The sequence below is a fragment of the Cenococcum geophilum genome (genome assembly GCF_001692895.1).
Source record: "Cenococcum geophilum 1.58 unplaced genomic scaffold K441scaffold_94, whole genome shotgun sequence".
Classification (NCBI taxonomy): Eukaryota; Fungi; Ascomycota; class Dothideomycetes; order Gloniales; family Gloniaceae; genus Cenococcum; species Cenococcum geophilum.
The window spans coordinates 3,068-75,156 of NW_027137652.1; the positions used below are offsets into that span (position 1 = coordinate 3,068).

The following is a 72,089-nucleotide window of genomic DNA, read 5'->3' on the forward strand; positions in this document are numbered from 1 at the left end:
CCGTACTGGCGGAGACGCCTAAACGCATTTACGCCCGTAATATACTGAAGACTTAACAAACCCCTTTATCTCTAAAGAAGAAATAATTAAATACTTATCTTCTATTTATAAAGACCCTTTTAAAGTATAAAACGCCCGCCTTAGCTATAAAAGCCTAAATATGAAAACAATAGAGACCTTTTTGGCCTTCTAAACCCGCTTTCTATACCTAGCCGGATAGGCCTAGATCCCCTAGGAAGACCTACTACCAGACCTCTTTAATAAGCTTACCCTAGACCTATAGCGGGCTATATTACTAGCTTATACTACGGTATAGACGTTAAAGGAACTTATAGACTATTGCCTAGCTATTAACTAAGGCCTCTATTAAATTAAGGTACGCGCTAACCGGCTAAAAATTAGAAACCTTATAAACTAGGCCGCAAGTACTGCAAGTACGGCCCATAGTGCCCTAGTATAATTGGCAACTCCTACAGTTAACCTAGTAGCTAGCCGCGCAGCTACCCTTACTGCGGGCCTGGTATATACCTAGCCTATATATAGCGACCCCCATATACAGGCCCTTAGCGATTAAGGAGCTTGCTTCTTATACGGTTAAATAGGCCACCCTATAAGGAACTGCCTAATAAAGGCAAAGATAAATAAGGTCTTGTTAATTTAGGAGGATAGTATAAAGCCAGAAAAAGAGGAACCCTAGAAGAAGACTCCTCTTTAGGGTTAAAAGGGATTAATATATTATATATTAATCTAGGTCAGCTAGTTAGTAAAAGAAGCTACACTATCCCTTATACTTTATTTTATAATAGATATTAAGTTTTAACCTCTGCTTTAGCTAACTTAGAAGTAAATACCTTTACCTTAATTAATATAAAGTGCGCTGTAAAACTGGCTAACTTTTTAAATATACCCCTTAAAGAACTGCCTAAACTAGTCCCTATTCGCGGTTATAACGGACGGATAGNACTACCTATTATAACTATCTTNNNGATCTACCTCCGCGTTAANNGACGAAGGTAGTATAATATCCCCTTCCTTATTACGGACCTTAGAAGCNATAATATAATCTTAGGGAGAAAATGGCTAGCCTATTTAGGCTTATAGCTTAATATACGGAATAGGCAGCTTATCTAGCCCAAAACTATACCCCTAACACCTTCCTTTATAAAAGAGATTAGTATTATAATAGAAAACCTTATACGGCTGTAGATAAACACCGTTTACTAAGCCAATATAACGCGTAGGGACTAGGCTTTTAAGAAGGATATACAGCTTAATCCGTAACGGATCCGTATATTACGCCGCCCCTAGACTACCTATATCACACCACCCGCACTAGAGACTTAGGAAGTTAGTAGTAGCCTAGCTAAGTCCCTAATAGAGAACTTAGGCCCTACGCAGCCATAAAGAAAGGCTAGGGATATTAGATAATACACTAAACTAATAGACCGAAGGGATAACTTGCGGAAAATAGAATGTAAGCTAAGGAAGACTATAAACCCTATACCGTAAAATACGGCCTAATAAATATCCGTAAAGAAACCTATAGACCTCCCGCTAGTCGATATCTGCTATATTAGCGCTATAGGATTCTACTAAAACCTAGTTTAGCCTAATACCATTGCTTTTATAACTAGCTTATATAAAATTAATTAAATAATTAAAGAGAAAGAAGCCCTAGCCTAAGAGAAAGGTAAGCTTATAGATGAGGAGCTAGTAGAACAGAAACTGCCCCATTAATACTAGAATTTTAAAAATACCTTCTCTAAAGCAGCATTTAATGTACTCCCGCCTTACCAACTGTATAACTATAAGATTAAAATTAAGCCAGACAAGGTAGTTACCCTTAGCTATAGCCCCCTCCGACAGTAATCTATTGCCGAATTATAGGCCATAAAGTAGTATCTTATTAATAACCTGGATAAGGGCTTTATTAAGCCTAGTTAAGCCCCTTTTAACTTACCTATTCTCTTTACTAAAAAGCTAAATAGAGGACTTTATTTCTGTATCGACTACTATAAGCTTAATAATTTGACCCTTAAAGACCGCTACCCACTACCTTTACTTAATGAGACTTTGGCCCAAATAAGTAGAGCTAAGATCTTTATAAAGCTTAATATCCGCCAGGCTTTTTATCGGATTAGGATAGACCCTAAATTAGAAGACCTTACTACGTTTTAGACCCGTTATAGAACGTATAAATATAAAGTACTACCTTTTAGACTAACTAACGGACCAGCTATATACTAACAATATATAAATAACGTACTATTTAACTACCTTAATAACTTCTATACAGTATACCTAGATAATATTATAATCTACTTTAAAAACAAACTAGAATATAAAGAGCATATCTATAAAGTCCTATAACGGCTTTAGGAAGCTAGCCTCTAAGCTAATATTAAAAAGTTAAAATTTAGTGTTAAGCATATAAAGGACCTAGGGTTTATTATTAGTATAAACGGGATTAAGGCAGACCTAGAAAAGACGGCCGTAATTAACTAATAGGTACCCCTAAGGACCGTAAAGGGGGTATAGTTATTCTTAGGGTTCTATAACTTCTACCAACGCTTTATTAAGAACTATAGCAGAATTACCTAGCTACTAAGCCTACTTACCCATAAGGACCAGCCCTTTTACTTTAACACCATATATAGGCAGGCCTTTAATAAGCTTAAGAAACGACTAGTCTCTGCTCCCTTACTCACCCACTTTAACCTAAAACGGCCCTTAATGCTAGAAACCAATGCCTTAGATAGTGTTATAGCTAGCGTTTACTCCTAAAAGTAGACAAACGGAGAATAGCACCCTATTGCTTACTATTTAAAGACTATAGTAGATGCTAAGCTAAACTACCTAATTTATAACAAAGAAATACTGGCTATTATCTTTAGCTTTTAGCACTGGCGAGCCTAACTAAAAGGCACCCTTAAGTCTATCTAGGTAGTTTCTAATTATAAGGCTTTAGAATATTTTATAATAATAAAGGCCCTTATAGCCCGGTAGGCGCGCTAGGCGGACACCCTATCTTAGTTTAACTTCCTAATTATATATAGGCTAGGCGCCACTAACCGTGCAGACGCTCTTATAAGGTGTAAACAGGATATAAATAATTAGGCAGCCGTAAAGATCTTATTATAGACCTAAGCGCTACTATAACTAGAACACCTTAACTCCTAAATACGGGCAGAACTAAATATAGACTCTTTAGATGCCAAGATATGCCCTATTAACTCTATGGAACTAGACCTTATTAATAAACTACTATAGGTAAACTATACGGCCCCTTCTCTATAGGAGTACCGCGAAAAGGCAAAGAACGTTTCTAGCCTATAGATAGATAGATCAATTTTATTACGCTGTTGCGGTTCCTTAAGGTCTATACAGCGGTTCTATAGAGCGCTATTCTCTATAGAGGAGGAAACCAGCACACTAGGAAAAACCTCCTTCTAAAACTAGCTAGTCGAACCAGTATACTACATACAGATGCCTCCTCCTACTGTTGGTGGACCAGTATAGCTAATAGCCAAGGTGTACACTGCTAAGCACGATTTTTAGTTATATTATTATAAACTCCCCCTAGCCGTAACCAATAGTATATCCCCGCCCCACTGTTGCAATAGATAGCGCCCTTACTAATATTCTCTACTGCCCTATTGCGCGCCATACTAAGACTAGGGGTCGGTTGCTCCTATCACCGTTACAAGCCAACGGGCCTATTTTTTTAGCGCTGGCAAGCGCCCTTTAGCCATCTTAATACTGCAGATAGTGGCGCCTATATACCCTTTTGAGATTTATGTAGAGAGTAAAAAGCCATAGGAAAGAAAAGGGCTGTAGGATTCAAACCTACGACCTTCGCGGTCACCACTCCGCGTCAGACTTCCCGATAGCATATCTCTACCACTGCGCCATTGCCCCTGTTTCTAGCCTATAGTCCCTTAAAAGTGGACTACTTAAGCACCGTAAACGGCTAGTAGTAGTAGAGGAACAGAACTTACGGACTTAGCTTATTGCCAAAGTATTTACCTAGGTCTCTACGGCCCACCCTAGAAAAAATAAAACCCGCAGGATTATCAGCGACCGCTACTATTGGCCTAAAATAATTATAGATATTAACCGCTATATACGGAACTGTAATAACTACTATAGGTCTATAATTCTACAAGATAAGACCCTAGGACTATTAAAACCCCTCCTAATACTTAACCGCCCCTAGTAATATGTCTTTATAGACTTTTATAAGCTACCTCTAAACCGTAACGGATATAATATAGTTATAATCCTAGTTAACCGCTTTAACAAGCGCCCGTTCTTAATTCCCTATTATAAGAATATTAATACTAAAGAGGTAGCCTGGCTGTATATCTACTATATCTACCAAATTTATAGACTACTAGATACTATTATATCTAACTACAGGCCGCAGTTTATATTAGCCTTTTAGAATAAGTTTACCTAGATTTTAGGCATTAAGCTAAAGCTTTCTACGGCATATTACCCCTAGACAGACGGTTAAACGGAGATTATAAATTAATACTTAGACCAGAGACTCCGGCCTTTCGTTAACTACTTTTAGGATAACTAGGCCGAACTATTGCCCTTAATAGACTACGCCTAAGTAACCCTACCTTATAACTCTACCGGATTTACCCCTATTTAACTAGAAATGGGTTACCTACCCCATATAAGCTTTAACTAGGAAAGACTAAAAGGGCCCTAAACTGTACGCGAAAAACTATCTTATAAGGAAGCCTAGTAGTACGCTAAGCGCTTAGAAGAAGCTTAGAAAGTAGCCTATACAAACCTAAAAAAGGCCTAGAAATTAATAAAATAGCAGGTAAATAAGCATAGGCACGAGCCTAACTTTACTATAGGCGATATAGTCTAGGTTATAACAAAGAACTAAAAGATAGAACGGCCTAGCCATAAGCTAGACTATAAAATAGTAGGACCGTATAAGATTTTTAATAAAGTAGGCAACTTATATAAGGTTAAGCTCCTAGACTTAATTAAAGTTCACCCTATTTTCTTACCGGATAAGCTACGGAAAGCTATAAATAACCTACTACCTAAACAAAAGAATAAACCTCCCCTACTAATTTAAGTTAATAGCGATAATAAATNGGAAATTAAAGAANTACTAGCCTATAAACTTNTAAANGGAATNTTAAAGTATTNTNTTAGTTNGAAAGGATATAACCTAAACCCTACTTAGTACCCTATATAGAACTTTATAGGTAGTCCCCATAAGCTTTAGGAGTTTTATAGCCGTTACCCTAATAAACCCGGACCGCTAAAGTACCTAGACGAGTAGATAAAATACTAGCATAATAAAGATAATAAGCTACTAGAAGAATATAAGGACAAGAACGCCCTAGAAATTTCTTAGTTACGTAAGGTATTAAGATATCTAGAAACTTTAACCGGCGGTCGAAGTTGTCTAATTGGTCAGATTCTCTTGCTAAGACTTTTAGCGACAAAGCCTAAGGGCAGGCTTTTTTGGAGGGGGGGGTAATGTTACGGCACTGGCAGAACTTCGCACCGGCAAGTTGCCACAGATTGCCGCATATTGCGATCACGTGACGCGAAGATCTTATAAAACACCGAACGGCGCTGCTCTTCTTCTCCTTTCCTTTCCCTAGCTTTAGATTCTCGTTTATAGACAATCCAATCGTACAGGCTTGCGCGACCCTTTTGCCGTGCTTATGTCTCGATTGACTGAGTCGCTAACATTAGTATTATAGTACTACTTCTTCTTATAAAAGGCCTAGGAAGACGCGCGTTAGCTATAAGTATACTACTCTATAAAGCATCTAGCTACCTACCTTAAACTCCTTCTGCTTCGGCTCATAATTTAAAGATATATTTTTAGGCCTCTCGGCACACATAAGGGCGAGGATGCTCTGCGCGTTAGCGCGTAGTTCGGCATTATTCGCGACGTTAATCTCTACGCGACTAATTAACGCCATTTTTAAGATAGGACGCTGCTAGAGAAGCTGTGCCCTAGGGGGGTTCCTATTTTTTATACATACACAGACAGAGACCGGGGAGGAGAGGTAGAGAAAGCATACCTACCGGCCGTTTAGCGAGCGGATAAGTGACCTTACCGTATAGGGTAAATACATGGGCGCACGGCTGGGCCAATAGGCCAATAGTACGCGTGCATCAGCGGCTCGATCAGTAGGGGTAAAGACATTCGAAGATGTCCACGGCTTGGCTGCAGGCTCGGCCGTGGACATCCGCGAATGTCGACGGGGGTTGTATGTGTCACGTGCGGCTCAGCGACTGATCGGGCGCTCAGCCGAGCCGTCAACACCATAGAATCAACTTTTTAACAAAAAAGGTTAGCGATATCCGCTTGCGGATATACGTATGTCCGCTAATTGATTCTATGGTCTGAGCTTGCTGAGGTAAGTCTGAGCCTGCTGAGCCTGCTAAGGTAATAGTATTTGGCCACTACTAGTTACACACCCGCGCGTACACCCCCCAATTAATACGCGCACACCCCCCACTGAACAGGCTTAAATTCTTCCTCTTCAGGTTAGAATGTCACGTGTGTTTGACTTGTTTACATCTGCATCAGTACGCAACAGTCGCGCGCCCGTACCCAAATCAACACCTCGCATTTGCATTACTTTCCCTACATCTACCATGGCTCTTAGCCCACCTCCGTTGAAGTCGTACGATTGCGCAAACTTTACCGTTGGTGATATTAATAAGTTTGCTAAATCACAGGGCTATGCAGTATTATAGGTGGTGAGAATAGCGGTGGAAGTTAAGATGCCTTTATAGATGGCTTGCTAAGTGTTTAGCAGTAATATTTCACAGGCTTACAGCCGTCGTGGGGCCTCGGCCTTTTAACACGACTTTACTAGTAGGCCCTCTAGCGCATTCCAGCTCTAGTTTGAACTCTACAAGTTATACTATAGTTAAAATTAAAACTTAATTATAGTGGTATAGTCATAGAAGTTGCATTTTAAAGATTTAATTTTCACAATGCAGATACATACAAGTCAAACACACGTGACGTTCTAACCTGAAGAGGAAGAATCTAAGCCTGTTCAGTGGGGGGTGTGCGTGCAGTGATTAGGGGGCGTGTAACTAGTAGTGGCCTAGTATTTTGGTGTTCCAAACCGTAAGCCGTCATAACCCCCACGTTACGACGTGTGAAGGACTTTGTCCGCTTCCTAAGAGCCGGGTCGACCTCCGGGCTATGGAAGACGAGAAGGCTGAGTCGGTCACGTCCGCTCTGAGCTGGAATACGTTCTTGTCTCGTACTTCCGTGTCGAGTTTGAGTTGCGCAATCTTTTCGGACAGGCAAAGTCAGGCAGCGCATGGCCTCGACGATGTCATCAGGGCTGTCCGGGCTCTGAACCTGCGTCGCTATCGCTACGAGGAACTTGCTAGGGAAGAGATGCTCGGTGAGGGAGAGACATACATGGTCGAGAAATGTGTCGCCCAGAAAGGCAGCGTCGTCGCTGTCAAACATCTGAAGACCAGCCGCGCACCAGACGATAAGACACTCCGCCGACGGCTTAGGTCCGTCATTCTCGAGGTGCAGATCATGGGACATCCCCCGTTGAGAGCTCATCCGAACTTACCGTCTGCGCTCGGATATGGATGGAATACTCGAGGCAAGTTGATCATGCCCTACGTCGTGGTGGAGTATGCTCCACTTGGGACTCTGAGAGAACACGTCAAGAAGTTTAGACCACATCTTCGCGACATCGAAATTCTCCTTGGCGATGTTGCGTCGGGCCTCGCCGCTCTGCACACATGCGGCATTGTTCATGGGGATGTCAAGCTGGACAACGTCTTGGTTTTCCCAAGCTGGGATCGTCCTGCCAAGGCGTTGGCAAAGGTGACGGATTTCGGCCACGCGCTTATCCTGGACGACAAGTCAAGGAAGCACGACCATGAGCCCGTGAGATATGGAGGCACTTTGATGTGAGATCTCGCGCCCTCCTCTGTTACTCAGAGAACCCTGCGTCTCCTTGCTAACCAATTTCGCCAGTTACAACGCTCCCGAAGTTGGAAACCAAGACGTGTACCCCATCGATCGGGCAGACCTGCCGAAATGTGATATCTGGGCTTTTGGTCTCCTTCTCTGGGAAGCATGCATTGCAGGGGAGGAATACTTGACTTACCTCGAGAGGAATGGCTCGATTACAGACGCCCACGGCAATGAGGCTCGCATCAGCCCTGCTGACTTGCTCAAGCACGCTAAGCGGTCAATAACTGGGCCATCGTTGGGGCCTCCCATGTTTCTTCGAGTCACTCTCCATAAGACGATCCAAGAGGACCCCGCAAAGCGAGTTCCTAGTGCACGGAGCCTTCCTCTCTATACAAGATGGAAGTAAGTGTCTTCCTGACTTTCTACCAGTGCACTTGGGAAATGCTGACCGTTCAGTGCGGGCAACCTCCTCGGCCTCGAGGTCGATCTGGCACTTCACCTGGAGCCACTATCGCCAACCTACGAGGTATGTCCAAGCTGGGCCGTCTATTTGTTCAAGTGACATAGCAGCATTCTAACCGTTCGGCAGATGTTCCGTCTAGACAATGGCAGAGAAATTTCTTGGGCGCACCAGCAGCAGATATTCCTGGGCCTGAAACAAACGTACGCGAATAAATTAGCAAAAGAGAATGGCCCTATCATCTGGCAGATTGCGCTCTGCTATCACACCGGCTTTGGGACTGCACGATGCCCTCAGAGCGCACACGAATATGCTCAAATGGCAAAGTCGGAAGGCCACCCAGTTGCCAGGGTCTTTGCAGATTTGCTTAATCAGCGCGAGCAGGCCAACTCTGCTCAACCGGAAGATACATATGTTGCACGAATCTCAACCTTAATGCGCTCTGATCCAACTTCATCTGAAGGAATGCCTCCCCTCGTGAAGGCATGCTTCGAGGGGAATGCTTCAGCGGTACTAAATCTCTTATCTGACGGGGCCTGCTTAAGCTCGTCGACCATTGACGGATGCAGCCTGTTTCACTGGCTGTTTGTATTTCAAGAGCAGACAGTCCTCGACGGCATAGTCGAAAACCTTCGGGGGGTATTAGCTCGACGCCTAGTCGATATTCCGCTTTGCGCATTGCGTGAGATCCACAGTCAATGGCCCTTACAGCTCCTAGGGAGTCCACTGGCTGTCGCCATTTCTGTTAACTGCCTAGAGGCGGTCATGGCACTCCTTGCTCTCGGAGCAGATCCATTCTCGCGCGTCTATGATGAGACGCAATTCCGACCGGAGGATCCTCGATCCCAGTGGACGGGTTTTCATGTCGCAGCCAAGTACCACTGCAGTGACATTCTCCTCTACCTAGTGATGCACACGTCCCCCCAAAAGCAGTCAAGTCTCTCGCCACTGGGTTGCGTGCTCTGCTTCTCAACCTCCCTCGAGTGTCTTGCCATGCACGGCTCAGATCACATCAAGCAGCTAGATGAGACTATTCGCGTCATCCGCTACATTCAGCCACTTGCAGTCGCCGCCCCGAACGGCATGACGGCACTGATGCAGGCGATTGATTTCCAGGACTACGACGTCGTTGCAGCCCTTCTTCGCGCCGAACCGGAGCTTGCAAAAGCTCCGCTATGCTCGCCAAAGAACAGAAACGTCTTCAATCTCCCCATCCACTTTGCCGCCCAAATCGCTGCACGACGCGATGTACCTGAGACACTGTTGATTCCGCAGCTGATCGACACATACACTAGAGACCTCAGTGCTTCCAGCCCTCCGCCTCGGGACAATATGGCAAGGACCCCACTCCACTTGGCGGTGACGGGCGCGTCAAGCTGCGTCACAAAGTGGATTCTGGAGGAGCGCATCGGACTGTTACATGTTGAGGATGCCTGGGGCAGAACGCCTTTGCACTACTGCGACTCCGCTGCGAACTGTGACCTGCTTCTCAACAAAGGAGCTAATGTGGACCATGCTGATAAACATGGCATGACAGCTCTGCACAGAGCTTGCTATCTTGGAGCCTCCGAGCTGGTCCTGTGTCTACTGGAGTGGAAACCCAAACTGGACCTAAAAAACAACGTATACGGGACTGTACTGCATTGCGGCGTGATTAGTGGTTCGGTAGACGTAGTCATGGCCCTGGTTGAAGCTGATACGCCGCTCAATGGGACCGACAAGATGGGAAACACGGCCATCCACGTCGCAGCGAAGCTGGACCGACATAATATCTTGCGCATCTTGATGCGGCGAGGAGCGGACATCACCATTCGGAACCTCAATGGCCGAGGGGCGAAGAGCATCGCGGCCGACACAGGGCGGCTGGGAAGTGTTGGCATCTTGAGCATTCTCCAACGTGGCTGGGAAACTCGGGAAAATCAGAAAATTCTCCATTATGATCCCGAAGATAAACGGAACTTCAGATTCTCCAACACAACGAAGCCAAAAGGGAACTCTGCGCCGGACTTTCTCTGGGACAAAGAGACAGTGGCAATAGAGGAAGCGAACAAGCCAATGGATTATGAAGATGACAATGATGACGTGGATCGAGATGGACAGGAGTCATATGACGAGAGGGAAAAGGAGATGAAGAAGCTCGACCAAATTGTCAATACCATTCGCGAAGAGCATTTTCCTATGTTGCGTGATTGGCATTGGGCTGTAAACGCCATAATAGAGCTAGTATCGGTCTGCTTTAACGAAACCATCTGGCAACCGGTTCTAGCAAGCCGAATTACTGAGATAATGGCGAGGATGGCTTATGACTTGGCAGAGATCTTTAAGCGTGTTCATCCATATATGGAGGAACGTGGCGAATTCGTGATCAGATCTGACGTTGCCTGGCCCTCAATACCGCTTGAAGTTGCCACGAGGTACCTTAATTTGGAAGACGCAGAACAAAAACATCTTGTCAGGACGAACGATGAGCCAGACCAAAGGGTCGGACATCCAGACGGGAAGAATGCGCTTCACAGGGCGTCACAGGATGAAGAAATAGCAAATGGACATGCCGAGACACTAGCCGAAGACGCCGATGACCCGTCGAAGAATCAAGTGCAGGCCGAGAAACTCTTTATAGAGTCTTGTTGCAAAGAAGCAAGACACCATCGAGTGACAAGTCTGGCGGTTGATTGCGTTGCCACAATAGTGGACTCAACGAGGCCTCGAGGGACATTTCCGGGAAGATGGAAGTCAGACTTCGAGGCTATAATACTATGGGAATTGAAGATATCCGTCCTAGATGAGGGAGGCGGGCTTTACAAATCGACATTATTTCACCATTTCCCACAACTCTCTAAGCATTCATGGCAGGGAAGCGCCTCAAGCCGGTATCTCAAGTGGAAAGAAACAATGGTTCTGACAGCTAGAAGCAGGAGACCAGGATGGAACTCGAATGATGTGAAAAAACTGTGGGGGAACCAGGCCGTGGCCCCACCCAGCGAAATCGGCACTTCACTACACCACGTGCGAGGTAAAGTCAAGTGGCAGTAGAGCATGGTACCCCTTCTGAGTCCCATGTCGACACCTCAAGAACCAAAATGCCGAACTTCAAGAGGAAATCCGTTCCCTCAAGCACTGCTCGGCTCTTTCTCGGCATCGCCCCCGTCAACACGATCATGGGCGTCAGCACACTGATCAGCATGGCCAACCTGGCGTTGACGTACACGGATCAAGGGCGGTGGAAGGAGGCCGAAGAGCTGGAGGCGCGAGTGACGGAGACGTTCAAGAGGGTGCTAGAGCAGGAGCATCCAGGTATGCTGATTAGCATGAACAATCTCGCGTTTACGTTCAAGGCCCAAGGCCACAACGACGAGGCTATTTCAGTGATGGAAAAATGCTTCCAGCTGCGGAAACAAGTCCTTGGTCCTCAGCATCCATACAACATCATCGCTTGAAGCTCTGAATGAGTGGCAGTTGTGCAAATGCGGAACAGGTTAAGCTGCGTAAGCATGCTTATGAGTAATATGTAACCGTAATTTGGCACGGAATGTTGCCACCACAAACAGGGAGGGTGGCCGACCCGCACCGGCCATACCCTTGTGGATGTTTCAAGGAGATGTGCTGGAGGAACGAAAACTTTTGAAAGAGGAGGATATTCATCCCGGACTTTCTTTTAAACGCATCCTGGTCTCTCGTTTAGCTAGTTCCCGCTGCAAGGCGGCCCGTGCGGCCCACCGAACGAAGCCCTAGAGCCCCGATGGCTGCTTCAACCCCTAAACGCGTATTAGTAATACCACCTCTGGACCCGCCAGCTTACCTCAGTAGACTCATACTAAGAAATCGATTGCGCTGGCACGCTAATCTCCTTCGGATATTTGATCGATTCCTTGGTCTAAGGGACTTTGGCGAGATTTGTATAAAAGCACAAGCGTTTTTTGTATGGGAAAACTCACAATTTTTAACGAAATTGATTAAGATCCCTACAACGTCTCTTAAGGTAAAAATTATATTAAATTACTCGGGAGATCTAGGTCTATAGATTAGTAAGAATTTAGGCTTTATATACCTTTATATAGGCCTATATAGGCCCGTATATAAAGGTGCTTACGCTTTTAACAACGGGAATTTCAACTTTAACGAAATTAATCTTAGATTTGGGAGGGGATAATGTAATTTAAAGGCATTTAATATATAAAGTAGCCCCCTTAAAATTTATTGACGAATTTCTAAGGACCTTATTTTATTATATTGTGGAGGAAATCCCCTTATAAAGTTGCTAAAACTAAGATTTTGCTTACGGTTTTAACAAAACTTGCCAAAGGCTCTTAGACGTGATTTTGGTAAATGTTAGACAGCTTGTTAACAGGCTGAAGGAACATCCGCTCCAATTAAATTCACGTCTAAGCTCGCTGAGGTAACCCACTAGTAGCTCTATTAAGACGTATAAGGAAACCGAGCGCGAAGGTATAAGAGACCTAGTAGTTGCTAAGGATATAAACCGCTTAAAGAGCAGCATAGTTTAAATAGTAAACCGTACTATAAACTAAAATATAAGCTACGTAGTATATACTACCTTTATTCCTTATAGTAAGAGTCTTAACCTTATCTAAATATAAAAAAGGAGGTATTAATTATAACGAATTTTGTTAACTTATTAAAAGCCTTAAAGAAACTATAATATAGTAAAGTAATATTATTATAAGCTAGAATAGAATTAAGAGTATTAAAAATAAACTAGTAGATATTAAATTAGAATAGTAAAGCCTTAAAAAGTAAAATATTAAACTTTAGAAAGCTATCTAGTCCTTATAAGCGTAACTAAATACTCCTTTAGCTTTAATATAATTATAGGTATTAGTAGCGGCCAATAGAGGTATAGTAGGGCTAGGAATAACTTTGCTATAAATAATAAGCGCCAGAAACTCTAAGGAGCCTAATTAGTAAATAGTAATAGATATTAGCTAGACGGGCTTAGAGGTAATAAAGAAGGTAGCTTTTACTAAAGTAGTAAAGTAAACTATTATATAAGGTATAAAGGATATTAATAGGCTTACGGAAGCTATATTTAAGGACTTCCGCATATAATAAATAAGCAATAGCGCAAGTATTATTAGATTTTTGGTAAAAAAAGACAAAAAAGCTATATTTAGGTAAATAACTACCTAATAGCTTAAACCGTATATCCTTAGGGCGAGGCTTATTAGACCTAAGTAGTATATAGTTAAGGCGGACTAGGTTAAAGTACCTCTAGTAATAAATATTAATGGTAGAAAAGTAAGTAAGTTAGCTATAAAGCGCTTTAAAATAGAGAATAGTGTAGAGGTATATATAATAAGATAGCTTAAATAACTAAGGCCGCGCGGCTAGTACGTATTAGTAATTATTAAAGTAGTAATAAAGGAGGATATAGAGAAGCTGCTTATATTAAATAATATATTATTTAGAGGAGGTTTAATTATTATATTACTATTTAAGGAGCGACATACCCCTATAGTATGCTATAAATATAAAAGGTTTAGATATAGGGCTAGAGACTATATATAATCTAATATATACAAAATATATAGGCGGGAAGGCCATCTTTAGTATAAGGCGGTTAATCTATACTATGTAAACTACTAGGGTCCCTACTAAGCCTTATAGTATAAATGCCTAATATATAGAAAAGAGATAGACAGGATTCTTATACAATAGCGCTATAAATAGAGAATTTTAGATCCTTTAAACGAATATAAAAAAGTATAGGGAAGCGTAATATATACTATACAAGAATTCCATTAAATTTTCCAAAGAAAATTTCCAAATTACTGACTTATAGCCAGTAATTTGGTTCCTTAGGGAAATTTAATAGCATTCTCGCGCCTACGGCGGGCTTTTGTCCTTCTAAACTCAGTCTGCCCTACTACTGCCTACTACTACCCTGCTACTACCCTACTACTACCCTACTACTACTACACTACTACCCTACTACTATAGAATTTATACAGCTACCTTATGGTAACGTAAAGCTGCCTTTATATAATAATCGCGTAATATAGATTTATATAATTGATCATATAACGTATATTGATAATAGCTATTTACATCGTCGTCGTCGTTATTGTCTCCTTCCTTAAGCAATAGCACCACTACCACCACCACTATTACCACTGCTGCTGCTACTGCTGCTACTGCGTCTTCTGCTCCTGCTCTTGCTACTACTGCTACCGCTACTACTACTACTACTACTACCACCACCGTTACCACTACTGCCGCTGCCGCCGCTATATCCGCGCCTGGCCGCCGCTTCTTATCCTTACCGCCGCCGCCTTAGGCTAGGGCGCCTACGCGCGGGACTTTAGTCCTAGCAGATAAGCGTGCTAGTAAGTATTAGTACTATAAAAGAATTTAAAAATTTAAGAATTTAAGAAGATACTAATATATAAATAGCTGCTGCAGCTACTACTGCCGCTAGACCTCTCCCTACTACCACCACTACTCTCGCTACCCCTATTGCCCCCACTGCTACTACTCCCCCCCTAGCTAGCTTTACGGCCGTAAATTAGCCCACCGTCCTCCTACCCTAAAATCCCTTACCTACCGCGCTTGCCGCTACCGCTAAAGCTACTACCACTAACATGGCTATAATGTGGGCGCTATATCCCCTACCGCGTATCTAGGGCGTATCTCTATAATAGGCTTTTAGCTTAGGTAGAGCTCCTAAGGTCTACTAGGGGGTCCGCCTTAAGGCTAGGGCCCTAAATATAGAGGCCGCCCTAGTATAAAGCTGGGGTATAGTAGCCTTATAGGCTTATATATTATATATATAGGGCAGCGGCCTATTTATAGAGTATATACTAGTCGCCAGCTAGCTACACGGTAGCTATACTAACTACTATTATAGCAGTAAAGGGGCACGCTACTCCTTTCGGGCCTATAAGTTAGTAAGGTAAATAGTAAAAAGTATAACTAATAGAGATAATAGCGTCTGCCCCCGCCGTAGCTACCGCCACTACTACTACTACCCTACTAGTTTGCCGTGGCGGCCCTTTTTCCTACGCCTTAGCCCCTCCCACTACCGCCGCCGCTACTAATAATAACGATAACAACGACGATAAGGAGGAGGAGGAGGAGGAGGAGGAGGGGGAGAAAGAGGAGGAGGCCCTACCTACCCACGCCCGTTTCTGCTCTATACGGCTTTAGTAGATTATAAAGCTATACTATAACTTTATAGAGCTATACCGCAACTTTATAAAGCTATACTGTAACTTAGCGGTTCTATATAAAGAGGAGGTGGAGGATAATAAGGAGTAGAGAGGGGGAAAGGGGAAGAAAGGGGGGGGTTTAGTTTTACTAGCCCTATAGGGCAGTTATAAAAGTAGTTATATTATAAAATAATATACCTTATTATAAAAGTAAAACTTCTAGATAAAAAATATTATCTATCTTTATTTAATTTAGGGGAAGCAGTACTAAAATACTATTTACGGTAGTAACCTAAGATAGGGCAACATAGAGCTAACCGTAGGTAAAAACCGGTATCTATAAATTAACGCCTATAAAGTTAAAGGACTAACCCTATAACTTATTTATAGTTATAATAAAGTATAGCTAGATTGGAAACTGCTTTCTACTAATAATAAACGGCAGTTCTCTCTCTATAGAGATAAGCTTAATATAAGGGATTAGCCGTAGCTAGCTATAAAAGCTGCCGCTAAGTATCTAAGCTTTAATACAGCGGCGGTTTAGGCGTATAATAACTATACGGGTGCCGTTATAGAGCCCTTCCTTAGGGTAGAGGTTTCGTAAAAGGATTATAGGCGCGCCTACCTTTAGGGAAAGCTTTAACGGAGGTAGGCTATTAGGGTTAAATATCTATAGGAGCTCTACTAGCGGCAGTTCTATATAATCCTCTTCTCTATTTTACTCTATAGAGTCTATAAAATAAAAGGTGCTTAGGGAGCTATAAAGCCGCATAAGGATAGCCTCGTTAATCTTAGCTATAGTATTATTATAAATAGTTAGGATAGCGCAATTGTAGAAGGTATTAGGAGTAGTATATACCTAAGTAAGTAGTTGTAGAGGGTATATATAGCTATAAAAGGGTTCCTAGGACTAAAATAGGGCTATATTAGGTAGAATACTAATTCTACTAGCTAGGGCTATATTATTAGATAAGCCTTATACCTAAGCTATAAACCGCTAATTTATCTCGCCCTAGCGGATATATATATTTAACTATAAAGATAGTATATAGAAAGTAGGCTAGAGGAACGACCGCTATAGGCAGGCACCTATAATAGCTACACGGTTTCCCTGTAGGATAATAGGTAGTATTTAAGTAAAGTCGCCGCCTAAAATAGTAGGGAGTCTGCTAAAGGTAGAGTTGTTAAAACGGACGTCTATAAGTATACGGTGCACAGCTTTAAAGTAGTAGCGGTGCTATATTAGTACCTTATCCTAAATAAGTAAAAAGGTATGGCGTAAAAGCTTAGCAAGATTTAACCTTTTAGAGATATTATAAATAGACTCTTTATATAGATTAATAGGTATCTAAAAATGGAAGTAGGTAGTATAGCTACTAAGTAATAGGAGGGCTATAATACTAGAAGAAGCTATATAAAGAATAATTTTACTATATAAGTGGTAGTAGTAGCAGAGGTAGTAATAGAGAAACGTTATACTAGTACTTATAAGGCCTTAAAGAAAGAAGCAGGCTATTTACAGATCTATATCTATAGCGGCAATAATAGTATTAAAGTAGGCTGCTTAATCCGTATTTAGCTACTAGTATAGCTTAGTAAACTAGCGTTCTTCCTCTATACAGTTATATTATAGTAACTCCGCTATAAAAAGTAGGTTACTTCCCTCCGTAATAACGCCCCACTAGTACTAAAACTGGGGTAGGCTATAGTCCGTGAGTGTTTTTTACTAATCTGCAAGTATCTAATAGATAAGGTATAGGCTGTAATTAAGATAGGCGTTATTATCCTTAGTAACTATAGGAGGAGTATTAGGTTAACGGGCTAGAAAGCGAGGCAGATTATTATAGATAGACTATTTAAAGCGGTCCTATAAAGTAACTAGCTCCGTAATAGGGCTGTAAAGTAAAGCGGTTATAAATAAGGAGCGTAGCTAGGCGCTAATAGTAAAAACGGCGGCCTCCATTAAGTAATTAATTTACTTATAGTTATCCTCTAGTAGTCCTAGGGCTACGTAAGCGGCCTAGAAGGTTAGATAAACTATACTAGCAATAGTATAGAGGTTCTTAAAGGAGGTAAGGCTAGGAACAAATATTAGTAGTAGCTATAAGTAGAACCTCTTACCTATAATAGGGCTATAGTAATATATATAGCCTATTACAGTGCCTTACTAGCAAGGACGCTACTCCCGCTGCTTTATATAAAAGATATACCGCTTAGGGAAGTCTTAATATAGGCAGTTACGGCTACTATTATACTCCGCGTTATACTTAAAGAAGGCCGTTAATATAGAGTAGAAGAGCTTAAGGCGCTACTAGATCTCCTTTACGGACTAATTTAGCTGAAAGTATATAGGCTGCTTACCTAGAAGGTGCACCGTAAGCTAGGTTATAGGGGGGAACTCCTTATAAACAGGAAACTTAAATAGCCGCTAGATGGCCTTAGAGGGGCTAATATAACGGCCCTATAAATACTAGCTTACTTTATTACCGTCTATAAGCCGTAAAGTAGTATAGTCGCTCCCCTTATATATATATTTATAGATATACTTAACAGACCGCATAGAGGCGTAGACCTTAACATTTATATAGGTATAATACTTTATAGTTAGATACGAGCAGTATAGAATAATCTAGCGGTTATTTATTTTAAATATAGCTCCCCCTAGTAAGCGAACAGACTATAACTATAAATTATTATAATAGCGGTATTCTAGATAGCCGTCCTTATATATAATAGTAGTAGGGTTAAAAGGCTTAAGGTACCGCTTTAAGTAGGTTAGCGGAAGGCCCAGCCCTAGCGTAACTATATAAGGAGCTCGTGGATTCCAGAAGCTGTAAGGGCTGTAAACTATTATCGACTTTATAATCTTAGTAAAATGGTTAATAGAATTGTCCTCTAGCTACGGAAGCTTTATAGATATAAAACGGTTAATAACAGCTAGGTTTAATAGCCTATTATAGTTATATAGATATAAAAATAGTAGTAGGTATAAATAGGGTAGGCCCTATTTCTAGTACTTAATAGTCTAAATAAAGCTACGGTACTAAGATATAAAAAAAAGTAAAAAATAAGGTGGCTACCTAGGTATATATAGGGGGTATACTTAGTAAAGTATATAGAGGCTATTAGGAATATAGCGGGGACCTAATAGTAGTATATCGCGCGCATATATAAAGGCTTTGTGTAGAGCTTCGTGTAGAGCCTCTGTACGTAAAGCTTTACATAAAGCCTTATATAGAGCCTCTATATATAGAGCTTCGTGTAGAGCTTCGTAGAGCTTTATATAGAGCTTTATATAGAGCTTTATATAGAACTTTATATAGAGCTTTATATAAAGCTTTACGTAGAGCTTTATACGGAACTTTATATAGAACTTTAAACTTTATATAGAACTTTATACAAAGCCTCTATATTAGGAAAAAATTTACTAGCATCTAATTTTACTTTTCTGCCATTTTAGCATTTTCTAGCATTTAGCAGCTAAATGCTAATACTTAATTATAAATTCAGCATTTGGCGGCTAAATGCTAGTACTTAGTAATAAATGCCGCATTTAGCTGCTAAATGCTAGAAAATGCTAAAATGGCAGAAAAGTAAAATTAGATGCTAGTAAATTTTTTCCCAACAATCTTAGGCGTTTTTAGGAGTTAAAGGCTTATATTTATAATTAATAGATCTATTTCTAGGCCTGCAGAGCCCTCTATATATAGTAGAGTCTTTAAAACAGCGGTAGTATTATATAGTAGAAGACTAGTAGCTTTCCAGGCGTTGCAAATAGTCTTATAGGTAAACGCCTATACGTGCGCGACTGGGTAAAGCTTTATAAAATACTCCTTATTAATCCCTACATAGCTATATCGATAGAAGTCGTCTACCTATATACTATAGTAGTGCTAAAGAGGTCCAAAGCAGCCTATATCTAGTGGCTAAAGCTTATACGTTAAATGAGGTAGTAGAGCTACTAGAACGATTTTACGTAATAGGGCATACTAAATAAACTGCTAGGTAAGGTGGCTTAAATAGTTATTTATTAAAAGCATACGGTAGCTTTAAATATTACCCTTAATATCCTCTATAAGGTAACTAGTATATTTATTATAGTATTTAATATAGTATATACCTAGCAAGTCATCCATCTAGCCACTCTTTAAAAGCGCGTAGGTATATCCGCGAACCTACTTATTTTCCTTAGTAATTTAATACTAAGCCTCCTAGTGTTGCTTCCCCTTCTAAATTAAGAATAGAGGTAGATAAGAGCCGTTAGTATTAATTATCTCTATTATAAAGACTGACTCCTATAATCCTAGGTATTAAACAAACCGATTCTTTAACCTCTCCTTACTATTTCTGCCTAAGACAATTACCTAAGCTATTACTGCGATACCTAGTATAACACCTTTTTCGTTAAAGTTAGATATAAATTTAGAGCGCCTAATCTAATATTTGTTTTATACGCCTTAAAAGAACTTAAACTAGTTATTTATAACAACTGGATTATTATTTTAGACCCTCTAGTAATCTAATTAATAACTTATTATAGTTTCTAGCCTATAGCGTTATAGAAATCTCTCTCCCTAATGCTTACCTACTACCCTACCTTCTATTAAGAATAAGCCTACTATTGTAGAAAGCATATTAACCCTTATCGGAAGGCCCTAAGACTAATATTCATATATCTATTAAACAATTTAATCTTCCTAATAAGGATATAGTATGGTCTTATAAGCTAGGTGTTGGGGGAGACGCCTAGTATAGCGATATGTAACGGTAGATTATAGTAGGCTGCTGTTACGGGACACCCCCGTAATACCTTATACACGTCCACCTATTTCCACTAACTTAGCAACTAGAAACTAACTATAAGACAGCAATTTGCGGCAATCTAACGGCAATCTGCTATATTCTGCTATATTCTACCAAGTTCTACTAAATCCTGCTAAGTTCTGCTAGGACTACGACCTAAATCCTATTCTGCTCCGTATATATATTAACTAAGCAACTAAGTTAACAATATATACCCTTTCTTCCCGTTTTCCTACCTTCTCTTTTTACGCAACGTTTTAACTTCTTATATAGTTTATATATATGGCTTAATAATATCTACCTTGCTATATATTATCGCCGCTTATACTTACTCCGTAATACTACGTTACGTTAACTTTATATACCACCTCTAAAATACAGAACGACCCCAAAGCCTCTATAATAGCCGCTAGTATTATATCCGCACTTTAAAAACGACTGGTAGAAATACAGAAGTCTTTTATAGACGCCTTTATATAAAACTAAGCTACTTTAAATTAATAATAAGCTAAACAAAAAGCATAATACTAGCGATTAATTGAGAACCTCTAAGAAGAAATCCGCACACTTAAGACGCCTACATTAGGGCCTTAAGACCGAACACTATCTCTAGAGATAAATACGCGGAACGTAAGCCCTAAACCTATAGCAGCTATCTACCTTAAACTAACTACTATACTAAAATAATCCGAACAACTACTAGATCCCCTAGTATTTACTAATAAATAATAAAAACTCTAATTATTCCTAAGCTAGCTTAAAAATAAGCTAACTAGTAATGCTAACTGTTACCTAACCGAAGCTAACCGACTCTATTACGCCCTAAGTTAACTAGGAGGAGAGGCAGCTAACCTTATTAAACCTCTTTAGCTAACCTTAGTATAAAGCCTAGTTGTACTTCTTAAAGCCTTATATAGTAACCTAAACCGCTAAGCTACCGCCTAGAGAAAGATAAACTATATAGCTTAAGGAACAAAAAGTTTCCTAATATACTTCTCCGAATTTAACTATTACGTAAGGGAAATAGGCTGAAACGACTCCGCACTAATTAACAGCCTTATTAAATCTCTAAGCCCTAAACTAAAAACCTCCCTAATAGGCGTAGACCTACTAGGAGCCCTTAATGCCTGCGTAAACGTCGTTAATAAACGGTATAATAATATACTACGCCTAATACCAAAACACGCTCCTTAATACAATACGACAGCCCCGTAAATATCCACTAAGTTATCTTAGCCTAAGCACCCTAACGCCATAGATATTAACACTAGAACCCTAAAGTACGCCCTACTAGGGTCCTCTAAATAAAAAAGACGTATTAAGCTAGGCCTTTACTTTAAGTGCGGAAGTAAGGACTATATCTTATAATATTATCTTATCCCCTTGCCTACGCCCTGAAACGATTTATAAACGGCTAATACTAGTAACCGTTTACCGCATTAATCTTCCAGTTACTGCCTCTAATCTTTACCTAGTTCCAGCCCTATATCTAGTAAGCACTACTTATAAGGGCGAAGCTATAACCGACGTTCTATAGAAACCCCTTCCCGCTTACCACTAAAAGGTATATCCTAGAGTTAAGTCGCTCTCTAGGACGGCTCTGCCTTAGGACCTCGTTAAACGCTTTAGATGTTACGAACTTTAACTCTTAGGATTATAGTATAACCGTTAACTATCGTCTTTAATAGAACAATTAATAGGCTAATACTTAAGCCCTAATTAATATAGGAGCTAGTGGTATAGGATTTATTAATAAGATCTTTATGTAAGATAATGGTTTTACCTTAACCCCCCTTAACTGGCATATTAACGTATTTAGATTTAATGGTAAACGCACCGTCTTAGGCCGTATTACCTATGTAGTAACCCTAAGACTCTAATACCTAAACTATAAAGAACTAATTAAGCTTTTTATTACCACCTTAGGTCACCTAGTAATCCTTAGATAACCCTAGATAAAGCTATATAAGGTAACTATTAATTAGGACAACCTTAAGCTTCTATTTACCGCCTCCCGTTATAAGTAGAAGTGCCTTATAACTTACTACTTAAACCTAAAACTAAAACCTAAAAAATCTACCAGGATCTACCAGTCTAAAATTTCTATAACTATTTACCCTATACCCAATAAATCCACTAGATTCCACTAGTATAAGAATTCTACCAAATTCCACTAATATAAGAATTTTACCGACATCCACTAAGGATCCGAAAACTCTACTAAATTCTATAAGTTATTACTAAGTACTATACCGCCCCAAGCTAAGCAGAAGCTTAAGCTTAATACATAAAAATACTAGAAGGACTAGTATTCTACTATAAAAAGGATTCTTAAAAAACCCGAACCCAAATTTAATACTAAGCCTATACCTAATACCGAACCTAAACCTAAATAAAAAACTATGGATAATCTAAGCGAGCTTAGCACCCTAGATATCCGCATAATTAAAGCTACCCCGCTAGCGCGACTTACTAAAAAACCCAAATATACAATCTTTGTCGTTACAATAGTTAATATTAAGAAGGCCTTAGCACTAAAGAAGCACACTAACCCTACTATAAAGGTACTAGTAAAGTACTATAACCGCCTAGAGGTATTTTTATAAAAGGAAGCCAATAAGCTACCGGAATACCGATTATACAACTATAAGATTATACTTAAAGAAGGAAAGTAGCCTAGATTTAGACCTCTATATAGGATATCCTAAAACAAACTCTAAGTGCTATAAAAGTATTTAAACGAGAACTTAAGCAAAGGATTTATTAGAGTAAGCTCGTCGCCTATAGCTATACTAGTGATCTTTATTAAGAAACCTAGCGGCGGTTTATACTTCTATATAGACTACTAAGCTCTTAACGCCGTTACCGTTAAGAACTAATATCTAATCCCGTTAATATAAGAGACACTAAACTAACTAAGTAAGGCTCGTTACTATATAAAGCTCAATATTATCTCTATATTTAACCATTTTTATATTATAAAAGGAGACAAATAGCTTACTGCATTTTGTACCCAATATAGACTATTTAAGTACTGAGTAATACCCTTCGGCCTCGCAAATGCTCTAAGCTTGTTTTAACATTATATAAATAATACCCTACGCCCCTACCTAGATATCTTCTGCACTACTTATATTAACAATATCCTAATATATAGTAATAACATAATTAAATATTGGAAATACGTTAACTTTATCCTATAAGCCCTATATAGAGCTAGTCTATAATTAGATATAGATAAATACAAGTTTTATAAAATAGAAGTTCTATACCTTAAACTCCTTATTTCTATAAACGGTATATAAATAAACCCAAAAAAAGTTAAAGTAATTATAAACTGGCAAGAACCCGAGAATATTAAGGATATAAGAGCCTTTATAGGATTTACTAATTTCTACTAATAGTTTATTAATAACTTCTCCGCCCTAGTTTTACCCCTTATAGCTCTAATCTAAAAGGATAAAGTTTTTGTCTTTAATAAGGAATATAAAAAGGCCTTTGCCTATCTAAAGGTTATATTTACTACTGCGCCTATATTCTAATACTTTAACCTAAACTAAATAAGTGTTATAAAAGCTAACTTATCTAACTAGGTTACTAGAGGCATCCTGTCTTAATATAACAAGGATAGAGTATTATACCCCATAGTATACTTTTTAAAATAACTAAGCCTAGCTAAATATAACTACAAGATCTACGATAAGGAATTATTAGCTATTATTAAATGTTTTAAATAATAGCGACCTAAACTAGAAGACGCTAGATTTCTAATTAAGGTCTTTAGCGACTATAAGAACCTATAGTACTTTACAACTACAAAACAGCTAAGTTATTGTTAAGCCCGCTAGTTAGAATACCTATCTTATTTCTAATTTTTAATTACATACCGCCTAGGCATTTAAGGCTAGAAGCCTAATACTATAACCCAACGCTTGCAAGACGCGCTAGCACTAAAAGAGGTACATTCTTACCAAAATTAGACCCTACTTTATCCTAAACTATTTAACCCTTTTATTAAAGATCTTACGGTATAAGTCCTTAAAATAACCAATTAATTAATTAAATAGATTATAACTAACGAATACCCAAATAACAAGTTTATCTAAGAGACGCTTAAGCTAATTTAAGATAGCGTTAAACGCTCTAAGAAGATCTCTCTAAGTAAATATAAAGCTTATAAAAACCGCTTATATTACCAAAACAGTCTAGTTATCCCTAATTATAATAAACTTAAGCTTAAGCTCCTTAAACACGTATATAACTTACTAGTAGCTAGCCATCTAGGCTAAGGAAAAACCCTAGAGCTACTTTAATAGGAGTACTACTGGCCGAATATACATAATATAATACGAAGGTATATCTCTAGCTATTATATCTGCTAACGAGCTAAAGCTTTATACAAGACATATAATGGCCTTTTAAAGCTACTATCTATTCCAGACTAAAGATAGAAGGATATCTTAATTAACTTTATTATTAACCTCCTTGTAAGTAAGAGCTGTATAAATATTATAGTAGTTATAGACTAACTGTCTAAGATAAGACACTTAATCGCCTGCCCTAATATATTAATACCTACCGTTGCCTAACTGTTCCTGGATTACGTATAGAAACTTTATAAACTCCCTAAAATAATTCTCTCCAATAAAGGTAACTAGTTTGTCTCTATATTTTAGAAAGAACTAACTACCTAACTCCATATTAAAGTACTATTATTTATAGTATACTACCTAAAAACGGATAGTAAAATAGAACGTGTAAACGCTATAATAGAATAGTATATTTGGATATACACGTCGTACTTATAAAATAACTAGATTAACTGGCTTATATTTACTAAGTTTACCGTAAATAATTCCGTCTTGGAAACTATAAAGGTCTCCCCATTTCTAGCCAACTACGGCTAATATCTATAAATAGGTTTTAAACCGTTTAGTAATATTCCTCGCCCTACTTATTACGCCTTATAAGTTATAGAAGCAAATTAATTTATAAAGAAGATAGAGGAACTATAATAGTTCCTTACTAACGAAATAATATAGGCTTAATCTATCTATAAAGCCGTAGCGAATAAGAAACAAACCCTAGCACTGGTTTACTAAATTAGTAACTTTATCTGGCTAGATATAAGAAATCTAAATATAAAACAACCTGCTAAAAAGCTTAATTAGAAGAACGCTGGCCCTTATAAGGTTAAGAAGGTTGTCTCCTCCTATACCTACTAACTAAAGCTCCCTAATATAGTTAAAATCCACCCTATATTCCACATGTCAGTCCTTTACCCCGCTACTCCCGCATTAAATGCCCTACCTAAACAGATATAAGACCCTCCCCCACTAGTTAAAGTAGATGGTGAGAATAAGTACTTTATTAAAAGAATTAATAATATTAAGTATAATAAACGGAAACGTTAATATATGTATCTTATAAAATAGAGAGGCTTTATTAAGCCCTTATAGGAACCTATTAACTCTATAGGGCTTATATAAGCCGTAGAAGACTTTTATAAACTCTATTTAGAACTACTACAGCCCTACCTTACAGAAGCTCAAGTTTAAAGGGGGGGTACTATTACGGGACACCCCCGTAATACCTTATATACGTCCACCTATTTCTACCAATTTAGCAACTAGAGACTAACTATAAGATGGCAATTTACGGTAATCTAACGGTAATCTGCTATATTCTGCTATATTTTGCTAAGTTTTACTAAATCCTACTAAGTTCTACTAGGACTACTACCTAAATCCTATTCTACTTTGTATATATGTTGACTAAGCAACCAAGCTAACGATATATACCCTTTCTTCCCGTTTTCCTGCCTTCTCTCCTTACGTAACGTCTTGACTTCTTATATAGTTTATATATATAGCTTAATAATATCTACCTTGCTATATATTATCGCCGCTTATACTTACTCCGTAACAGCTACGGACGTTAAAGGCTTTATAAATTAATAGCTTGACGCCTAAATCAAAGTCCTGTATAGCTTTTTGTATAGTAGCTTCGGCTTCACAAGAACTCAATTTAGGAAGTGACATATTGATTTGTACAATAAATTTTCAATTTGGGTGTAATTTAGCAGGAGAAGAAGAAGAGCGCGTACAGACGCGTATGGCTCGCTTGGGGGGGTGGCTCGCTTCCTTTACCTTAGCAAGCTCAGACTATAGAATTAATTAGCGGACATACGTATATCCGCAAGCGGATATCGCTAACCTTTTTTGTCAAAAAGTTGATTCTATGGTCTGAGAGACATTTCCAGCGTTTCTTAAGCGATCCGACTTTATTTGTATATAGAGCAGTTACCTTTTTCAACGAAATTAATCTACACCCCTATAACAGCTATTATTTTAAAAATACCGGTAAATTAATCCGTAGAAGCAGCTCTATAATCGATGAACTTTTAAGCCTTATATATGCGCCTGTTGCAATATTATAGCTAAGCTTGCGTTAAGTCTTGCATTAAGTCTTGCATTTATATAGGGATATATACAATCTTTAACAAAATTAATAAAGCTACCTATATAAGGTCTAGGGCTGTATATAGGCTTAAAATAATTGCAAGAGCTAGATCTATTAGTGATAGATTTTTTAACTTTAATATATATACTTATTACTACATTATAGGTAATATCGGGATTCCTAATAATGGATTTTTTTTTTTGCGAAAATAATCTTAACTTTAGGCAGTTATGGGCTAATTTAGACCTAATATTTATAAAATATTAGGTCGTCTCTAATTAATGAACTTTTGATAGTATTTTAAGTTGTTATAGTTGAGCGATTTAGCCGCAAATATAGGAAAAGTCGTGGGTATTGTCGGAGCGCCTAAGAAACGTTGGAAATGTGGCTCAGACCACATTTTCGATTTTACGTGGAGCGGATATAAAATTATTCCGAATATGTGGTCTGAGCTTGCTGAGGTAATCGCTTCCTAGACATGATTTTGCGATTCGGAAGACGGCGTAGGTTATTCCGACGCTAGCTAAAAAATCACGTCTGAGCTCGCTGAGGTAAGGCCGATACGTGGCTGGGTATCCTAAAAGGGTGTAGTGCATCTACCTCACGGGCCGGGTAGGGTCCCTCCCATACAAAATCTCTACTGGTTATAACGATTTTGGTAGGGAAAACTTAACGATATTGTGAATAGTCAGTATATTGTAATATTACACCAAAAAAACTTTGATCAAGGGGTGTAGATCGTAATATAGAGTATATCGTTGTAATCAAATATCATACTAAAGAGTTTTGACTGTAACGGTTGTCCATCGAGCTGGAGGATGACTAACACAAATACCCATCGCAAACAAGGCTCATACGATATCTCTTCAGCCGGCATCACAACTTATTTGACACCCTGCTGACTCCAGGCTCTAGACCCAGGCGCCCTCACCATTTTGAAGGCTCTCACAGAGTCGTACGTGACTGCAACACGCCAAGCAACAGTCTGGAGTCTATTGATGACCGATGGATCCGCTCAGCATTGTAGCGTTGACAATCAAAGTGCTCGACCAGCTCTGGAAGATAGGAGATCGAACAGCAACGCTAATCTCCAACTTTCGAGATTTCGACAGCGTAAGTTGTCACCCTCCCGTCCAAAAGCAACGAACAGCTTGCACCGAAAGAGCTAAGCCTCGTCGAACAGGACACAAGAGTGCTGGAGAATAAGATCTGTGATGAGAATAATCGGACCAGAGCCTTGCACATGCTACTGTTCGATCCATCTACCGTGAGTACCGTGCCCGCCTCACAGCGAATTCTGGGGTTGAGCAAGGGACATAGATATACGGAGGGAAATCACTGTTTGAACAGTTCGACACTGATGTTCAAGACCAAATCCACATCTTTCTCGAGCAGGCATCGGATGTCCTGGATCAGGCCTACCAACTCCTCAATCGTCGACAGGATGTCTACCCCAAAGGGCGAGAGCCCAAGCGAGCCGCAACGCCGACTCTACTAGTCAGCATTTCGCCAAGCCCCAGCAGCGCCTCCCTAACGCCAAACGACGCGACCGTGAGACGTCTGAAGTCGTTCCAGCGGCTACGGTGGTCTCTGCTTGACAAAAGGCGGGTGGAAACCATCGTCCGCGACTTCAGCGAGTTGAATAGCAGGATCCACGAGAGCATCAAGCTGTGGTGTCTGGGGACGTCAATAGGCGTCAATCTGCAGCATCTCAAGCGGCTCGAGACCGATGTCAACTCGCAGGCGTTGGGCTTCGATGTTGATGCTAGGCTGCAAATCGCCACCAGTCAGAGCCTGGCTATTGTCCAGAGCCTCGAGATCAATGATGCCGAGCTGCGACAGAAGATCGGTGATGTTAAGCAGGTTGTAGACAAGTTTGGTGTCCTCCATTGGGAAAGCAAGCCAGTTCTTGTTGAGTATCGTTCTTATTCCCCCGAGTCACCAGTGCCCGTGGAACTGGATGACCGAACTCGCGACCTCGTCGACAAGCTGGCAAACCTCCTTCGTCAACCGAAAGAAGTTGTTTTCCGAACACCATGCTGTCGGGGCTGGGTCAGACAAATGCAGCAAAATAGGGTTGCCTACATTTTCGCTATCCCAGAAGCCGTTGATCCCTGGCCGATTAGCCTGCTGAATATTTTGTCCTCAAATGATTTGCCGCCCCCGTCTCTCAGCCAAAGGTTCTGGTTAGCCGTCAAACTCTCCAGATGTATCTCACAACTTCAGCTTGTAAAATGGGTACGCCTTTCGCACCGCATTCTCATCAGGCTCTTGCGTCGTACCGTAACTATGCAAGGAGACTGACGGCATCTAGGTCCACGAAAGCTTCCGATCTGAAAATATTCTCTTCTTCCCCAAGGCTGAGACCAGAGAGCCTCCCACGCCGCCAGACAACAGACTCGACCTTTCAGAGCCTTGGGTTCTCGGCTTTGAATTTAGCCGGCCGGAGATGTACTTCTCACATGGACACGCCGATACGTGCTTGACTCGAGACATTTATCGTCATCCCGACCGCCAGCGAAACCCAACGCAGATATTTAGCAAGGTCCATGACATTTACGCCCTTGGCGTAGTTCTACTCGAAATAGGTCTATCGTTTCTACTTCCATCTGGAGTTCGTACTGCCGCTAACACACAGCAGGGCTATGGCAGCCGGCCTTGAGCCTCGAGAAGTCGGGTTTCACCAAGGTTCAATACCCGCATGCCATCAAAAAGCATCTGGTACGACACGCAGAGAAGCGGCTTGGCGCTAAGATGGGAGATAAGTACCAGAACGTCGTTCTTAAGTGTCTGCGGGGAAATTTCGAGGTGACAGATGACACGAAGGAGGACTTGAAGCTACAGCAAGCGTTTAGAGCTCAGATTGTCGATGTATTGCAGAAAGCTGCGGATAGTGTCTGAAGCTAGAGAACTAGAAATTTTCCGTGGTAAGTTACGGGGACGAAGAGGTGTCAGGTAGATATTGCAAGTAGGCGAGGGATAGTCGAGTGTTTTCGACAAGAAGCTTTACCCTCTTATTTCCAGAAGGTCTGCCCTGAAATGCATCTGCGAAGTCTGGGTTGAGAAGAGTGTTTGTATTTGTTTCTGATAGGGCGGTTTTGAGAGATCCCAGTTCAGCCATAAGGCTCTTTGCGTCGCCTGGCACATCTTTCCAGTCCTGTCCAAACTGGACGACGACCTGCGCGACCTGAATCGTCAGGCTGATAACGCCGACGATGCCGGCTCCGATTAAGTGGACACTCCACCCATACAAATTCACTAAAATAGTGAGAATTAAACGTGCGAGGCTTAAGTTGTCCCTAGCTAAAACACTGGGGCGTTGGAAACTACGCGCCACTATCACAATCTTACCGTTTCGCGTGGGGAAGTCGCAACCCGAGGGCTGGTTAGGTGTGACAAGTAGAGGCTTGAGGATGCGGGTAGACGAATTGGGAAATCACACTTCGGCAGAAGTGATGGGGGCCGTGGGTATAGTGTGATAGTGGCGCGCAGTTTCCAACGCCCCGGGACTACTTTTAGTGTGACAAGTTAGAGGCTAGGAAGTAAGATTATGTTAGTGGCGCGTAATTTCCAACGCCCTAGGACTACAGGCAAAACTCCTTAGTACGATATGGCTTCTGCAGCCGAGCGTATCGTAATACCAATGGTATCGTTGTATTCAGGTTTGTATGTAAAGATACACCAAAAATCAAAATTATACAGTAAAAACTCTTTATAACGATACGGGTTTTTACGCCGTTCGTATCGTTATACCAAAGGTATCGTTGTATTTAGACTTTATACGTAAAACACACCAAATGTCAAAATTATGTAATGATATTGCATATCTATGAGCTCGAAGTCAAAATTGGGCGATCAGCTCCATCAAAAAACGACTTAATCGTCGTCTGCTTGGTGTTTTGGAGTCGTAGTCCTTGGATTCGACACTCGTGCCTTAATAGAGTTGTAATAACCTCTCTCTTACCATCCTCCTGTTTCTCCTCAAATAGACGAAACTTTTGTAAGGCCTCTATTGCCTCATTAAGTTTAATTCGAGGTTATTGGGAGTCCTCATCTGTTTCTGCATCGCGATCTAGCCCGGCGTAGAGTTCCGCTACGTGCTCAATAAGATCTTTAGTAGAGTCCACTACATCTTCGCCCGGAAGATGAATAAAATTCTAAATATTTATAAGCTCACGGATCCTTCCGGCAGCACGTAGTTATTCAGCCATCTCTTATACCTTATGTGGCAATTTAGCTAAATTAAGGTGGTTAAATTTGTCGCTTAGTATTTCTAATATTGGATTAATTAATCTTTCGACGGAGGAATTCGCTTGCCTATAAAGCAATGTGTTTTTGTAATAAGTGAGGGTGTTTTATGTGGTAGGCGCGTATTTTTTTAACGCTCAAAGTTAGAGAATCCATGGCAACGTTACCTTTAAGGATTTTGAGATCTGGGCATAATAAATAAGACAGAATTAAGTATGGAGAGTAAGATCTGAGTATTATTTTAACAGATTTTAATCGTTGTATGATGAAGATTAATGGCTAAACTTACGGTAAGAAAAGGCCAAATCTAACGAATTAAAAACTCCTTATCCCATGCAACGTTGGTGTCCTACTATAGGTGGTCCGTGCGGAACACCAGAATTAGAAAGATTAATTTAATTAACCACCATGCCTTCTAATCGTGCCTTTTTTAATCCTAATATCGTCCAACTTACCAAATGCGTCGTTCCTCCAACTTATAGCAAAAGAACTATCTCCGGAGCTTTGGCGGCTGCCTTTAAGCCCTTTGCCAGAGCTTCATATTCCCCATTATAGCTCTAAGATCCTAATAATCTAATTAGCTAAAGCTTATCGATAAGAATAGGACCCAAATCAACGTTGCAAGGAATAACGATTTTGGTGGGGCCACCTCTACGATATTGTCAAATGTTAGAATATCGTAATATTACACCAAAAAAGGCTTGATTAAGGGGTGTAGATCGTAATATAGAGTATATCGTTATAACATCGTTATCGTTATAAGGAGTTTTTACTGTAGTATGTATTGTGTATCTACATACGCGAAGCCGTAATTAGGCGACTGGCTCTACTAAAAAAAGAGGTAATCGCCACTTGCTTAGTGTTTTGAAGCCATCGGTCTCAAATTTAACAATTGCGCCTTAATAGAGTTATAATAACCTATCTATTGCTAGGTTCCTATTATTCCTTATACAATTAAAGGGGTTATAAGGCCTCTAGCGCCTTATTAAGCTTAATTTAAGGTTATTGGGCGTCCTCCTTATCTGTTTCCGTATCGCGATCGGGTCCAGCGTAGAGCTCTGCTACGTGCTCTCATAGGCCTTACCTACGAGGCAATTTAGCTAAATTAAGCTGCTTAAATTTATCGCTTAGTATTTCTAATATCAAAGATTAATTAATTTTTTAATAGAGGAAGTTGCTTGCCTAGCGAGCAACCTCCAATTATAGTACTGAGGTGTTTTTAGTGGTGGGCGTATTTTCTAGCGTTTAAAGTTAGAGTCTATAACAACGTGGCCTCTTAGAATTTCGGGACCTACCTATAATTAATAAGGTAGAATTAAGTATAGAGAGTAAGATCTAAGGTTTAATTTGACAGATTTTAATAAAAGTTAATAGCTAAACTTATAGTAAAGCAATTGAATTTGGTAGATATTTAATATCAGATTGTGTCATGGAACCCCACCGCAGGGGCCTCCATAGGAGAGCCCCGTGCTCTCGCGTACACCTCGCGTACAGCTTATGTCAGCTACGCGTAGGTATATCACCTCCTTACGCCCTCGACCCTTACGATCGATCGCGCAACGTCTTGTAGACTCATACATACGCTCTGTAGCCACTAGAGGGGTTTCGATGAACTGACGGAAGGTATCTGACGGAAGGTAAAGCTAATTTTTAGTGCTTACACCTACATTTAGCGCGACCTTCCGGCAATTGGTCAAGTAGGGGTTTCGATAGAGAGCAATCCTTGCCTCTCACCAACTCGACGGTTCGATCAACTTGGCGCGCGAGATCAAAAGACATAGTGGCAAGGATTAACTGTGCGAAATTTGGAGTCGCTGGTTGCTGTTAATAAAACAGGGGGCTGGCTTAAAGTTCTGATGAAAATATTCATCAAAACTTTTGATATTTGCCAAGAATCGAATCCGACGGAAGGTCCTACTAACTACATACTGCTAGCACGCGAAGATCGCCTCGATTCGAGTTGCATTACCTTCCGTCAGATACCTTCCGTCAGGTTATCGAAACCCCCCTACTGCCTCCGTTCTATAACATTATATTGCGCCTTTTTACCACCAACGCTTAGCCTATAACCAATTTTACGTCTTTATAATACTGCAGGCACTACTAAAAGTAGCGTATCTATAAATTACCTCACTTTATACTTCTAAGAAACCCATAATAGTAAGATAATATTTCTTACTAGCTATTATATTAAATCTAAAAAACAATTTAATACTTATACTTAACCTATAACGCCAATTAATCCTAGGAGAATTTAATTTATTAGCCCTAGCCTTAACCCCTAAGGAGATAGACACTAATAATATCTTATCTTTTATTAACTATATAACTATGGACAAGCAAATAGAAGGGCTACTACCTATTAAAATTAAAATACGAGACGCTAAAATATTTATAAAAATGGTAGCATAAGACCCTAATAAATATTACCGCCTTTTATAGAACTACTACCTAAAGCTTATATAAGCTAAGATGCGTACTACCTAAGATCGCGATATTATCTAAGACCTATAAGCTTATAAGACGCTCGCTAATAATATACGTTAAGAAACCGAAGATAACCTCTATATGTTTAAACGTGACGTCTAACAGTTAAAAAAGAATAAGATTATACTAATTACTACAGTTACTAAAAAAGAAGGCATAATTAAATACCTATAATCTTAGCTTAATAAGCACATTTATAATAACGCTAAATACCTCTTTACTATATATAACGCCACCTAAGTCTCTATACCCCTAGTAACTTTACTTAACGCTTAATAGAGGGTTAGCGCTAAGCAGCTTTACCTAATAGGAACCCCTACTAAAGCAGTAATAATAAAAGCTATAATAATTAGACTTAAACTACTACTATAGGGTCTAATATACGCTACCTTAATCCCCTAGTCTTTTAGGGAGACCGTAAGGAATACAGCTACTAGAAGATATAAATCCGCGAGAAACTAACTTAGAGCGCCTACCTTTTCCCTATAGAAGATACTAAGATTAGCTATATTATTAGGCGAATAAAGGGTACACTATTTAACAGACTCTTTGCCTAATAGGAAACTAGTAGCCCTTAAAAGTTATTAGTAGGGGGGGCTAGGGCATTCATAGGAGCTTCCTTAAGTTACGTAATTATCGCTTAGCTAGTATATAGAGTCGTCCCTTTAGGATGACTCCACCTTATAAAGTCCACACTTTTATACACCTGCATTCCCGTATAACAAAAGTAGTAGTCTTACTAAGAAGTCCTTAATAATCTTAACCTAATATACCGCGACTATAACCTACTGGCTACTAACTAAGCTAAACTATATGCCCTAAAGATAAGCCCTATCTAATTATTTAACGAGTTCTATGTTAAACTCTAGGAATATATTAAAGCCCTCGCCTAAGACAATACTAAAGACTAAAAGGATCTCCTTAAAAAAGTTACTTATTACTTTAGTTACGTAGCCGCTAGCTATAACTATAATAATATTAGCAACCCTATAGAAGATTAAACGACGACTAAATTAGATTACTACTATTAACCCTTACCTAAATACCTCTTTATAGAAGCCCTCCGGGCCTACTAAACCTATATATACTAAGCCACTAACGCCTACTACCTTAAGTACTACTAGAGCTAATATTAACCTCTTTATACTAACCTTTCTATAAAAACTCCTAGATAGAGAGCGCGAGCTACTTTAAAAATTAGGATACTGCTATAGATGCCGTTAAAAAGGCTATTATTACAATAACCTAAACTGCCTAATAGCTAGGTTTAGTACCTGCCGCCTAATATTTAACCTAATACCCTAAATACTAAATACGTCGCTACGCGCTATTACTGTATAAGATAAAAACGTAATAATAATAGTAGAATTAGATATAAAAGCGGAAAACGCTAAGTCCTAGCCCTAAGTTATAGGTTGGGACGCCCTAATAATAGAGGGATCTATATATCGGCCTGCTTAATAGATAACTTAGTAAAGATAAATAGACGGAAATAGATAGTTTTACCTATAATAGGAACTACTGCTAAAAAATAATATAAAAGCCGTTTTATAATTAACTGCGGAGCTATTAACTAATTTGTAGATACTTAACTCGTGTATACTTATAACCTATCTACCTTACCCCTTACTAAAGCCCGCGCCCTATAACTTGCTAATAGTATAACTCTATTTAGATATAAATAGGCACTAGGAAGAGCTCTAGGCCTATATTATACTACATACCAACTACCCTATTATTCTTAGAATAAGCTAGCTTAAATAATATAACCCCGCTATTAACTAGGAAAAGAAAAAAACAACCTTTAACTCTAAATACTATAGAGAGACTTGCCTAGGACATAGCCTAGCCGCCTCTATTTACTTACTAGGATATTAACCTAAAAAACCCCTTATTATCCTACCTACGACTAACTACTACTACGTAAGTACTATGGCCTTTTACCATATAGTATATAGGAAAGGCTAAACCGTTTCTATAGCTTCCTAAAAAATAAAACTACGTCCTCTATAGTAATAGAATAAATATAGTTAACCCTTTAGAAGATAACGCCCCTGCGGAACTCTACGGACTTTTACCTTTAAACTTTAAGAAGTTTATAAAGCTTAAAAAAGGACTTACCAATAAAGAACTCCATAAGCTCCTCTCTAGGAGGTATTATAACTTTATTAATATATGCTTACAAAAGGGCGTAGATATACTCCCCCTATATTAACCTAATAACTATACCATTAATATTAAATAAGGAAAAATGCTACTTTATAAGAGACCCTACCTAATATTAAAAGATAATCTTCTAGTTATAAGAAAGTATATTAACAAGCACCTTAATAAAGGGTTTATTCGTCCTAGTATATTACTAGTAGCTGCCCCTATCCTTCGTACTAAGAAGCTAAAAGGAGGTATTTAATTTTATATTAACTATAGAGGACTTAACGCTATTATAATTAAAAATTAATACCTAATACCGCTTATACGGGAGACCCTTAAGTGGCTTAGCTAAGCCAAAATCTATACTAAGCTCGATATTATCGCCGCCTTTAACTATCTTTAAATATAGGAAGATAACAAATAAGAAACCGCATTCGCATCGCGCTTCGGCCAATTTAAATATACTATTATGCCCTTTAGCGTATATAATAGCCTAGGCACCTTCTAAAGCTATATCAATAACGCCTTATAAGACTACCTTAATAACTTCTTCTCTACGTATCTAGACGATATACTTATTTATAATAATAACCCTTTTAAGTATACTAAGCACGTTTAAAAGGTCCTATAGCGCCTTAGGGACATAGGACTCTATATTAATTTAAAGAAGTACAAATTCTTAGTTATAGAAGTAAAATACCTTAAACTAATTACTATTACTAAGGGTGTCTATATAGACCCTAAAAAGGTATATATAGTTACTAAATAGCAAGCCCCTAACTATATTGGGGGTATATAAGCCTTCCTTAGTTTTACTAACTTCTATTAGAAATTTATATACAACTTCTTAGGTATAGTAGCACTACTTATAGCAATAATATAAACGAAGGGCCTTTCTATAAAAGGAAGAAAAACGTATTTATACTTTACCTAGACGCCTAAATATAAGAAGGCGTTTTAAGACCTTAAAAATGCTTTTACTAAAGCACCTACGTCAGGAAAAAATTTACCAGCATTTTTACAGCATTTGGCAGCATTTGGCGGCTAAATGCGCATTCTACGCACTATAACGTATAGCGTATAGTATTAACTAAGGTGCGGCATACTGCTGCATTTAACAATACAGTGCGGCATACTGCTGCGTACTACTGCATTTAATAATATAGTGCGGTATACTACTATATTTAACAATACAGTGCGGTATACTGCTATATTTAATAATATAGTGCGGTATACTATTATATTTAACAATGCAGTGCAGCTAATTACGCATTTTGTACTTAATGCGCAATTAATATATAATGCCCTCCTTATATATTTTATGCATAATGCCCTTCTCGCGCATTCTATATATTTTGCTTACTTTAAGTAATAAATAAGTATTACTCTTCCTACGCAGTTAGTGCAAAATAAATTATATTATTTTAGATAATTTAATATAATATAGCGACGGTTTTCTTCTACTTATCTACCTACTAACCTACCTACCTGCCTACCTACTAACCTACCTATCTACCTGCCTACTTACCTGCCTGCCTATCTACCTGCCTACTTACCTACCTATCTACCTACTTATCTACCTACCTACCTATCCGCCTGTCTATTTGTCTATCTATCTATTTATTTATCTATCTATCTATCTATTTATACCTACCTATCTATACCTACCTATCTATGCCTACCCGTCTATATTACCTTAATTTAATTAATTAATTAAATCGTTTATAGTGTTCGCTAGCTAGTTATTTAAATGGTTATCTAGCTCTAGCGACGGTTGTCTAGCTCTAGCGACAGTTATATAGCTCTAGCGATGGTCGTCTAGCTCTAATAACGATTGTCTAGCTTTAGCGACAGTTATCTAGCTCTGGCGACAATTGTCTAGCTCTAGCGACGGTTATCTAGCTCTAGCGACCGTCGTTTAGCTCTAATAATAGTTATCTAGCTCTAACGACGGTTATATAGCTCTAGCGACGGTTATCTAGCTCTAGTAATAGTTATTTAGCTTTAGTAACAGTCGTCTAGCTCTAGCAATAGTTATTTACTAACTGTCGTTCTGGTATCCCCCTAGGTAAAAAGGATATAAAAAAGAAAGGGTAAAAAATAAGGTGGCTACCTAGGTGTATATAGGGGGTATACTTAGCAGAGGTATATATAGAGGCTATTAGGAATATAGCGGGGACCCAATATAGAGCTTTATATAGAGCCTCTATATATAGAGCTTTGTATAGAGCCTCTATACGTAAAGCTTCGCGTAGAGCCTTATATAGAGCCTCTATACGTAGAGCTTTATATAGAGCTTTGTATAGAACTTCGTATAGAACTTCGTATAGAGCTTTATGCAGAACTTTATGTAGAACTTCGTATAAAGCTTTGTATAAAGCTTCGCGTAGAGCTTTATATAGAACTTTATACGGAGCCTCTATATTAGGAAAAAATTCACTAGTATCTAATTTTACTTTTCTACCATTTTAGCATTTTCTAGCATTTAGCAGCTAAATGCTAATACTTAATTATAAATGCGGCATTTAGCGGCTAAATGCTAGTACTTAGTAATAAATGCCGCATTTAGCTGCTAAATGCTAGAAAATGCTAAAAATGCTAAAAAATGCTAAAATGGCAAAAAAGTAAAATTAAATGCTAGTAAATTTTTTCCTAATGTATCCTAGCTTACTTTATACTAGGATAATAACTCTACCTTAAAACTAACTCTTTAAACTACGTTAACGCAGGCGTCCTTTTCTAAATAGGTAATAACAGTCTCCTCTACCTAGTCGCATTCTACTTATTAAAGTTTATACTATAAAAGTATAACTATAAGATCTATAATAAGGAACTTCTCGCAGTTATATAAGCGTTTAAGGAATTCTAAACAGAACTCTTCTTAGTAGAACTAAATTAGCTAACTAAAGTCCTTACGGATTATTATAACCTTAAGTACTTTATAACTATAAAGCAGCTAAACTAACGCCAAATATACTAGAACGAGTTCCTCTCTAGTTTTAACTTTAAAATTATATATAGACTAGGAGTATAAGGTACTAAGCCTAATAGCCTAACACGCCGCTTATAATACCTCCCTTAGTTAAAAAAAAGACCCTTATAATTAGTTTTAATAATAAACAATCCTAAAAGCACGAAATTTGGCCTTAGGTATACTACCTATAATAGAGCTAACTAAACCTTAGCTTTATACCACAAAACTAAAGTTACCTCCTAAAATTAACGAGCTTATTACTACGGTATATAACACCTCTGTTAACCCATTACTATATTAACTTATTACTATAAAGACCGCTAGCGCCTATACGCTACCTACTAACCTCTAAAGCGTAGGCTAGATTAATATAGTAGCCTTAAAAGCAAAAGAGAATAGGCTCTATTATAGAGGCCGCCTATTTATCCCTAATTTAAAAAAAATCTACAACGGTAACTAATCTAAAAAGCCTATAACCTCCGATTAAGCGGCTAGCTAGGTAAAGAAAAAACCTATAAGCTTCTTAGCCGATACTACTTCTAGCTAAAAATAATAAACTTAGTTAAACGCTTTATAGGCGCCTACTATAGTTATAAGTATACTAAGGCCTTTAATATAAAGTACCAAGGATTACTATACCCTCTACTAGTACCTATATAATAATAGGCAGATATTGCCATAGATTTCGTTATTAACCTACTACCTTATAAATGACACGGCCGTACCTATAAGAATATCCTTATAATAATATACCGACTTATAAAAGAGCGCCACTATATCCTAACTAAAGGCGTAGCCGTTAGCGACGTTACTAACGCCTTTTTTTGCGAAGTTTACCGACTATATAGGTTACCTAACTTAATTACGTCTAATTAAGGCATATAATTTAACTCTAATATATAGAGACAAATCTACTATCGCCTTAGCATCTCCATTAAGATATCTATATCCTTTTACTATAAAACTACTAAGTAACTATAAAACACTAATGCTAGCATAAAAGCGTACCTATAATAGGTAATCGCCTATAATTAAAATAACTAGGTAGATTACCTCCTACTAGGTAAATTTGTAGTAAATAATTACGTCTTAACCACTATAGGACTTACCCCGTTCTTTGTAAATAAGGGTTATTACCCCTAATCCAGTATAGAGCTACTAGAACCTATTAATAAGAAACTGCCATATAGAAAACGCCTTAAAATGCTACTTGCCAACTAGCATACAGACTATATAAAAAATCTACTCGACTACTATAAGGGAGAAATGGCCTAGGCTTAAGTAAAGTANGCCTACTTCGCNAACNNTTATAGAACGCCACNACTANANATNNNTGTTAGTNACTANGTATNGCTAAATANATATAATATCTNTANNNANAGGCCTATAAAGTCACTTAATTATAAGAACCTTAGCCCGTATTTAATTAAACGAGTTATTAATAGGGGAGCCGTATATAAGCTAGAACTTTTACTTACCCTAACTACCTATAGGATATAGCCCGTATTTTACCTATAGCTACTATACCTCTATTAGCCTAACCCCTTACTAGGTAAATATAGCCTAAACCCCTACTAGTACTAATCCAAGATAAGAATAAAGACGAGAACTATAAGGAGTAGACCGTTAAACGAATTATTAACTCTAAATACTTTAGTAAAGGTAGAGGACGACGGCTCTACTATAGAGCTATATATATAGGATTCGATATAAATTAGCTAGAATGGCAACTATAGGAAGACTTTAAAAATGCAAAGGATCTAATTAGCGACTTTTACTACGCGAACCTACAGAAACTAGGCCTAAGTAGAGATTTTATACCTAATCCTCTATAGGAGCCCTTATAGAGTTAAACCATTATATATTGCTATATAAGGGCAAATTACCGTTAGATTGCGTTAGATTGCGGTAAAGTGCAATTATATAACTAGAATATCGTTAAGATGTCTAGGAACTTTAACTAGCGATTAAAGTTATTTAATTGGTTAGATTTTTAGATGCCAAGCCTTATTACATAACGTTGTTTTAAGCCTTTAGCGATACCCCCCTTTTTTCTTCTTTTCTATACTTTAAGTGTCCCTTTTATATATATATATAGTAATCGCAGTGTCGCCGGAGCTCCACCTCTATAGGAGGGGGGGTAGTGTTACGGAACCCTACCGTAGGGGCCTCTATAGGAGAGCCCCGTGCTCTTGCGTACACCTCGCGTATAGCTTATATTAGCTACGCGTAGGTATATCACCTCCTTACGCCCTCGACCCTTACGATCGATCGCGTAACGTCTTGTAGACTCCTTAAATGTATACGCTCTGTAGCTACAGTCTGTAAAGGCTCCAGTGTCCCCCCCCTATATGCGCGCGCAACACATATAGCAATTTCGCTTCGTACGCACTAGAGAATTTCAAGTTTAACTCTTATAATTAAGCTTAAAAGATTAGAGGCTTTGCCTTTCTTAAGGGTGCACAGCTCTTTTAGCAGGCGCACAGTATCTATACTAGATGGTGCACTTAACTAGTAATTACCGAAATTGCTATGTGTGTTGCGCGCGCATATAGGGGGGGGGGACACTGGAGCCCTCACAGACTGTACTACCTCCGTTCTATAACAGATTGATACTTTATTTAGTAACTAGCAATATCCGCAATATCCACAATCTTTACAATATCCATTATAGTTACCCTATCCTTTTACTACTCTTAAATTGTATCTAAATTTCCTATTTTAGTATAGTTGCTACCTTTATTTTTGTTTTCTATAGCTTTAACTACACCGTTAAATCTGGGGGGGGGGGTGTAACCGACTACTAAGGCTCGCATTACCTTATAACTTACCACCCGTTTCTTAATATCGTATATCTTACTACCTATTTCTATTACCTATTGCCGACTATAAGCGCTATCTACCTCGGCAATTGTGCATTATCGTTATTATCCTTTTGTTACCCACTTTGTGTATATATAAACGCTTTAGAGCTATATTTATAATTAAGTCGCTTATTTAATTCTTCTACACTGTAAAGCTTATAAAGAATAACGCCTTTTTTAAGTAATAGTTAAATAAAGGCGATTTTAACTAGGTTATATATAGCTGCCTTTTATATAAAGCAGTCTGGTTGTGCTTTAGCATCTTATAATATATATATAATCTCTTTTTAAATATAGAAAACGGCTGCGTTTAGCGGGATATATCTATTAATAGTTTAACTTCGGCCCTATACTTAAGTAATAGTTTAATAATTTCTGCGTTGCCTCTTTATAAAAGTTCTAAGAGCACACTTTTGCCTTCTATTAGCGCGTTAATAGGCGCGCCCTATTCTAGTAGTAAGCGAACTATATCTATATGGCCTTTCTTTACGGCCAATAGTAAGGGCTTAATAAGGTTATTAACGTTAATAAATAGAACGGCCTTTTAAGCAGTACTAGCTTACCTAAACTTTACTACCTAGTATATTGCGAAATAGCTATTATATTTATAAAGCTAATTATTTAGCATATAGTAGAAGTAATGGCCTATAATAATAAGAGCATTAACATCTTACGCATATTTAAGATACCCCGCTATTATAAGAATTAATTTAATATATAGATAAAGTATAGACATTTCTAATGGCTAAGAGTGCTTTTTAAGGATGGCAGTAGACTAGTTTTCCCCTTATTTTAAGTCTTTAGAGTTAAGCTAAATATTTAGTTATTAGCGGTATTACGTATTGTTTTAGCTAACAATACCTAAACTCTTACGATGTTAATAATACTATTATAGATAATTTCGCTTTAAGTAATAATTAAATTAATAAAATTAGACATCTAAGTAAGAGCAATCTACTTTTATACGTAGATTATCTCGTAGAGGTACATAAAAACCCTTACTAGCACCTAACAGTAGGCATATAGCATTAATTCTATAAAATTGTATATACGCTTACCTTAATAATACTATTTATTTATGCTATACACTCTTTTATATATATAAGAGATAAAGATTAAAATTAGGACTTAGTAGAAAATAGAGGGCTAAGGTATTAGTGGATAAAAGCTACTATTCTAAGCCATAGTTACTTTTCTCCTCTTTATATTTTAGGTATACCCTATCCTTCTAACGGCATCTATTATAAAAGCTGTGCTTTTAGTAATCTGCTATTAGTACTAACCCCTTTAATAAACAACCCCCCCTTATATACTACGCATTTCTTTATTATTTTTGGTTAATACCCTAGAAATCTCTCTCCCTTAATATATTCTTTAGAAATCCTATCTAGCTATTAACATTTTAACTCTTCCTAATAGTCTTTAATCCTTTTTAATATCTTTACCTTTTCCCCTAATGCTAAATACTTTAGTACCTATTTTCGTACTCTTTCTCTAATTAATAATATTATATATCCTGCTCTTTACTACTCTATTTCCATAATATAATCTACTATATCTTAAGTATTAATATTCTTAAGAATATTTACAAGTAAATTATCCTCGTCAATTATTATAAACTTTTTAATAACTTTTCTATTTAAACTATAGTAAATTTCCTAGAGGTTCTACCTAGGCAATTTCTCTATTATCTTTACGGCCTTAATATATTTAGAAACCTAATTCACAATATTAAAAAGGCTAAAACTTATTTTAACCGTTAAATAGACTAAGATTTAGCTTGGTATAGATTTTAGAATAATAACTAAAATAAATCTTATAGATTTAAGTTTAGAAGGCGATCTAGTAACTAAGGGATCCCTATATGCGATGGGGACTGGGATAAATATAAAGGTAAAATAATAGAAACTACTTTTATCTGTCTTAAGGAGCTTATTGGGTAGGTATAGAGACCTAGTAAAAGATTTATAATTAATAGTATAGATAAATAAAGCGATTTATACTTATACTAATTGGATATAAAATAGCGGATTAGCCTATATAGGTAACTATTAGTCCTATTTAGGTATATTATATTAGATTTAGACTAGTGGATTTAATACTAGTATAAATAAATTACTAGAAGAATATACTTACTAAAAGTATAGAGCTTATTAACTTTAAACTTAACCTTTTAATAACTAGGGGAGAATAAACGGATAACTTTTAGGGATAAAAAGGTCCGCCCTTAGGAAAAATAGGCCTATAAGAAAGAACCTATCCATATAAAGGAGCTGGTTAAGGAGAAAAAGTTAGCAATATAGGGTCGCTATAGTTTTAGATACCATATTAGATATTATAGTTTTCTTATCTACTGCAATCCGCTTTTAGATAAAAACCTCCTATATTAAAATATTGTCTTTATATATAAATTTAAATATAAATTAGATATAATCGTATATGTAATACTTTTTTACTTAAAATATATAAAACTCTATTTCTTACTAGCTTCTCTATTACTAAATCTTAATAGGTATTACCTGCTTAAATTACAATCCTATTAAGCTAAAAGGTTGGTATAATAAGGGCGCAATAGGCGAATGCCGTACTTAATTATCTAACGAGCTTTCCCCCTTACTAGCTATATCCTATCTAGCTATAAGTTGTTAGTAAAACCGGCCTCCGCTTTAGGACGCTATTGGAAATTTTCCTTTGCTTTTAACTAAGGTCCGCTAAACTAAATTTAGTTAAGTGTTATATGCCTAGCTATAGGCGCCCAAACCGGTCTTACTATTGGCGACGTATCCTTTTTAAGAGCTTAAATTTATCTAAGAATAGGATTAAACTCGTAACTTTTCGTCTTTAGCCATATATAGTTAAATTGTATTGCCTTACGGTATAATATAATTTACTTTACTTCTAGATTATAATCTTATTCCTCTTTTACCAGCGTTAGGAATTAAATAATAAGGTTACGTGCTTACTACATAGCGGGGTAATAGCGTCTATAATTCCGCCTACTTAAAACCCTAGCAATATTAGATAGAAGAGTACCGTCTATGCTTATGCTTACTAATTATATTATGTATACTATACTCTACTACAGTTTTATAAACTATAAATTACTAACGCTAGGAATAAATGTTACTCTAGTAATTATTCCGCTTACCCCCTAGAGTCCACCGCCTATAAATAACTTAGATACCTATATTCTCTACTATATAACAACCTTTAAAGGATTTACTCTGTTTATTAGCCTTATAATAGAATTCTGCAATTATTACTACTTTATTATATTTATATAGCAGCTATATATTATACTTAATATAAATAAATAGTTTAAGAAAATAGACTCCTATATATTATATAGGTATTATAAAAAGATATTATAAAACGCATGTATTATTTATTATAGGAATAATAGGCACGGCTCCTTACATACTGGCGCTTATAGATAACTCTAGTTTCCTATAATTATACAGCGTTAGTATATAACTTAACCATTTAATCCTATGCCACTATTATTACCAACACTTAATATTACTAATACTTTTATCTTTACTTAATTTAAACTAGCAGAATATCGCACTAACTAAATTCTATGCTCTAATACATAGTATAGCGAGATGTAGAACTAGTATAGAAGATACCTCTTTATATTCTAAATATCCTTTTTCCTCCTAGCTACTTATAGGTTATATTTTTATTTATAACACTTAATCCCTAGAAAGTAAGATAGTTATATAACTAGACCTTTAAAAGCCTAACAAGTTAAAAATATACAAAATCCTCTACTTTTTGTCCTTTCTAATATTAACACTTTTAGGTTATATGTTTATCTTCTCTTTTAAATTTCCTTTTTAAAGCTATTTCTAGTATATTAAGTAAAAGGTATAAGGCAGTGGACTAATATAAGAAGTGGTATAAAGCTAACGAATTAAAGAGTATTAGAAAAGCTATTATTAGTTATTTAGTGCTCTGTTTAGGTATTAAAGTGGCAAAAATAAAAGCTAAACTCTATTAGGCTAATTTTGTTCTTTATTAAACTTTATAAGTTGCTTTATATAGGAAACTAAGTATTCTAATAGAATATTTATAGAAAACCGACCTTAGAATTATATATAAAGCTACTACTAGCTTTACTATTAGCTACTATAAAGATAAGCATAGCTAACTATAACTAAAAGATCTATATGAATATATATAAAGTTAAAACTCTAATAGCAGACTCTATAAAGCTTAGTGACACTAGGCTAGAGTAGGCTTAATTTAGCGATTAAGACTTTAACTCTTATTTAGTAAAAAGGGCAGGTAGATAGTATAAGAGTATATATAATTTAATATTTAGTAGTTAAGAAATGCTAATTCTTAACCTTTTATAGTTTATTATAAAGTCAGGTTCTTATATAGCTGGGATTTTGCCCTATCTATAAGTAGATCTCTTAGCGGTCGCCTTAGTAAACACATTTTAATAAGTAGGGGTTTGTTTTTTAGGGTTAGTAAATAGAGAGAGTATAAATAGAGAAAGTGGGCTATATTATTAAAGCAAACAAGTGCTTAAAATCTTAGTATGGGCGCCTAAAGCCAAAGGCCTTTAAGCAAGGTATTAATCCCAACGTTAATAATTCCTATAAGGAAGAAGCTGCTGCTAAAGCTACTATTTAAAAGGATTCTAATATATAGGGCAATTTAGATTAGGAAGCTGGTAAAAAAGGAGTTAAGTAAGAAGGGGGGGGGTAGGTAAAAAGAGTAGGGCGATAAGAAAGATAAAGGAGGTAAGGAAGATAAGAGTAATAAGAAAGCCCCTTATTTAATAAAGACGATCTTAGATTTTTAACTTTGCCACCATATTAATGGATCCTCCGTTTACTTAACAGATTGAATTATTTTAGTATACTTTAGTACCGGTCTTAAGAGGATAAATAGGATATACTATTAGATACGCTACTACCCTAGCCAGAATAGTAGATGTAGTATTTAATACCTAACTTTATTGCGAATAAGAATCCTAGGGTTACTATAAAAACTAAGGATAGACTAGAAAGACTAGGAAATCTTAAAGTTATCCTTTTAAAGCTATATCGCCCTTACTACTGCATTATTAAGATTAAAAAATGGTTACTTTTAGTGGCAGGCTTTTAAGTACTAATTATACTACGGTATTTTTTATATTTTATAAATCCGGAAGTATCTTAATCTAAGTTTATTTTATACTTTTAAAAAAGGGAGGCGTAGCTAGTAGTTTATCTTAGGTAGTATTGCCTATTAGAGTTGTATATAATATCTACCGCGTATTAATAGACGTTCTGTAGGATAGTAACGCATTTTAGGGCCTATATATATATTAGGAAAGGACTCTATATAAGGCGTGTTCTACGCTATATCCTTATTTCTATAAATAGTTAGTTTACTCTTTACTTATTACTTATCTATTAGAACACTCTATCTTCTCCTCTCTTTACTAACTATTCTATCTAATTATTAAGCTCGGACCCCCAGAACTTGGTTAGCCCCTAAACTCGGCCACCTAACCAAAATTAAACCACTGACTTGTTAATCTATTTTCTTTATAACGAATTAATTAATATGAACCAAAATAAGTAGAACTTATAAACAACTATTATAGATTCCAAATCTGATGTTTATAAGTCTATACGAAAAGCAGTACTTGCACATAGTGTCCCTTTAGCAATTTTAAGCGATAATTAAATGGCAGACTACTAGGGCAATTTATACACCAATGCAAATAGCAATTAACTCCTATATAGTAAGAATTCCTTGCCAATTAGGTACTTAAATAGGATTTATAAAAAAATTTCCCTATTATATACGTAATTATAAAAAAATAATAGCTTAAGTCTCTGGTTAAGGTAACAATACTAAGCTCCTTAGTAAAATATAGGTAATTAGCTACTCTAAATAAAATCTTTATATAAAAATTATATATACCTAATTAATAGAAGGTATATAAATTAATAGGGTATATCTAAAGTAAATTTAAAAGTTTTATAACCCTTATAAAAGGGGTTTAAAAAAGGGTAATATATAGGTAAAAAATATCTAAAATATAGATAAATTTAGAGTTATATTAAGCATATATTTAAATTTAATTACAATAATGTTAGCGACTTAGTCAATTAAGGTATAAGCATAGTAAGAGGGACGCGCAAGCCTATACAATTAGATTGTCTATAAACGAGAATCTAAAGCTAGGGAAAGGAAAGGAGAAGAAGAGCAGCGCCGCTTAATATTTTATAAGATCTTTACGTTATATAACCGCAATATGCGGCAATCTGTGGTAACTTGCCGGTGCGAAGTTCTGCCAAGTTCTACTAGTGCCGTAACATTACCCCCCCCCCCTTAGTAAAGCCTGCCCTTAGGCTTTATATATCTATATTACTCTTATAGGGCGTTTTTATCTTTATATTCTTCCGGTAGCCTATTATCTTCGCTATACTAGCACTCTATTTACTTATCTATGTACTTTAAAAGTCCTAGTTTATTAGGGTAATAGTTATAGAATTTTTAAAGCTTATAGGGACTGCTAATAAAGTTCTATATAGGGTATTAGGTAGGGTCTAAGTTATAGCCTTTNTAACTAANNNNGTACTTTAGCGTTTTCCTTACTAGTTTACAGGCTAGTACTTCTTTAATTTCCTATTTATTATCGCCATTAACTTAAATCGGCAGGGGAGGGTCGTTCTTTTATCTAGGTAATAGGTTATTTATAGCTTTTTATAGCTTATCCGGTAAGAAAATAGGGTAAACCTTAATTAAATCTAGGAGCTTTACTTTATNTAAGTTACCTATCTTCTTAAGGACCTTATATAGTCCTACTATCTAATAGTCTAGCTTACGGCTAGGCCGTTCCGTCTTTTAGTTCTTTATTATAACCTAGACTATATTGCTTACAGTATAGTTAGGTTTGCGCCTATACTTATTTACCTACTATTTTATTAATTTTTAGGCCTTTTTTAGATTTATATAGGCTACTATCTAGGCTTCCTCTAAGCGCTTAGCGTACTACTAGGCTTCCTTATAAGGCAGTTTCTTGCGTACGGTCTATAGTCCTTCTAGTCTATTCTAGTTAAAGCTTATTTAGGGTAAATACTATATTTCTAGTTAGATAGGTGCAAATCCCGTAAAGTTATAGAGTAGGGTTGCCTGGGCGTAGTCTATTAGGGGTAGCAGTTTGCCCTAGTTATTCTAAAAGTAGTTAATAAAAGGCCGGAGTCTCTAATCTAAATATTAATTTATAATCTTTATCTAGCCGTTTATCTGGGGGTAGTATACTATAAAGAGCTTTAGCCTAATACCTAGGATTTAGGTAAACTTGTTCTAGAAGGCCGATATAAATTATAGGCTATAATTAGATATAATAGTATCTAGTAGTCCGTAAATGCGGTAGACGTAGTAAATATATAATTGGGCCGCCTCCTTAGCATTAATATTTTTATAATAGGGAATTAAAAACGGGCGCTTACTAAAGTAGTTAACTAGAATTATAACCATATTATATCCGTCGCGGTCTATAGGTAGCATATAAAAGTCTATAGAGATATACTACTAGGGGCAGTCGGGTATTAGAAAAGGTTTTAATAATCCTAGGGTCTTATCTTGTGGAATTATAGACCTATAGCAGTTATTACAGTTCTACACGTAACGGTTAATATCTATAACCATTTTGGGCTAGTAGTAACGGTCACTAATAATCTTATAGGTCTTATTTTTTCTAGGGTAGGCTGTAGAGACCTAGGTATATGCTTTGGTAATAAGCCGGGTTTATAAGTTCCGTTCCTTTACTACTACTAGCCGTTCCTAGTACTTAAGCAGTCCATTTTTAAGGGACTATAGGCTAGTAACATCCTTTGCCTTTTCGCGGTATTCCTATAGAGAAGGGTCTATACGGTTTACTTATAGTAGTTTATTAATAAGGTTAAATTCCATAGGGTTAATAGGATATATCTTAGCGCTTAAAGATTTAGTACTTAGTTCTTCCCGTATCCAAGAGTTAAGGTACTTTAGTTATAGTAGCGTCTAGGTCCGTAATAAGATCTTCGCGGCCGTCTAGTTATTTAGGTCCTATTTATGTCTTATAAGAGCGTCCGCACGGTTAGCGGCGCCTAGCCTATATATAATTAGGAAGTTAAACTAGAATAAAATATCTACTTAACGCGCTTACTAGGCTGTAAGGGCCTTAGTTATTATAAAGTATTCTAGGGTCTTATAATCCAAAACTACCTAAATAGGCTTAGGGGTCCCTTTTAGCTATACTCGCCAGTGCTAAAAGCTAGAGATAATAGCTAACATTTCTTTATTGTGGATTGGGTAGTTTAGCTTAGCATCTATTATAGTCTTTAAGTAGTAAGCAATAGGGTGCTATTTTCTGTCCGTCTACTTCTAGGAATAAACGCTAGTAATAACACTATCTAAGGCGTCTGTTTCTAGCATTAAGGGCTATTTTAGGTTAAAGTGGGTAAGTAAGGGAGTGGAGACTAGTCGTTTCTTAAGCTTATTAAAAGCCTACTTATATATAGTGTTAAAGTAAAGGGCTGGTCCTTTATGGTAAGGCAGCTAAGGGGCTAAGTAATTCTGCTATAGTTCTTAATAAAGCGTTAGTAGAAGTTATAGAAGCCTAAGAATAACTATATCCCTTTTACGGTCCGTAGTAGTTCCTACTAATTAATTACAGCCGTCTTTTCTAGGTTAGTCTCAATTCCGTTTATACTAATAATAAACCCTAAGTACTTTATATACTTTACACTAAATTCTAACTTTTTAATATCGGCCTAGAGGCTAGCCTTATAGAGTTATTATAGGACCTTATAGACGTGCTCTTTGTATTCTAACTTGTTCTTAAAGTAAATTATAATATTATTTAGGTAGGCCGTATAAAAGTCGTTAAGGTAGTTAAAGAGTACATCGTTTATATATCGTTAGTACGTAGCCAGTCCGTTAGTTAGTCTAAAAAGAAGTACTTTATACTTATATAATCTATATTAAGCCTAAAATATAGTAAATTCTATAAATCTAGGGTTTATTTTAATTCGGTAAAAAGCCTAACAGATATTAAGCTTTATAAATACCTTAGCTCTATTTATTTAAGCTAGTGTCTTATTAAGTAGGAGTAGCGGATAACGGTCTTTGCGGGTTATATTATTAAGCTTATAGTAGTTAATATAGAAACAAAGTCCTTTATTTAGCTATTTTATAAAGAAAATAGGGGAGGTAAAAGGGGCCTAGCTAGGCTTAATAAACCCCTTTACTAGGTTATTAATAAGGTACTACTTAGTAGCCTATAACTCGACAATAAATTGTTTACAGAGGGGGGTATGGCTAAGGGCGTTTTCCTTATCTAACTTAATCTTAATCTTATAGTCGTATAGTTAATACGGTAAAAGTATATTAGATACTGCCTTAGAGAATGCGTCCTTAAATTTTTGGTATTAATGCGGTAGTTTCTATTTTACCAGTTCCTTATTATAAGCTTACTTTCCTATCTACTAAGCTTGTTTTCCTTTTCCTTAAGTATCTAGTTAATTTTATATAAGCTAGTTATAAAAGTAATAGTATTAGGCTGGAATAAGTTCTAGTAGAATCCTACGGCGCTAATATAGCAGATATTAACTAGTAGGAGGTCTATAGGTTTCCTTATAGCTATTTACCGGACCGTATTTTACGGTTTAGGGTTTATAATCTTTTTTAGCTCCTATTTTATTTTCCGCAAGTTATTCCTCTAGTCTATTAGTTTAGTATAGCGTCTAATATTCTTTACTATTCTTTGTAGCTATATAGGGCCTAAGCTCTCTATAGGGGGCTTTTTTAGGTTATTACTAACTTCTTAGGTCTTTAATGCGGGTAGCGTAATATAGGTAGTCTAGGGGCGGTGTAGTATACAGATCCGTTACGAATTAAGCTATATATCTTTCTTAAAGGCCTAATCCCTACGTATAGCATCAGCCTAGTAAATAGTATTAATCTAGGGCCGTATAAGATTTTCTATTATAATGCTGATTTCTTTTATAAAGGAAGGAGTTAGGGGTAGGGTTTTAGGCTAAATAAGCCGTCTACTTTATATATCTAGCTGTAAGCCTAAATAGGCTAGCTATTTTTTTCCTAAGATTATATTATAGCTTTCTAGGTCTATAATAAGGAAGGGGATATTATACTGCCTTTATCTATTAATATAAAGGTAAATCTGTAATATAGTTGTAATAGGTAGTCCTACCCGTCCATTATACCTATAAATAGGAATTAGCTTAGGCAGTTCTTCTAAAGACGAATTTAAAAAGTTGGCTGGTTTTATAGCGCACTTTATATTAATTAAGGTAAAGGTATTTACTCCTAAGTTAGCTAAAGTAGAGGTTAAAACTTAATATTTATTACGGAATAAAGTATAAGGGATAGTGCAGCTTTTTCTACTAACTATCTAACCTAGATTAACGTATAACATATTAATTCCTTTTAACCCTAAAGAGAAGTCTTCCCCTAGGGTTCCTCTTTTTTTTTACTTTATGCTATTTTTTTTTAAATTAATAGGACCTTGTTTGTTTTTGCCTTTATTAGGCAGTTCCTTATAGGGTAGCTAGGTTAACTACATAAGAAGCAAGCTCCTTAATTGCTAAGGGCCTATATATAGGGGTCGCTATATATAAGCTGGGTGTACACCAGACCTATAGTAAAGGTAGCTGCGCGGCTAGCTACTAGGTTAACTATAGGCTGAGTGGCTGGTTCTGTATAGGTTGCTAATTGTACTAGGGCATTACAGGCCGTTCTCGCAGTACTTATAGCCTAGTTTGCGAGGTTTTTAGTTTTTAGCTAATTGGCGTATGCCTTAATTTAATAAAGGCCTTAGTTAATAGCTAGGCAATAGTCTATAAGTTCCTTTAACGTCTATACTGTAGTATAAGCTAGTAATACAGCCCGCTATAGGTCTAGGGTAAGCTTATTAAAGAGGTTTAGTAGTAGGTCTTCCTAGGGGATTTAGGCCTATCTGGCTAGGTATAAAAGGCGGGTCTAGAAGGCTAAAAAGGTCTCCGTTGTTTTTATATTTAGGCTTTTATAGCTAAGGCGGGCGTTTTATACTTTAAAAGGGTCTTTATAAATAGAAGATAAGTGTTTAATTATTTCTTCTTTAGAGATAAAGGGGTTTACTAAGTCTTTAGTATATTATAGGCGTAAATACGTCTAGGCGTCTCCGCCAGTACGGCTAAAGATATAGGCTATTTTGGCTTGGGGGGTAGAAATATAGTTAGCATTAACTTTAAGCTTGTCCCGTAATTAAAGCTTCTAGTTATTAAATATTAGGTTTATTCCATCTATAAGTAGTAGGGGATCCGCGACCCTTGCTAACCGCTTTAGTACTATATAGGTCTTAGTAGATCTACTAAGGCGCTAGGATAGGGCCTAAAGGACTATAGTAAGTCTTTAGTTATCTAATAATGACTTATTATTAGATATAGGGGTATCTCTAGCTTTAAGCAGCTCTCGCAGTTATTTAATTTTAGTATTAACTGCCATAAGCTCCGCCTAGGGGGTTAAAACATTAATTATTTTTTTGTCTAAGGTATTTAAGGGTCCTATAGCTACTTTGCCTACTACTATGTTTTATAGTATAGTGGTAGGGGTGTTAGGTAATTCTAGGTAATTTCTTTAGGGGTTCTAGTCTATACGTGTCTTATAGGTCCTTTCTTTAGAGTTCTATTCTTTTTCTTTTAGGTCCTGTCCTTATAGTCCTAGTAATATCCTTAGGGTCTTATTCTATATTCTTGTCCTATTTATAGTCTTATAGATATATTTAAGTTCCTTTTTAGGAAGAGAGAGTAGAAAGAGCTTTAGATAATATTAGCAACTTAGTTAATTAAGGTATAAGCACAGTAAGAGGGACGCGTAAGCCTATATAATTAGATTATCTATAAACAAGAATCTAAAGCTAGGGAAAGGAAAGGAGAAGAAGAGTAGCGCCGCTTAATGTTTTATAAGATCTTTATGTTATATAACCGCAATATACGGCAATCTGTGGCAACTTGCTGATGTAAAGTTCTGCTAAGTTTTGCCAGTGCCGTAATAAATAAGATATATCTTTTAAAAAAGGGTTTCTATAAAGTAGTTTAATAATTATAAATAGGTATTTATTATAAAGATAAAATTTGCCCTTAGTTAATTTGTTTTAAAGGAAAATACCCCTAATTAATATAAGTATACTAAGGTAAAGTATTTTATTAAATATATATAGCCTAAAAGAATAGTTAAATAGCTAAATATATTATATTTAGGCAATTTATTAAAAAAAAAAACTTTAACCCATTTTTTTTGGGAATAAAGCTTAATTATATTTCTTTAATAGCTATATAAGCCGTTATATAGTTAAGTTTTTAATAAAATATAAAATATACAATATATNGNTNCTTTTNNNCTACTTNATTTANTANAATANCCCTTAAANCNATTNTAAATCTNNTCTATTANGTTAAAATATTTTAAGTAAATTATAAAGTATATATATCTTAGTAATATAGCTCTAATTAAAAAGTAGTATTTTATTAAGTATTACTATAAGACCTAAAAAAAGGCCTTATAATAAAAATAACTAATTTTAGGCATTATATCTTTAGTATTTATTTATAAAGTTTATATAAAGGCTTTAAATATATTTAGGTAAAAAATAGGGCTTTAATAAAGGGGTTAAGCTTTAAAAAAGCTAATAATAATTAATTTAATAATATAGCGACCGTAAAGAAGCCTTGTAATATATATTATATAGCTTAAGGCCTTTATAATAAGGATATACTTAATTAAAAGACTGTGTTACTTTTATAAAAAATAAGTTAACAACTTTAGAGATTTATTATAAAGGCTATATATATAGGCGCTTAAATATATAGCTTATAATGATAACTTAACGACCTTAAAAGTCCAAAATTATATAAATGGATAATGGTAGATCTAAATATAATACTAAAATATATAGATGTAATCAATAAAGCTATGTAGAGGCAGAGTAAAAAAGGCCAAAATAAGGGTAAAGGGGCCAAAATTAAAGCTTTAAAATATGCTAGATAGAAAGCCTGAAGCCAATATACTAAATAGTATATAAGGGCAAATAATTAATTTAATTTTATTGAGTGTGAATAGCCTCCAAAGTGGTGTGGCTAATTTAGTAGAGTAACCGAGTTTAGGAGCTAACCGAGATCTGGGGGTCCGAGCTTAATATTAATCCTTCTATTCTATATAGCAACCATTCTAAAATTTGCTTTAGATTATTACTTATAAAACTAACTAGAAAAAAAGCGAAATATACTATTATAGATTTGAGGTGTTGGTATTAGCCTAAGTGCTATTAGACTTCTTAGTCTTTACTATATATAGGTCCCTATAGACTATAAAATTACCTTTCTCTATTAAACTCTTTTTAAGAATAATTAAAAACCGTACTTAAAATAGTATATTTAATTCCAGCAACATTCTTAAAAGCTTATTAAGTAGTTTAGATAAGGTTTAGCAATAAAAAAAACCTAATAAAGAGGCCGGTATAGGCCTATAAATACCTTTATATCCTAAGCTAATAATTAAAAAGAAAAAGCTAAAAGTAGCTTTAAAGCATAAGATACCTGCTAAGGATTAAGTTTGTACTATTTTATTTAACTTATAAATAAATAAACTTCTTTTTACCATTTTCGTTAGCTTTATAGTTAATTACCTTTATATTAATAGTATTGCCATATTTATTATTAACCTTATTACTATTCTTCCGCTTACTGTAATGCTTAGTTATACTACTAAAGAGATTATACTCTACGCCGGTAATATATTAAGTGGTCTTTTAAACGCAACCTTTAGATATATTTCTTCGCTTTTTAATTATTTTAATATAATATAATATTTAGTATAGAAACGCTATTAAATTAATTATCTCTATTTTTAGCGCTAACTAAGGGCTAGATTACTATCATTAAAACTTCCTTAATTGGTAGTATGCTTTTAAACTTACTCTATATCCTTAATATATGCTTCTTTTTTAAAGGCATTAACCAGATAGAATAATATTTTAATAGAATAGTAGTAGGTACTATAGCTAGTCTTCTAGCTTTATACGTTAGTAGTTTAATTATTCTAACTACTTTCTACTCTATGCTGTTAAGTAAGTTTAATAATAGCTTTAGACTAATAATAAATACTAACCTATATAGCTATAAGACTTAATAGCTCTATACTTAATCGGGAGCTTTCCTATAGAATAGCTGTTATCCTTCTAATTATATACGTTTACTACCTTATATTTTAATTAAAGCTATATACCGAAATATATAATACTCTAAGCTAAAAGGTCCCTAAGCATAAATCCTCCTAAGTTAACTAGGGTATATCTCTCCGTAGTATTATATAGATTAGTACTGCGGCGGCGGAGTAAACTATAAATAGTTTGTATAGAATTTAAATATAGAAAAGGTAGATAATAAGATTAAGGAGCCCAAACTAATAATCTGGGGTGTAATTATAACCCTCAAACTCTTTGCTATGTTAGTCGCCTTATATTCCAAGTTTATAGTTAATAGTATTAGTAATATTAGGGCAAGCGGCACTATCTTTACTACTTTTATTGATTTTATCTTACTCCTAATTATTAGGAACGCTGCTAAGTATATAATAGTGGTTATAGTAGCTCGCAAGGATAAAATAAGTCTAGTAATTAATATTGCTATTAGATTTAGTATATAAATCACTCTTCTAGCTCTCCCCTTTATTATTATACTTAGTTAAATTATAGGCTAGGTTTGTATAACGCTTTATTTTAATACCTTTCTAATTGCTGTTTTATGTATTGCTATACCTTTAGTAAACTATCTTATCTAAGATAGTAAATCTAGTAAGTTTTCCTTTCTATATAGGTAATCTACTCTAATTAATACTAAAATAGACTGGCTTAAAGGCGATCTTATTATAGCAATCTATACTAATATTATAATTACTAGCTGGTTTTATCTAAAATAAGTTTTAGATACTTTCTGTTCTACCTAGTTTAAGCCTTTAATTACTATTTTACTTCTTTATTAGGATTAGGCAACTAAGAAGCTAAATAGGATTTTTATAAACTATATATATAGCTTTTTAGCAAACCTTAAGCTAATCTTCTTATATTTGTTAAGCCGTCTAGGTTATTTAGAATATTGCTTTCTTTTGTTTTCTCTTTTTAAAAAATACCCTATATATAAGGGATAGTATTGCGGATACCTTAGGTTGCCCTTAGGACAACCCCCAGACGCCCCTTATATAGTTGCCGGTTACGTACTAAAGGCATATACCTATAGTATATAGTCTTTACAATCTTAAAGGCCTTACCTCCTTAAGGATTCGTCTCTCTTACTAATCTATCCTATTCTATAATCGTGTCCTTATAGCCCCTTGTCTATAAAGTCCCCTTATATTTAAATCCTTTCTACTTTATTTAGAAGGGCAGCTAACCTAAGGACTAGATTTTTTATTTATATCTTTCGTTTATAACTACTATCCTTTTTTAAAAATTTATAATAACCTAAATAGAAACTCTACGGACCCTTATAGAAAGCCGTCGCGTAAAGGTAGAAAGGTCCCTTTAATAGCAAGAGATTGCGATAATATAAACCTTTAGGTAAGACGGCTAAATAAGCCCTAATACCTAGATACGCCAGGAGCTTAAAGACTCTTATATACCTATAGTTACCGCTAAGGAAAACGCAGATACCCTTTATAATAGTTATAACGCCACTACAAAGCAACTAAAGCCCTTTTAGCCCCACCTAGGCTAATTAAAAGATTAGGCGCTAAAGGCAACTTTAAAATCTTCCTTTAAGCTAGAAATGCTAAAGAAATATACTAATATATTTAACTAGGGACCTAACTAGAACCCTCTCAAAAGACCACTAGCCTATAATTAGTATAGCAGCGGTATATAAACTACTTACAAGCTAAGCGGGTTTACCCCTTTAAGTAATTTAACCTAACTACTAACTTAAGACCTAAGCCTTATTGGGAAATCTATACTAGCTATTAGTACTAATACCACCTCTATAGCTAGAGCTTCCCTAAGGCTAAGGTTAGAAAGTTAAAAGCCCTAAACCAATTATTTTTAAAATAGATATTAGGAAGCTGCCGTAAGGCTCTTAGAAGCTATATAGGAAGGAGCTACTAATAAATATATTAGAAACCTTTAGGGGTAGGTTTAGATATAGTAGAGCTTAATCTAGGCTAGATAAAATCTTTTATAACCTAGCTAAGGCTAAGGGCTTTTTAGGAGCTATTTAGTATCTACTTAAGAAGGTATAGAAGACTTAAAGAAGTATTTACGCTATAAATAGAAAAAGGATATAGACTACCTAGCTAAGGCCTTTAATAGTTTAGAACTTTGCTATAGACCTAACGCCTAGTACTTAAATAGTTAGATTTATAAGGTAAATAACTTTTTTAAGATGCTAATAATATAAGATAATACTAAAGAGTATATATATTAGATTATTAGTAAGATTAAAAACCAATTACTAAACCAGATTATACTTAATTAGCTTAATAAAGAGTAAATTACTATATAGTTATAGCTGTAAACCTTCCTAAAAAATAGACTTAAGATTTATATATTATATAATATAATAATATAAAGCTATTTTAGAACGGGACACAGCTTAACCACTACGACTTTTGCTAGTTTATAAACTTTATAGAAACTTATACTTAATAGATAAATTTAAAGCTCTTTAAAAATAAGAACAGTAGTATCTATAAGAAGGAGAAGATTAGGTTTATCTAGGTTAGAATTAAGCTAATAATTTATAATAAAATAAAGCGCGTAGGAGCCTTATTGTAGATTATTATATATATATAATTTAAACAAGTAGTTCTAACCGCTAAAGATATAGTAAGAAACTAAACCTTTAGTAGGAAGTTAAGGGGTTACTAAAAGCGTAGGTACTTTAGTAGTAATATAGGGTAGACCTAACCTTTAAAGAAGCCGTTCTTAAAGAGAACTTTAAAAAGGTTAAAGTTAGGGGCCTTAAGTAACGGGAAAGACTTTTAGGGCTAACTTAATACCTATTTAGCACCTTTATAGGAACACTTTAAAAAGTTAAAAAAAACTCTAAAGGTAGATCTTGTTGGAAAAATAAGTAGGGTAATAACTATACTAATAATCTAAAAAAAAGAAAAGCCCTAGTTATAGGCCTCTTTTACTTATAACTAGAGCAAGATATAGAAGGAGAGGCTCTTTATATTACTATTAAGCTAGAAATAATACTCCTTATAGATAAAATGCGTTAGTTTTAAGTACTATATAATAACGGCGCTAAAATCAATCTTATATAATATAATTTAGTAAAAAAGTATAAACTTATTCTATTACTAAAGTGGCGGAAACCTATTATAGGCTTCCTAAATAAATATTGAATTAAACTATATAGTGCCTATAATCTTATAGTATTAGTAGCTAATATACACAACCGTACTAAAGTAGTTAGCCTATAACCCTTTTAAGCGGCTAACTTTATAGGTTATAACCTTATCTTTAGATACCCTTAGCTTATAAAAGTAGATTTTAAGATACGCTTTAAGATAGGAGCCTTTAAATAGTGGAATAATAAAGAATTAAAAGGGCGTATATTACTAATAAGCTTAAAAGATATTATAGAGGATATGGCTCTAAGTAAAATAGTATACGCTTTATATCTAAAGGAGTATTAAATCTAACCCCTATTTTATGGCGAGATAGGTATAAAGCCTAATATAGGTAATAACCCTTTTATAATATAGACCCTATAAGGAACTACTAAATACGTTACGAAGATATTATAGGGAGATAGCGATCTTAAGGATTTTATAAGATACTTTAACTATTATGGGTTACTCTGGCTTAAGTAATATATAAAGAGTATACTATAATACCTTAAACGTTATATTAAAGAATTCTCTACCCTTTATTAGCTACTATATATAAGTAACTACTATAGCGCGCAACGCTGCCTATAAGTATCCTAAGGGAGCTTTAGAACCTACTTAATAATAATATAAAGGATAAACGCAACCCTAATTTATTAAATATTCTATTAGGCCTAAGGGGCTTACTAAGAGTATTTTCGGGCAAATAAGCTAAAGTCCTACTATAGAACTTGGAATATAATTATATAACTAATTTAAAAAAAAAAGGTAAATAACCGCCGAACCTTTTTATCTATAACCTCTCTTATAAAGAGCTTAAGATTTTATAAGAGTACCTTAATGGGTTACCAGAAAAGGGGAAAATTTAGCCTAATAAGTTACTAGTAGGCGGGCCAATTCTTTTTATTTTAAACTAGATAAAACTATAAGGCTATACGTGGACTATTACGGCCTTAATAAGATTATAATTAAGAACCGTTACCTACTACCACTAGTTAGTAAAATACTAGATAGACTATTTAGAGTAAAGATCTTTATAAAGCTAGATCTATAAGACGCCTATTATAGGCTCCGTATTAAAGAAGGGGATAAGTAAAAAACCGCTTTTAAGACCCAATACAGCTACTTTAAGTATTTAGTAATGCCTTTTAGGCTAGCTAATACGTCTATAATATTTTAATTATATATTTATAGAGCCTTAAGGGGACTAGTTAACCGTATATATATTATCTATTTAGATAATATCCTGATTCACTTAGAAGATATAAATTAGTATAAGTAATACGTCCACAAAGTACTAGAACAGTTAGATAATTAGGGCCTCTATACTAAGGCGTTAAAGTATATCTTTAACACTAAGTAGGTTATATTTCTAGGTTATATTATAACGCCTATAGGTGTAGTTATAGACCTAATATAGGCATAAATAATTTAAGAGTAGCCAGAGCTAGAGAGCTACTAGAATATTTAAGTATTTTTAGGCTTTGCCAATTTCTATAGGCGTTTTATTTATAACTACTTAAATATTACCTAATATTTATCTAACTATATTATAGAAGCTTTGTAAAACCTAGTTTAAAAAGTAAAAAGCTTAAAGGCAGGAAGGAAGAAACTAAGAAGGGATTAACTAAATAGTATAAACTATAGTTATAGCTTAGGAAGGTTTAGGAGGCCTTTTAAAAACTATATATAAAGTTTATAGATATAATGGGGCTAGCCTAGTTATAGTAGGAATGTCTTAATAAAACACATAATAGATAAATTTTAATACTTTAACCAAATTCTGCCAAATTTTAATAGCTTAATTAACTTCTGCTAAGTTCTACCAAATTAATCGAATTTTACTAAAGTCTATTAAAGACCGCGTGCGTATATACGTACGTATCGACCACTAAGACCCCTAACTATTTAATTATATAATTCTCTTATTATTCCCTTCCCTTCTCTTCTTTACACAACGTCTTATTCTCTATAAGAGCTATACCTATAGATTTAGATAGAATTTATATTATTCCTTTAAATCTGCCCTAAAGCCTCTTTGCGCCCTTATATTACGTTACATTAATACCAATACCCTTAAAATGGCAAACGAACTCAAATCCGCCATGTTAACTATTATAGCCCTAGTTAGGAAATAAATAACTATAATATAATAGTCCTTTATAGATACCTTAGCCTAGTAACAAGCTATACTAGAAGCCTAGTATTAGCGATTAATTAAAGCAATACGCAAAGAACTCTATAACGTTAAAGTACTTACGTTAAAGACCCTAATACTAATACCCTCTAAAAACAAGATTAAAATAACTACACCTAAGCCTAATCCGTTAAACACGAACCCCTAACTAGTAATAGTAGCTTAACCTATGTCTATAATAAATCTAATACCTATTATAAAATCTAAAAAGCTCCCTAACTCTCTAATATTTAATAGAAATTAAAATAACCTACAACCCTTTATAACTAAGCTCCGCCTTAAACTTTTAATAAACTATAATTAATACCCTACTAAAGCTAGCAAAATTAGCTATAGAATGTCTTATTTAAGTAAAGACGCTATATAAACTATAGACCCATTCTTCCGTTATAGCACCTTTATTAACTTTAAAATCTTTATCTCTCTACTAGAATAAATATATAATAATACTAGCTATAAATATACAGCTATTATAAAACTTAAGAACCTATAATAGCAAAACTAAGACTTTACTAGCTTCTTTTTAGAATTTTTAGGTCTTATTAGTAAGCTAAATTAGAATAAAGCCGCTAGAGTTACTACTCTTTAATAAGCTATTTTAGATAAAATTAGAGCCTAGTTAGTAAGTAAAAAGCTACTAAAAGACCTACCCGAATTTGCTATAATATATTAATAAATTAATAAGAATCTTTAATTGTTTGTACTAACTTAATAGCACGAGTAAGTCGTATCCACGGGCACGAAATACTTATAGTATCGTATGCTTGTTTAGATAGTGACTGTCGATTATATAAAGCAGACTACGTGGTCTATATACTGATACACCTCCCCCCTAATTAGTTAGTGCTTTATAAGTGCACCAGACGCGTAAGCGAGTGGTTAGTGCACCGAACGCGTAAACGCGTACCTGGTGTACCGAACGCGTAAGCACGCAATTAGTACAGCAGGTGCTATAATTATACACTAGCGGTACTTAAAAAATGAAACCACCTATATACAGCCTCCGTAATTACTTTAATAAAACCATAAAATACAAAGGAAAATACATAGGAAATCTCCCTAAGGTGCCGTCTAGGCTGCTTTCTAAACGGTGCCCTAAGCTAGCCGTAAGTCCTACTTACGGTCCGTAAGTTAGATCTTAAGGGCCGCTAAGGCGCTAGTGCTAAGCGAGCTAATGGCGATTTTCCATCCCAGGGATAGAAAATCGTAATTAGTCAGTTTAACCACCCTATAGAATTCGGCAGGTTACGTAAGTCCACCAAGTTTCACTATAGCTTTCCACTGTTTTCTATCTGTACCGTATAACGAGCTATACGGCCTTCTAACGGGCCGTAGACGTACTATAGGTGCTCCATTAGTCCTATTCTACCCATTTTATAACTTCTAGGTTAAGCCTATTCGTGTTAATTAGGGTTTTAAGGGCTTAATACGGCTTTGCCTTAGTTATAGCGTCTACTAGGTTATTTCCGCCGCTAATCTATTTAACCTCCGTAATCTCGCGTTGTTCGTAGGCCTAATATAAGCACATTAGGTTAACTATAAGCCTCTTCTCTTATATTATACCTAGTTTAACTAGGCAGTTATAGAGGGACTTTAAATTAGTGTATAAAACTAGGGGTAACTACTCTAGTTATAAAATCTTCTAGACCGTTAATTTAATTACGGCTGCTATATTAAAGCTATAAGCTAGTATATATAGTTTAGAAGCTAGTACACTTCGGGTTACTTATTTGCACTTAATTAAAGACCAGTACAGTATATTTACGTCCTAATTGCGGTCCGTAAGTACGATTATAAAGCCGATTTGTAATAATAGGTCTTTATTATTAGCGAAAGAGGCGTCCGTAAATACCAGTAGTGTAACGGCGCTATCGCACGTTACCTGCCAAATTCTGCCATATTCTGCCGACCTGCAATTGGCCCACCTAAAGCTAGCGCCTTGGCGGCTCACCCTACATATTTATTTACATCAGTCCTAGCGACCCCTTTTCCTTCTCTTTAGCTTAGTATCTTAGTAATACAGCATTCGTTCAAGCTTTGGTTTAGAGGCATTTATTTAAGCCATAACATTATACTAAGCTCTCCCTACCTTGCCTAGAAAGGCCTTAATAATATCCCACCCTAAAGAAACTTCGTCTACAATAACGCATTAACGCGCTATACTCAGACACCAAAACAACTCTATATTGCCTGGGAAGGCCTAGATAATATCCCACCTTATAAGCCAGATAGAACTGGACCTATACCCCCAGAATTAAAACTAAAGCGTATAATACTAACGAACCTTAGGAAGCTAACAATAGTACCTAAAGTAAGCTCATCTAAGAGAGCTGCCTCTACCTAAGAGGAACCTAAGATCTAATTAGGATTAGAAATTGAAGATAATAATAATATTATAGACATACGCGAGCAGATTCGCGCCCTTGTAGCCAGCTAGGAAGCCAATTGTCTTAAAGCGAGAAATACACAAGAGACCCTATAAGAGATCCTAGAAAGCCTTACGGCCCTATAAAATAGCCTAGCTTCCCCTTCTTAAAGCCCTAGCCGACCTATTTACTCTACTAAATATAATACACTAGGGAGTACGGATATAATAATAAAGCAATTAAAGTCCGTTAAGCTCTCTAACCCCCTACTACTGTCTAACAGAATAGACCCTACCTTTAAGAATTAGAGGATTTAAGTATAAGGAAAGCTCCGCGTTAACCATAACCATTTCCTTTCTAAAGAAGCCAAAATGCTCTACCTCTTTAGTCGAACTACTAGGGATACCTAACGGCACCTTTAAGCCAAGTTTAAGGACGACTCCCCTATCTAATTTATATCTGTTAACAAGATAATACGGCACCTAGCGGCTATCTATATTAACCCGAATAAAGTACGGGATGCCCGTTATAACTATAATTACCTAATAATAAAACTGAACTAACCCTTTGCCAAATTCTAGACTTAATTCCTACACCTTATAGAAGAAGGCTAGGTTCTCTTTAAGAACTACTAATTAGACCTATATAATAAGCTAACAATCTAGCTATAAGAAAAGATCGCTATAACCTTAGATAACCTACCAACCCACAAAAGACTTGCAGCTTATTGCCTATTATTAGACTTAGAACTAAAGCGGATTAACACCTACCCTAATTGGCAGAAGTAACTCTATAATAATCGGAACTCGCTAGCTATACCTATAGGAGCTAAAGTAGAAAGATAAGTTACAACTACTCTTATACTAAAGGCGGTTACAACTATACACCGGTAAGCCTTACCCGACCAGCCACGTACCACACCATTAACTAGTATTCGCCATAATACTCTAATTAACCCTGCCTCGGCTACGTGCTTTAACTGCAATAAGTAAGGTTACTTTACCTTGTCCTGCCCGGAGCTAAAGGATATAGGCAATATTAAGGAGATAGAGGAAGGAGAAACGTCTAATAAGTCAGAAAAAGAAGAACCCTAGGGAAAGACTCCCCCCTAGGGTACCCTATTAATCTTAAAGAGATTAATCTTAGTTAGTTAATAGGTGGAAAGTATTTCACGGTTCCATATATAGTATCTTAAAATAGATATAGAGTTAATACAACCGCCCTTATTAACACTAAAGCAAATAGCTTCGCCTTTATAAATACTGCCTGTGCGAATAATGTTACCAAGTTTCTAAATACAGAAGCCATCTAACTAGAGAAGCCTATCTAGGTAAAGGGCTACAACGGCTAAGCCGGTTGGCCTATTACCCATATCTTAAAGTTATATATTGCTTTTAACGGACGACGCTAATATGGCATCCCCTTTTATATCCTAGACCTAGGGTCCTATAATATAATCCTCGGACAAAAATAGATATCCTATTTTAATATTTGGTTAAACATATAAAAAAGACGGTTTATTTAGCCGGAGGATAGACTAAGGTTACCCTTCTTTATTAGGGAGATCCAAACTAACTATAAGACACTAGCCGTAAGGGCTAACCCTACCTACTAGTAGGATATCCGGGCCCGTAACCTAGCCTTTACCTAAGAAAACGCCCGCCGCGAAGCTAGAAAGAACTCCATACTAATAAAGATACTCTCCCAAAGCGCTATATTTAAAGAGGACTCTATATATAGAAGCGGGACAGATAATAATATAGATAATATCTAAATCGCATAGATTTAACCGTTATGGAAAAGAACGTATTAATAGGATATAAGGGATAACCTCTAAAAGATATAATAGGAGCTAAAAGGAATAATAATGACGCTAGTACCCTAGAAGTCCCTAAAGTCACATACGCCCCTATTATTAGTTAACCCCCCTACCGTAGATATTGCCGCAATTAGCGCTATAGCATTCCACTTTAATATATACTAAAAGGATAATAAGGTCTTTATAATAAGCCTATATAAGATTAACCAAATTATTAATAATAAAGAGGAAAGGCTAAATAAGGAAACTAATAAGGAACTAGTTAAACGCCTTCTTCCTACCATTTATACAGGCTATAAGGATGCATTCTTAAAGGCGGCCTTAGACAAGTTACCCCCCTACCAGACGTACAATTATAAGATTTAATTAGAGGCCCATAACTTGCTAGGCTATAGCCCCCTTTACTATTAATTAACGGATAAGCTAAAAGCAATAAAGTAGTACTTAATTAACAACCTGGATAAAGGGTTTATTAAGCTAAGTTAAGCCCCTTTTACTTCCCCTATTCTATTTATAAAAAAGCCTAATAGAGGCCTTTGTTTTTATATTAACTATTAAAAGCTAAACGCTATTACTTAAAAGGACCGGTATCCTATTCCTTTAATTAACGAGACCCTTACACGTCTAAGCCAGGCAAAGATTTTTACTAAACTTAATATCCGCCAAGCTTTCTACTAAATTAGGATAGACCCTACATCTAAAGATTTAATAACGTTTTATACCCGCTATAGTTCCTATAAATATAAAGTTCTTCCTTTTAAACTAATAAACGGACTAGCTATATACTAAAGGTATATAAATAATATTCTTTTTAATTACCTTAACGAATTCTGTATAGTATACCTAGACGATATTCTTATATACTTAGACAATAAACTTAAGCATTAAGTTCATATTAAGAAGGTCCTAGAGAAACTACGGAACGCGGGCTTATAAGTTAATATTAAGAAATGCAAGTTTGGGGTAAAACGTACAAAATACCTTAAGTTTATTATAACTATAAAAGGAATTAAGGTTAACCTTAAGAAGGTAGAGGCAATCTATAACTAGAAGCCCCCTTATATAATAAAAGGAATCCAGTCCTTCCTTAGTTTTTATAATTTCTACCACCGGTTTATCCGTAACTATAGAATTATAGTAAAACCTCTTATATAACTAACTAGGAAGGACACGCCTTTTGTCTTTAATAATAGCTGTATAGAGGCCTTTAAAGAGGTAAAGGATTAGCTTATCTCTTCTCTAATCCTTTATTACTATAACCCGGACCTTAAATTAATGCTAAAAACAGACGCCTCTAATAGGGTTATAGTGGGAATCCTATTACAGTTATATCTAGACGGCAAATAGTACCCTATAGCTTTCTTTTTAAAGATAATAGACCTGGCTAAGTGTAACTATAAAGTACATAATAAAGAAATACTAGCTATTATTTAATTACTCTCTTAATAGCGCGTAGAGCTTAAAGGTACGAACTCCCGGATTAAGATATATATAGATTATAAAGCCCTAGAGTACTTTATAACTATAAAGTAGCTTATAGGGCAATAAGCCTAATAGGCCGAAATACTCTTCTAATTCTTTTTTATGATTATATATCGTTCTAGCAAGTAAAACTCTAAGGCTAATACCTTAACCTAAAGAGAATAAGACGTAGGACCCTAGAATAAGCTAAAGACCCAATATCGGACGCGCGCCCTCTTCTATCTAGAATAGCTTAACCCACGGATCCTTAAGGAGCTAAACTCCTAGTAAAACAAGCTAGCACNAATAGAGGAGTCCTTAGATAAGCCAATAGGGCTAATTAACCGCCTCCTAACTATAAACCGCACGGCTAACGCCTTAAGGGCCCTCCGCGAATAAGCCGTAAAAGGAGACCCCAATTTTAAGATAGAGGAAGAATTACTCCTATACCAGAAGCGGCTTGTAGTCCTTAATGTTAACAATTTATAGACCAAACTAATCCGCAAAGCTTATTGCTAAATTTCTACGGCACACCCTAGCAAGAATAAGACCCGTAAAATTATTAACTACCGCTACTACTAGCTAAGAATAGTTGCGGATATTAATTAATATATATAGAACTGCAAAGACTACTAGAGAGCTATAATCCCACGGGATAAGACCCTAGGACTACTTAAGCTACTCCTAATACTAAAGCGCCCTTAGCAGTATATCTCTATAGACTTCTATAAACTACCTAGGAACCGTAACGGATACGATATAATTATGGTTATAGTTAACCGCTTTAGTAAACGCCCGTTCTTAATTCTATATTATAAGAACATTAATGCTAAAGAGGTAGCCTAGCTATATATCCATTACGTCTACTAAATCTACGGACTACCAGATACTATTATATCCGATTATAGGCTATAGTTTATATCAGCCTTCTGGAATAAGTTTACCTAGATCCTAGGCATTAAGCTAAAGCTTTTTATAGCTTATTACCCCCAGATAAACGGTTAGACAGAGATTATAAATTAGTACCTAGACTAGAGGCTTAGGCCCTTTATTAACTATTTCTAGGATAACTAGTCTAAACTACTACCCTTAATAGACTACGCGCAAGTAACCCTACCCTATAACTCTATAGGGTTTGCCCCAATTTAGCTAGAAATAGGATACTTACCCTATATAAGCTTTAACTAGAAAAGGCCAGAAGAACCTTAGACTATACAAGAGAAGCTATCCTATACTAAGGCCCAATAGTACACCAAACAATTAGAAGAGGTTTAGACGGTAGCCTATAAGAACCTGGAAAAAGCTTAAAGGTTAATAAAACAGTAGGCAAACAAACACCGTTAAGAGCCTAATTTTGCCCCTGGTAATATAGTCTAGGTTATAATAAGGAATTAAAAAACCAAATAACCTAGCCGTAAGCTGGACTACTAGATAGTAGGACCGTATAAGGTTCTTAAGAAGATAGGCAACTTATATAAGATAAAGCTCCCAGACTTAATTAGGGTTCACCCTATCTTCTCGCTAGATAAGTTACGGAAAGCTGCGAATAACCTATTACCTAGATAAAAGAACAAGCCTCCCTTACTAGTTTAAGTAAACGGTGATAATAAATAGGAGGTTAATAAAATACTGGCCTGTAAAATAGTACGGGGAGTGCTAAAATACTATATTTAATAGAAGGGCTACGATCCTAACCTAACCTAGTACCCTATGTGGAACTTTATAAACTGCCCCTAAAAGCTTAAAGAATTCTATAACTAATACCCTAATACGCCTAGACCCCTAAAGTACCTAGACAAATAAATAAAATGCTAGTATAATAAAGACAATAAGTTACCGGAAGAATATAGGGATAAAAACGCCCCAAAGCCCTAATACAGCTGTCTGCCAAATTCTGCCATATTCTGCCGTTTTCTGCCAGTACCATAAAATTTTAGATGTCTAGAAACTTTAACCGCCGGTTAAAGTTGTCTAATTGGTTAGATACGTGCCAAGACTTTTAGCGACTACTTTTTCTGGCCTAGTGCTTCTACTTAGCCTACAATCGCCCTTTATACTTAGTTAGGACGGACTTATATCCCCTTTATCTCCTTATCTTATATTTTTATAATCCTACGTTTATAAGCCTAGTACTACCCTATTTTTTCTAACTAAGCCTAAGGGCAGGCTTTCTTTTAAAGAGGGGGGTAATGTAACGGCGCTATCGCACGTTACCTGCCAAATTCTGCCATATTCTGCCGACCTGCGATTAGCCCGCCTAAAGCTAGCGCCTTAGCGGCTTACCCTATATATTTATTTACATCGGTCCTAGCGACCCCTTTTCCTTCTCTTTAGCTTAGTATCTTAGTAATACAGCATTCGTTCAAGCTTCGGTTTAGAGGCATTTATTCGAGCCGTGATAAGTAGGTTAAGGGAGTTTAGGTCTAGTAGTACAAAGGTAAGTCCCCTTACTGTATTGTTAATTTGCCACTAAATGCGCTTATTAAGCTGCTTAACATTTTCTTTTTACGGGTCTATTGCCTAGGCCGTAAAGGATAAGTTATAGGCAGATTTAGGTTGGTAGACTATAGCAATATAGGCGCCTCTTACACGCTATACAGCGTATTAGTCCTTTATATTTACGGTCTTATAAGTCTCTCCGCGGGAACTGGTGAGGTCCATAGGCTTTATTATAACGGGCTTTAGGTTTTAAGCTTGGCGTTCCTAAGTTAGTTAGATTAAATTGCCCTTCTATATAATTAAGCCTCTATTAAACTTAATCGGAGTCTACTTAGTTAACTGCTCTTACGGCTTTGCTAGGAACTTAGCTTCTTAGAGTTTAGTCTCTTTAGTATCCGCAAAAGTCTAGTTCACTAAAAAGAGAGTATTATCTGTTTGGAGTCTAATAATACTAAGGCCGTTTAATAGGGTGTATAGGAGGCAGGGGTCATAGGTTAACTATTCCATTTTAAGTTTACTAACGTAGTGCTAGTGGTATATCTTAAACCAATAGTTTCCGGCTTCTGGTACTCCGTAAAGAGGTTTTACAACCTATAAAATTGTTCCTGGTTATAGGTTAAGCTCGCGGGGTAGTTGTATAAAGATGTCCCTACTTAGGTAGGTATTAGACTGCACATAGGCTTATAAGATGTCCCGTAAGTATAGGGCTATAGCTTAGTTTGCTATAGTCCAGGCGTAAGTATAAGTATAATCCGTTAACTAACTTATTAAATTATAGGCGATTATATAAGGACTAAGTCCTTTCCCTAGTCGTTGTAAGCTTATATAATAAGCCATAACTTTTTAAAGGCTTTATCAGTACCAGGGTGCTTAATTTTGTTAATAAAGCGTGAGTTAAATATACGGACGCCTTGTGGAACGTCTTTCTCCATTATAACCGTAAAGACGCCCTTCTTAAGTAGTCCATTAATCTCTTTGCGTCGTAAGTCCATAAAAGGGGTTTCCTATACTAGAACTAATATATCTATAGGCGGAGATTGCCTTACGGATATTCCTGCGGAGGTTAGGTGATTTTTTATTACGGTGTTCTTAGTTATAGGGTGCTTTTAGGGGCGTCCTCAACCACGCTTTATAGTAGGTTTAGTAGGTTTCTAGGGGACTTTTAAGGTAGGCAGGGGTGCTTCTAGTTTATCTGGTTCGGCGGGTGCTTCCGGTTTATCTAGTTTAACGGGTGCTTCTAGTTTGTCTAGCTCAACGTCATAAGTGTTTTTAGGCCGAAAGTAGGGTTTTACGGACGTGCTTCTAAAGCTAGTTAGCCCGCTAAGGAGTTATACGCAGCACGTCTTATTTTCTACGGCTAGTAGGCGATAAGGTCTATTCTAATTACCGCTTTTACGCTATATAAGGACTTTAGAGTTAAGCGGGAGGTCATATACTAGGGTTATATTAGGTCCGTTACGGTAGTACAGGGCGTTATTAACAGTTTATTTAGCCTGTAGCTTAACTATCTCGGCCATTGCCTTCCGTATTACGGCTACTCGTTCCGTAATAGACGGGGTAAGAAGATCTAATTTGCTTATCCTTAGGTAGGCTCCGTAGACCAAGAGGGTAGGTACTAGTCCGTCTGGGCTAGTAGTATCGTTAACGGCTTTTACAGCCATCTGTAGAGCCAATTCCTTTTAGATGTTCTTACATTCGTCCGTAATAATCTAGTAAGCTCTCTATAAGGCTAGGTAAGCTTACTTAATAAGCCTAATAAACTAATACGCCTTAACTAGAACGGCTTTTGTTAATATAGCTATGGCTATAGTATATTGCTAGAATTCCTTGCTAATAAAGTTCCTACCGGCGTCGTAGGTGATATACTGCGGGGGTCCAACGTATATATCGATCTAGCAGGTCCGTAAAATATCCTAGGTATACTTTATAGATATATTTTATAACTAACAGGCGGCTTAATAATGGGTTGCCTTATTAATTATATGTAGTACTAGGCTGCCGTTAATGTACATAATGTCTACATATACTAAGTGGTTAAAGTTAAGATCCTTATAAAGGGTGAACTTAAATCGGCCTGGAGAACGTCCGTATTTCTGGCAATAGGAGCAGTATTTAGTTAGGTGGTTAATTACCTTTTTATTAACGTTGTCGTGTCCAAAGCGTTTAAGGACTCTATATAGCTTTTTAGCTAATAGGTAGCCGAAACGGCGGTATAGGCGGTGGATTTCCGTACTAGTGAGGTAGCACGGATTGTAGTTAAAAGATTCCTAAATGTACGTCTATAAGGTCTCTCCCTATATAAGGAACAGGTGTCCGAATTGTTGTATAATTAGTAGGGTAATATACTTACTTCCTAGGGTAGTTATAGGGCCGATTAGGGTGTCTGTAATGTTATTATAGTATATCTATAACCTATTTATATCCGTAAGGCAGAGTAAGAAAGGGGCGTCCGCTTTTACTACGTGGAAGTTAACTAGGCCAATTGGAGTCTTAACTGCTACTAATCCGATTAATGTAGTTGAGCCAATGCCAAATTGGACGGTTACGGCCCTAGTTTACGTAATATTAATGTCTGTATTGTTATTTGTGGTGGTCCTATATACGAGGTATTATCCATAGCCTATAGTAGACTTCTTAGAGGTACCTGTGTCGATTATAACACCGTAGAATTCCTTGGGGGTATAGCGTTTTGTAGTAATATATACAAATAGGTCCTGCTTATAATCTATAATATTTATAACAGGGGTGCTTATAGAATGATTTTTAGGCGTAACTAAGTGTATAAAGGAACGGTTAGCTAATATGGTCGTGATATTAAAGGCTTAGCTATCCGTAAAAGGTCTAAAAGTAGTTAGGAAT

General features: G+C 36.3%; 3 protein-coding genes across 3 annotated transcripts; all 3 read left to right on the top strand.

Annotated features, from left to right (window-relative positions):
* Window positions 1–7,213: 7,213 nt before the first annotated feature.
* Window positions 7,214–11,323, top strand: K441DRAFT_682845 (ankyrin; the record flags this gene model as incomplete). Its single annotated transcript, XM_067651624.1, has 5 exons — window positions 7,214–7,947; window positions 8,015–8,356; window positions 8,411–8,480; window positions 8,544–11,284; window positions 11,320–11,323. The coding sequence occupies 5 exons, from the start codon at window positions 7,214–7,216 to the stop codon at window positions 11,321–11,323; spliced, it is 3,891 nt and encodes a 1,296-aa protein (XP_067496594.1).
* A 273-nt stretch (window positions 11,324–11,596) lies between these two features.
* On the top strand, window positions 11,597–11,851 carry K441DRAFT_595801 (uncharacterized protein; the record flags this gene model as incomplete). Its single annotated transcript, XM_067645013.1, has 1 exon — window positions 11,597–11,851. The coding sequence occupies one exon, from the start codon at window positions 11,597–11,599 to the stop codon at window positions 11,849–11,851; it is 255 nt and encodes an 84-aa protein (XP_067496595.1).
* Window positions 11,852–27,688: 15,837 nt separating this feature from the next.
* K441DRAFT_671229 (uncharacterized protein) lies at window positions 27,689–29,958 on the top strand. The gene is made up of 5 exons (XM_067650397.1): window positions 27,689–27,958; window positions 28,029–28,112; window positions 28,166–29,083; window positions 29,160–29,433; window positions 29,487–29,958. Exons 1-5 carry the CDS (start codon window positions 27,851–27,853, stop codon window positions 29,744–29,746), a joined length of 1,644 nt encoding a protein of 547 aa, XP_067496596.1. The 5' UTR covers window positions 27,689–27,850; the 3' UTR covers window positions 29,747–29,958.
* Window positions 29,959–72,089: the final 42,131 nt, after the last annotated feature.

What these genes read in the sequence shown, in the direction of transcription:
- K441DRAFT_671229 (XM_067650397.1), top strand. Translation starts at nt 27,851, where the DNA reads ATGGATCCGCTCAGCATTGTAGCGTTGACAATCAAAGTGCTCGACCAG. An exon ending in ACTTTCGAGATTTCGACAGC is followed by an intron (nt 27,959 to 28,028) that starts GTAAGTTGTCAC and finishes CTCGTCGAACAG; the next exon opens with GACACAAGAGTGCTGGAGAA. An exon ending in CGTAGTTCTACTCGAAATAG is followed by an intron (nt 29,434 to 29,486) that starts GTCTATCGTTTC and finishes AACACACAGCAG; the next exon opens with GGCTATGGCAGCCGGCCTTG.